Here is a 65,877-nt window from a genome sequence, read left to right as displayed (position 1 = left end):
ATTTATATTGAAAATAGACACACAATACATGAAAATATCACGTTATTTGTGATTATTGCCACATCTCTTGGTGCTACAAAATTGTTGGTTTAGGAAACTTACTCTGGATTATTTTTTTATTGAAAAATCACTAAAAAGTCCCAAACATTTTATATAAAATTAAGATACATTAGGGTAAATAGAATTTCTCATTTTCCTAAAATTATTTTAATTAATTTTCACAAGTTTATTTTGAAAAAATTATATAAATTTCAAATATTTAATCGAATCCTGGACAAATGCAACATAAAATTCAATATTTTAAAACTTTCTAACGATGAATTCTACCGATAATGTATTTGTGCTTGTAAATAAAATAAAATTATTCATTTTATCTTCAAATTTAACCCAAGTTTATGTTTTTTACAGGCGTGGCATATCAACTATCTAGAAATGAAAGTATACATGTATAAATGGCTCAAACTTTCTTTCTCTTTCTCGTGTTGAAAGCCATCCCATCAACATAATGTCTGTCTTATAAAAAAACCATATGTAGATTCATTTCCAAATTGGATGATAAATTGGGATAATTTTGTCAGTTTTATAAGTTATACAAAGTGTATTTCATTTTATACGTATCATGATGATGTCAGTAAATTTTTGTTCTGCCACTTTGATAAACCAGAAATTAGGGTTGAATTTGTGTTCATTAAATAGTTTTAATATAAAACAAGTTATTTTTTCCTTAGCATGAATGGCCTAATGTATAGCAGCAATAGTATTTGAGTAAGTAACTTAATAGCAGAAAACTGATTTCCGTTTACAAAATCAATTTTAACTTATTTGTGTGTTTTATTAAATTTTTGTGATGAATGTTCTGAAAAAATGAAAAGTTAAATTTAAACATAGATTTTCTTATTTTTTGTATTTTTCAGTTTTACTTTAACCTCAAAACATATAAAGTAGCTTTTTTTTGGCTTCTTGATATTTTTTGGTGACTTTTAGACACTTGGTAATGGTCTAGCATGTCACGTGTGCTAGTGGGTTTGGCACATAGCACAGTGGCAGTGGCACAACGACAACGGGGTGCACATAGCCACATCATTGGTGCAGCCTTAACTGTGACTGAAGTTGCTGCCGCAGCTGTGATAAAGAATAGGAGCCAGTACAGGTTTAAAGAAAACATAACCCCCTCCCCTTAGATAAATCCTCATAATCTATACAACTAATAATAGGAATTCATGTACCCTTCTGGACGTTGATTGGCTGACAAGAGAGTGAGACAGTTGAGTGAGATGAAACCAATTTGAGCGCACATTCACAAAGGGACAGACGCTGATATCGCATGAATGACTCTGCACAGAAGGGTTTTTTCTTCTAGAACTGAAAGAAATCGAAAAGAAATCAGAAGCACCGACTGGATGTGATCCGTTCATGGTGCCATAGCTCCTGGAGTTGAGCCAGAGGCAGCCTAGGAGCCCTTGCCTATAGGGGAGGAACGTCTTTGCCGCGTAGTGCCTCTCGTGCGCTGACTGCGACGAACTCCGCTGCTTCCCTACCGCATGCACCGGCTTCGACAAACCTCCCTTCTTCATGGACGATGTCTTTTCCTTCTCCTTCTCCTTCTGTAACTCCGACGGGGAGAGAGAATCCTTGAATCTCCTGAGGGAGAAACTCTTTTCCTTGGAAGGGAAGAATGCCAACTAATCTGTCGATTGTTATGGAATACACCGGAGGACAGCTCTTTGACAAGATTTGTAAAGCCAATGTTGAAATGTAATTTTTTGCTGTGAATCCGCAGTCAAGGTTCTTCTTCGAGCAGTTGATTTTAGTAATCAGCTACTGCCATTCCATGGTTATTGGAAATATGCTCCAAAGATCTGATGAGGGTCTTTTTTGAAAATTTAGCAAATCTGTCACAGAAATCTAAAACTAAAGCACACGCTACTAGAAGGGAGCGTGGCTCCCAGATTGAAGATCCACGATTTTGGATATCCCAAGGCTTGACGTCGTTGACTTTGAATATTTAGACTTTCAATCTTTTGTTGATTTTTCTCCTTGGAATTTAGTCTTCGGCATTCCATTCACAACCGAAGTCAACGGTCGGCATGCCTGCTTATATTGCTCCTGAGGTCTTATCTAAGAGAGAGTATGATGGGAAGGTATATTTATATTTTTCTGAATAAAATATAGAAAATGGGCGTAAAAAATAATAAATATTTTTTATATGCCCTTCTAGGCTCCTACTGTCTGAGTAATGAAATATTATATCTCTCTATATTATTTTGGATATTTCATTTTAAACATATATCTCTACTTCTAATAATATGAATTCATGTACCCTTCTAGACGCTGATTGCGCCCGCTACTGAGCGCAATCGTCGATACGAGCGAATTGCGTACAATCGATCGACATGATCAGCCAATGTGAGGACACTCCTTGTAGCTACCCACGATGTGGCAAACATTCGACCACATTCTCTCGGAGGCATGACTGCAACATGCACTTCATTCCAATCATAGTTGTGGCTATAAGAATGAAAACCTGGCTCTAGTCAGTGAAACCCAGTGTTCCAGTTATGTTGCAAGGATGGCGAGGTCGCGTTGCCGGCGTTTCCCAACCTGTCGACACTGCTTCTTGCTCTGTTAGAGGGGACGACGGAGGAGACGAAGCACTGTTGCAATTTTCTTTGAGCCTACAACTCAGCTTTCAGTTTCTCACCCAGGGGTGCAAATCTCAATCCTTCGCTTGCTGACAACCGTGTCGGTGTCTACACGTACCGCATCCAAGGCGGCGTCCATCATTGGATCTCAAATGCTTTGCTGCCCCCCGTTGGTCAAGCTCCTTGCTTTGCTCAAATCTACATGTACGACACAGACTACCAGATCGACCAACGAAGCTCAACCTTCCCCGATCTGCATCGCAACATCCTTGAAAAATCCATGACTCTCTGAGTGTGGCAATCCCTTTGTTCGCCAGTTTCAAGTGAACAACGAAGAAGTGCTTCACTTGCATCCACCCAAGAGTTTGAGCTTTGAGTCGGCAAGCCTTATGTCTGTGATCGTCGTTAAGATCAACTCACAGGCTCTGAAGTCGTTGTTCTTATGTTTGGAGACAGAAACGAAGGGGATGGAAGGCGAAACATTGTTCGACGGAAAGTATGATCGACGAAGGACCCACAATTCGTGAGTCAGCTCGACGGAAAGTATGATCCGCTCCACTTCATGCTGCTTTTTTCGTATGGCAGTCCCAAGTGGAGCCTGCAATTGAAGGAAAGAAGCAAGGTGACGATGAACCGGTTTTATGCCTACCACTTGATGGTTCAAGAGGCATCAAGAGTGCTTGATCTTTCTGGCTGGTTGTTTCAAGAATATGTTGCTGATGCTTACGCTAAGATTGAAGAATATCGCTTGCTATGAGTTCGTTACAACAAGGCGACGTTGTGTGCAAGCCTCTACCAAGGGTTGGTTGATCAAGTTGCCGTCAACGATGTTGCCGCACCCGCAGGAAGGATGATCATTCTCCCCCCTTTCTTCACCGGAGGCCCGCCTTACATACAAGGGTTGTACTAGGATGCCATGGCAATCATGCAAAAGATGGGAAAGCCAGACTTGTTCATCACGATGACTTGCAACCCGAACTGCCCCAAGATCAAGAAAGCTCTGCTACCTAGCCAAAAGGCTCAAGATCGATTTGACCTCTGTTGTTGCATTTTCCAGTTGAAACTGATGGAGCTCCTCGATTTGATCATCGACAAGGAAATATTCGGCAAAGTTAAAGGTCTTGTGTACGTCATCGAGTTTCAAAAGCGTGGTCTCCCGCATGCACACTTGCTCTGGATACTGGATGATCTGTACAAGCTGAAGACTCCTGAAGACATCGACAAGATTGTTTGTGTTGAGTTACCAGATCCCACCGACAAGGAGTTGTTTGATCGTGTGATGACACATATGATACATGGCCCTTGCAGTTCTGCAAACCTAAGATGCCCATGTATGAAGGATGTAAAGTGCTCTTAGAAATTTCCCAATGAATTCATCGGCTCAACCTAAGTCAACAACGATGGGTACCCTCTCTACCAGCGCCGCAATGATGGCGCGTCGTCTAGAAGGGTTTGCATCTCATCAACAAACGTTGGGTTGTTCCATACAACAAGTATTTGTGCAAGGTATTCAACCGACACATCAATGTGGAAATCTGCTCTTCTATCCAGTCAGTGAAGTACCTGTACAAGTATGTCTATAAGGACCGCAACCGCATTCAAGCCAGAGTAGCATCGAAGGATACTCCAAGTGACGGTGGTGTCAGTGATGCAGCTCAAGAGCCTTCATCATGCGATGAAGCCCAATAGTATCTTGATGCACGATATGTATCTGCATCAGAGGCTTTTTTGGCGAATCTGTTAATTCAACATGCAGAAGATGTATCCAAGTGTGTATGCCCTCCAAGTTAACAAGGAGAATATGCAATCCGTGGTGTATGCTCAAGACAAACCGGTTAGTGAGATCATGGACAGGTCGGCACACACAACCCTCACAGAGTGGATGTGGTAAAACAGTGAGCATCCAGAAGACGAAGTCGCCAAGCAGATGTTTTACTGTGACTTCTCGTCGTATTACATGTGTAACGATTCCACTCGCCGTTGGTCACGACGTCAGCGATTGCAGTGTATCAGAAGGGTGCACTTCGTGAGCCCTCGCGACACTATGCGATACTACCTCTGGTTGATGCTTCATCACGTTCCTGGTGCGACATGTTATGAAGATTTGTGCACCGTCGATGGTGTTGTCTATGACATGTATCAAAGAGCTGCTCAAGCATGTGGCCTACTCCAGTCCAACGAAGAGTTCGACAATGATCTCACGTTGGCGTGAGGTGTTGCTTCTTCCCGTCAAGTTCGTGAGCTCTTCACGATGATGCTACTCTATTGTGAGATCTCACAACCAGACGTGCTTCTCGAGAAGTACCTTGACGCCATGTCGGAGGACATCTGTTTTGTGAATGGTGCTTTGGAAGTGATTGAAGCGATCTGACAAGAAGTGTTGAGTGTGCTTGAGTCAATCCTCTACCACAACGAATCTTTGCTCGTAGTGTTCCCAGCGTTGCCCCAAGGCGTCAAACTCCCACAGACAGACACAGAATGGGGGCCAAGCCAAGGAAACGACATCCTGCCTGCAATCTTCACGGTGGAACGCCTGCAAGGCATGTTGAATGAAGAACAACGACAATTGTACGACGTAGTACTCTAAGCCATCGAATCGACAGAGCATGCTACATAGGACAAGGTCTTCTTTGTTGATGGGCATGGGGGCTTTAGGAAGACGTTTCTTGATGCAACTATTCTTGCGCATATCGAAGCCTCTCACTGCAATGCCATCTCGACCGCGACAAGTGGTATCACAGCGCTTCTTCTGGATAGAGGGCAAACATTGCACTCGACATTCAAGATTCTTATTCCCCTCACTTACATCTCAACGTGTGGAATCATACCTAACTCCAAGATCGGTTGTCAAATTCAGTCAGCAAGCATGATAATTATTGACAAAGCGCCAATGATTCACTCCCACGTGTACGAGACATTAGATCGATTGGTTCGAGATGTGATGAAGGGCATCGATGCAAGTTTTGAAATGGTTCCTTGTGGCAGCAAGGTCGTCATGATGGGAGACGACTTCAGACAAATGCTTCTAGTCATACCGAAAGGCTCACGCTATTGAAGGTTCATCCCTCAACCGAAGCGATGTATGGCGCCATTGCTCTGTTTTTTGCCTCTGAACCAACGTTTGTGTTTTGCCCGACCAACAAGCGTGGAGTGAGTTCTTACTTGCTGTTGGAGAAGGACGCGTTGGCCCTGACGTCGATCTTTCAGTAGAGATTCGGCGCATCTCCTCACTGTTGGAGCTGATTGCCCAGGTGTATGGCACCTTTGAAGATGGACAACTCAGTTGACAGCATAGATGATTTTGATGCCTCTGAATGATGATGTGGTCAAGGTCAACGACATGGTGCTTGATGTCTTCCCAGGTGAAGTGATGGAGTACTTCAGCTTCGACGCAATCCATCCTGGTGAAGTCGACAACAAATCCCTCTACCCAACCGAGTTCCCCAACAGAAATGATGATGATGCGACAATGCCACTCCACAACCTACAACTTAAGATCGGGTGCATCGTGATCCTTCTCCAAAACTTGAACACCATGCAAGGTCTATGCAACGAGACCAGGCTTCGAGTGGATTTGTTGCGACAATACTCCAAGCCACAATCGTCAGCCAAGGAGGTTTCTACGGCAAAGTCCATCTCCTACCATGGATCGTGCTATACCCGTCTCAATCGAGGCTTCCGTTTTGATTCAAGCGCTTCCAGTTTCCAGTTCAACTCGCCTTCGCCATGACGATTAAGAAGTCGCAAGGTCAGGCTCTCAACATGGTGGGGTTATATCTACTGAACCCGCTTTTTACTCACGGCCAACTCTACGTCGCTCTCTCAAGGACGCGGATCAGTTCGACAGGAATCGTGTTATGCGATGGCGGCGCGAACTGACCCACTGTGATTAACGTTGGTTACACAGAGGTTTTCTAGTAAGAGATGGCAGGTTGCCTCCGATGCATGTTACATGTTGCTTTTTTAACCCATAATACATGTTAACCTTTTCCGATAATCAACCCACTGCAATTCACCTTATATTGCAACTTCATCAAAAACTGGTTCGATTGAAAACCCCAAATGAGCATTGTGAGCGAGCCCCCCTAGTTATACAATAAAGGGAATGGATAAGGTGGCTATTAAATGTTGTGTTGGAAAGATGTCATCATTCCTGGTGTATATTCACAACCTCTGAGCTGAAATGCGTGGTTATAGAATATATTTGTCTTTAGATACAAGATAAACAATCTTTGTCTTGAATCTAAACTCAAAATCTCTTGTGGCTAATCTTATCCAGTAGGCGGATGACTACATGATTTCATGAAAACAACCTAATTTCACCGCAAACTTCATGAATCCTACAACAAAAGAAAATGTTGTATCCTATTGCTTTGTAATTTTTTCCATTAATCATGTTTGTGTTAAATACAAATTAAAATCACATTGTTGAGTTATTATAAATACTTTATTTCTTTGTATTCTTCTTGAGGTATAATTTTCCCCATGTGATCTATATCTTTAAATCAGTATGCAAGGAAAATATAGAGTTTACAAGCTAAACGCCTAAGTCCAAAAATCAAAGAGCTAAGAAACTTCAAATTATGACATAACAGGATGAAAGTACATCAGTTGAAACCCCTGTCATTTTGAACTTTCATAAATACCATTTTGCAATTCATGTGTTGTCTATTTTTATTTGCACCAAAATGATTATATGTGTGTGTTATCAAGCTAAAAATAACAAATACATACGAATAATTATATTCTATTTTATGGATTTTGGGTATTATTATGGATTTTCATGACATCGTACTCATAAAGGAATTATTTTTTTAGTTGAGATATATTTTTTATCATGTTCTAACATTAAATTCAAAGATATATTATTTTTTAAGTTATATTTAGTCATAATATTTTTTATGAATTAATCATATATTTTAAATTATTCAATTCATTTGATGACTGTTTCAAAATTTCAAAAGTTTCACGCCACACTGGCAATATGGAGAGAGAAAATTGGAAGAGAGAGAAATTGATCTATTTCAAAATGAGCAAACTTGAAATCATGAAATCTGACGATCCAGAATGATTTTTGTGCAGAAATTTAAATTGTATCTTTGTCTCTTCGTCTGCATTCCATCCATACATTTTGATCTAGAAATAGAACACTCACCGCATGTAGAAATCATCCTGAACTTTTTCCTACTCTATTAGGCCTAGTGAAAGAAAGTGGCTTCAAGATCTATCTAGTTCTCTCGGTGTTCTTTCTAATTGAAGTTACTGATCAAAAAAATAATTGGAGAGACTCTTCAGTTGTCACAAATCACCTTGACCATGCCAGAGTATAAGGATAGACATTTAGTATTCTTGGGCTTACTTCATATTCTTCTTCTCAACATCATCCATCCATTCACATACATCCATCCACTTCCATCCATTCACATCCACACACACAATCCATCCATTTACACATTCACACCCATAAGTCCTAATTATATATGTTAATTATCCCATACAGATCCACCATCATTGTTCCTCTGATCTCTCTACATTTCTTATTTTATGAAATATATCTTCTCTCCCCTAATACCATCTTAAAATGAATTTAATCCTTAATATATTTATTATCTGGATATCTAATTTTGGATACAGCCCTTCATCATCACTAACTAGATAAACTCAACTAGCAACAACAAATTATTACCCTAAATTTAAGTTCATGTTGCAGGAATGCTGGTGTGAATCACGATGTGTGATATGAGGTCAAATTCATTGAGTTGGGGATGATGTGAAAGAATCCGCTTTCCATGTAAACCACATCATATACCTTTTTCACTAAAATGCCCTTATCCTTAGTCTCCAAGTTATCCACATCAAAAACCATGGATTGACGTTGAAATGTGACACGTATAGGGATATAAACACATGAATATAATTAAATTTGGCCCCGCTTATATTTAATGATATATACATGTTCTTCATATGAGCGAACATAAATCTTCAATAAGTTGATCTAGTTAATTAGACATTGAAAATTTTTAGTATGAATATTTGTTGTCAAAAATTTGCATATAAATTAGATAAATAGTTTAAAACAGATGATAAAATTTTGAGACAGGGAATTTACTATATTCTAAACATCTAAAAACCTGATATCAATAATGTAGAAATCATTGCCCTCATAATTAATTCTATGATGTTAGTGCATATACATGTTTTTTGAAGCTCTAAATGTATGGCATCTTAATTTAAAACACTGCAAAACACTCAATTAAAAATAGAAATGTTAAACTGAATCTTAAACATTTATCAAAAATAAAAAATATTAATTTAAATAAACATTACTTAATAAAATTATCATTGAATATTATCATACCCACATGGACATGTACATGGACATGTATATGGACATACTTCTGTGATGTTAGTGCATGTACATGTTTTGTGAAGCACTAAATGTATGGTATCGTAATTTCAAACACTGCAAAACACTCATTTAAAAATAGAAATGTTAAACTGAATCTTAAACATTTATCAAATATAAAAATATTATTTAAATTAATTGAAGTAAAAATTATTTAATAAATTTCTAATTGAATATTATCATACCTACATGGACATGAACTTGTAAATTTCACAGTTGAAATTAAATATAGTCCAAAATGTTTTATAAATATTGTAAAGATTATAAATAATTCCGATAGTTTAATGTTAGAACTCTTCATTTTGGTCCATTTTGTATATGACACTCACCAAAATCTATTATCACCAGTATTCTATTTGATCACTTTATTTCTTACATTTTTTCTTTTCACGTTTCTGATGGAAATTTATGTGGATTTCAAGTTACATCCCATATCTCATTTAATTTTCATCAATATAATATATTCCTTAAATATACATATGAATTCTATGAATACAAATAAGACTAGGTGAATTATAATGTATCAAAATATATAGATCATCAGTGTTTAACATGTACTATCTAGCCTCACTCATATGATGAGTATGGTCGCTCCCGTAGCCATTAGTGTGGGGACACTAAGGATAGATTGTGGGTGTTCTTTAGTGGAAAGAGTTCATTGAATTGATTCGTATGAATCCCTGAATGGTATTATATTGAACTGTCAATCAGGTCAATTCACGTCATGGTTGTGTAAGTAGTCCTTAGACATGCGGCACCAAAGACGTTTTGTGGACGTACTGTTGTTCTTTGACTATGGCCAATTAGTCTCTATTCGTGGGATTCTAAATATTCTTAGTTCGGGTACATCAAGAAGTTCACGAAGACGATTGAATGGTCAAGAATGGATCATCCACTCTCAGTATAAGAGATGAGTGCTCAAGGAAGATGATGTGATGAAGTTCTTGGCCAATATAGTGAAATATCAGGGAAGAGTTCTCCGATGATTTCCAAATGCATCAGTACTAACTTGGATGACCGATTAGGTTAGACAATTGACCGTACCCTAAGTCGTCCAAGGAGCGCCAAGTGGATGAGGGACTATATATACACAGTAACCGATGACGAACAGGTTCAGTGAAGTGAATCGATACATACTCTTTTGTATCTTCTAGAACACAAGGTGTAGCTTAGCACCCCACGTGTTGGAGACTCGACCTATCGATTGGGTTAAATCAATCAGACATTAATTAATCTATATGATGATATAGTTAATTAATTTGGAAGGACAATAAAGGTTATTGGGCCATTGGAGTCGTTAACTAGACTGATACATGGGCTAGAGGGTCACACGCAAATGATATTTTGGATGTCGGAATATATACTTAAGTTTTGGGGGTTTTTATGAAAAATACCCACTTAGTATAAATAGTGGACGGCCATGAATGAATTCTCCCAGGCTAGAATTATTCAGGGGCCTTCCCCTTCTTCTCCCTTCTCCCCACAACCCCTCTCCATTCCCGATGTGTTCGGGACGATGTAACGACAACGACGGAGAAAGAATAGGGCTCATCAACGAGAAGGAGGAGATTTGACGTGCCGAGGATCGCGTGGATATGTCTAGAGGCTGCAAACTTGAGCAGCTCGACTCGTCTCACTTGTGGACCCAAGAAATCACGGATGCAATGCGTGCCGAGGTACTTTGTTTAATAAATTTTAATGATGTCATTTTGATTTGGTTCAAGGCTTCCGATACGGAATGTTTTGTTTTGTTCATCCATATCAAGGCCTCTAGAACCCAACATCTTCTTCTATGAAACCTATTTCTTCAAAACTTTAACCGCACTTGATAATTGACGCAAAAAAGAAAACATAGATCTGACTATTTGAAATTCATCAAGCATGTCCTCTCCCACGTCCAACCCTCCCCCTTCGTATAGAGAGGGAGTGGCAGTTGTGGGTCGCCCAATTGGGCCCCCTTTTTAATGGGAAAGCCTATTGGGCTTCCCCTTAAAAAGGGAAGAAGAAGCCCAACATGAGTTTCTTCCCCCTAAAGATGGCAACTAATCATAACTAAAATAAAAACACACGCAGGAGGCTGGTACTCACGCAGGAGGGGCCTACTGACTATCCAAAGACGACAAAAAAGAAAAATTACATAAAGACACATGACACGAAGCGAGACGATGATGTAGCTTTTCAAACCTGATAGTGGAAGCGTGGGTTCTTCACGTCAGCTCAGACCATGAGGTGGCTAGTGGCAAATCGAGGCTTGATCAACTGGATGGTCCTCCATCAGAAATATAATTTAGAGAGAGTATTTAAATAGAGAAAATTCACATGGAGAGGATTTAGAGAGAGAGAGATAGTAAGCCATAGTATTTAGAGAGAGAGAGATGTTTAGAGATAGGATTTAGAGAGAGAGAGAGTATTAGAGAGTGAGGATATCGAGAGAGAGTGTGTGAGAGAGGATTTAGACAGATAGAGAGTGAGAGAGAGGATTTAGAGAGATAGAATGTGAGAGAGGAATTAGAGAGATAGCGAGTGAGAGAGAGAGGATTTAGTGATGGGGGACCATCTTGAGGACATCAATATGGGACGAGTTCAACCGCACCGAGCAGCTCGAGCTGATGTTCAAGATTCCAGCTTCAAGTATCTGGTCTAGCTCTTATCCATAAGTGTCGCATATTATTCTGTATTTTGATTTCCTTGAACAATCGGACTAGGCCATTATGTTTTGGGGCTCGTCCGTTAATTTTCTTTCTTGCATCTTTGTAATGCACGTCAAGGGGAATATAGTCTAGCGACGGTTTCTCCCCTCGTTGTCGGTCACTTGGGCATCCTCCCTCTCTATATAAAGGGAAGGCATGTCGAGGGAAAGAGAGGATGTCATTTTGAAAATTGAAAAGTTTCTTCTTTCCTAGAGTATCGTTCTTTAGAGAGAGTAGTGCAATTTTAGATCTAAAACGGGTTGAGATCGTGGATCCCTTGTTGCTCGCGTCCATCTTCCCACGTCTAGATCAATTTGTGGAACGAACCACCGTCAACGACAACCCTCTTCCGTATCAGTTTTTGCATTCTCCAAGAAGTAAGTTCTTGAAGGGTTGCTGACCAAGAACCTATTCTTGGATCGCCAGCACTGTTGCTGCCACCGATAACACCGCCGTTCGCCACTATAACCGCCTCCGCCGATGTTGACGCTGTGTTGTTGCCACCGCCACCACCGCCATTGGTGATGCCATCGCCACCGCCACCATCTCCCTCGCCCCACGCCAAGCGTCATTGCGCCCGCGCTCCCACCTCTCCGCCACTCGCCCCAGCCCTATGCACTCAATACCGTGCACCCTACGCCGCGCTCTCCGCGCCGCGCGCAGCGCTCCCCACGCTGCGCACCCCGATGCCGCTCAACCCAATGTCGTGTGCCCCCGGCCGCACACCCCAGCGCCTCATGTCCCGCGCCGCGTAGCGCTGTGCGCTCAGCGCCGTACGCCCCCTGCAGTGCAGCTGCGATGTTCTTCCCAGCCCCACGCGCCTTGCGCTGCACCCCTTCGCACCATACACACTCTCGCGCTCCCCACACCGTCTTCTGTGCTGCTACCTTTCCAATGCTGTGCATAATTCGGTGTCGTAGCAATCGTCATCAACCCCATTGCCGACATGCCACTACGGAAAATTGATAGTCGCCCTCGCTTATGCCAGTTACTACTCGTTTCCCCTTTATCACTCAGTATTATTACCTGTTGTAGTGCCATCATTCCCTATTTGTTCCTCTGCCATGTCAATATACCTACGCGTAGGTTAGCCACCTTGTCCAGTGTTAAGATATTCTTGCAGTAGAAGACTAATCACGTGATAACTGGAGTCGTGGACGCCTTTGAGCTAACGAGCTCCTTGCCTCTTAGGTATCTAGTCAGTTTAACGGGTCATTGAGAGTCTGGTCGTGACACTCTTCATCTTGGAACATTATGGATCTTTCTCCTGATCTATCCGTTGCCTTATTTCTCCGTCAAAGAGTTATTTTCACTTGCATTCATTTCATTTTGGAGTATTTGGTTCAATTCCTCGTGTTGTAATACGTGACGTCGATCCCGTCCCCTACGTATTACATCATTTAGAGATATATAGAGGGAGAGAGGATTTAGAGAGACAGAGAGTGTGTGAGAGAGAGATGATTTAGAGAGATAGAGAATGAGAGAGAGGATTTAGAGAGATAGGGAGCGTGAGAGAGAGATGATTTAGAGAGATAGAGAATCAGAGAGAGGATTTAGAGAGATAAAGAGTGAGAGAGAGATGATTTAGAGAGAGTGTGTGTGAGAGAGAGGATTTATAGAGATAGAGAATAAGAGAGAGGATTTAGAGAGATAGGGAGTGAGAGAGACAATTTAGAGAGATAGAGAGTGAGAGAGAGGGAGGATTTAGAGTAGGGATCGGGGATTCGGACAGATCGTTTGAATGTTCGATCGAATCGGGCATTTGAACGAACAAATCCGAACACCGATCTGTCCACTTTAGATCCGATCCGAACATGATCTGCGCGTCTGTTCGGATCGGATTGTTCGAACAAGATGGCTGTTCGGATCGAATGTTCGAATAGGATCCGATTCGAACACGTTGTTCGAATCAGATCGAATCGAATGTTCGAATCCGGCGGTGCCAGCGCTGGCCAATGGCCGCCCAGCGCTTGCCAGCGACCACCAGCGTCGGCCAGTGGGGCCTAGTAGCCGGCCAGCGACTGCCAACGCAGGCCAGCGGCCACCAGCTCTGGCCAGCGGCCCCCAGCCCTGGCCGGCGAACGCCAGCGACTGCCAGCGGCGACCGGCTAATGACCCTAGCGGGGCCAGGGGCCGGCAGCGGCGGCCAGCAGACGCCAGCGACCGCTAGCGTTCGCCAGAGAGAAAGCCGCTGGCGGTCGCCGACGCCGCTGGCCATTTGTTCAAAATTGTTGAACAAATGGCAATCGAACACGAACGAACCAAATTGTTCGTATGAAACTTTTGATCGAACAGGAACAAAGGGTATGCTCGATCGAAAGTTTCGAACGGATTGTTCGAATTGGCATCTGTTCGTTCGAATCTGTTGATCAAGATTCTAACGATCTGATCCAATCCGATCCCCGATGCATACTTTAGGCAGGATGGAGAGTGAGAGAGAGAGGATTTAGAGAGATAAAGAGTGAGAGAGAGCAATGATTTAGAGAGGATGGAGAGTGTGAGAGAGAGGATTTAGAGAGGATGGAGCAAGTGAGAGAGAGGATTTAGGGAGATAGAGAGATAGATAGAGATGTTTTAGAGAGATAGAGAGTGAGAGAGAGAGGATTTAGAGAGATGGATAGTGCGAGAGAAGATTTAGAGAGATACAGAGTGTGAGAGAGGATTTAGAGAGATACAGAGTGAGAGAGAGGATTTAGAGAGATAGAGAGTGAAAGAGAGGGAGGTTTTAGAGATGATGGAGAGTGAGAGAGAGAGAGAGGATTTAGAGAGGATAGAGAGTAGGGTTCACCCAACCGATATCCGTCCGTCATCCGGTATCGGACAACCGATATCCGATATCCGGGAAAAAATGGGACGGTGTCGGATATCGGTTGATATCTGTCTAGAAGGGGTTAGATGGATATCAGTATCGGATTCGGGGTGAGGACGAGGCGGATACCGGATATCGGATTTTCCGATATCCGGATGTCGGAGACGGATACCGGATGCCGGATATCGGTTTTCGATATCCGGATATAAGAACCGGTATCAACTGATAAAAATAAACTTTATTTCACATACTACCTCCTAGTTTTAAACGCATTGTATAGTTTTTTATTTATGATCAATGCCCATTAATATATAGTGTGCAATTTTTTTTTCTTCCATATGGGTTAACAAGATTCGAAGTTAATGTAAACTCTGAATCCCGTTATCCCACATGGGAGATATTAGAAAATTTTCTGTGTATAAATTAAATGAGGCCGTTATATTATTTAATATTAAAATAATATTTATATCTATTATCGCTGCATTTAAAGAGTGTTATATATATAAATTAATTTATTAAATAATGAGTACGCCATCCAATATATAGAGACAAACATTTCTATTTCCTTCCATATGGGATAAAGAGATTCCGAGTTTAACACAAAACCCGAACCCTATATCCGATATGGAAGAAATTAAAAACCTGAGACTGTATATAACAAATGAGATGAATGACCAAATAGAAAGCTTTCTTAGTACATACGTGTCCACATCATCTCTGCGAAATGCTTGATAAGTTATAAATATAATTATTTTTATTGTAATTCGATGCGGATATCGGTTTGCGGTATCCGCATCCGACATCCGATACCCGCATCTATCCCCTTGAGACGGAGACGGATGCTGGATCGGGACGGATATCGGTATCGGATATTGACACTGTAGCCGCCGATATCCAATACCGATATCCGGATATCGAAAAAACCACATACCGGAAATTGCCTTCCGGTATCTGGTACAGCATCCGTCCCCGGCATCCGGTACCCGTATCGGGACGGGCAAACACTAATAGAGAGTGAGAGAGAGAGAGAGAGGGAGGATTTAGAGAGGATAGAGAGTGAGAGAGAGGGAGGATTTAGAGAGAGAGGATTGTGAGAGAGAGAAAGAGAGTGGATTTATTTTTGAAGTCAGTAGCGGTTACGCCGCCAATTATGGCGGCGCTCCTCGTTTAGGGATGCTGACCCTACAAAGGCACGTGTCTTCTTTTCGCCACATCATCTCGCGTGGATTGCGCCGACAGACCATCTCTCTCTCCTCTCATACGTCTACGTCTTCATCTCCCAGGCGTCGTAGTAAATTCACGGACGGAGAAACGTACCTTTCATCAAGATATTTTCTTTTGAAAATCATCGATGAGTCCAAAACCATGAATTTTTTGGAAGTAATCGTCTTGCGCTGTGTTAATATTTTAAATCAGGATATCGGGTGGATTAAAGATATTAAATTTGTTGAAGATTGAGATGGCCCGTCAGGCCAGAGGTGAAAAGCTGCCATCTTTCCAAATTTAAAGCCTCGGCGATGAATCCAAAGACGATGAATTTTATGCAAGAATCTTCCTCCGGGTACCAAATATTTTAAATCAGGATATCGGGTCGGATGAAAGATATAAAAAATTGTGAAAGATTGAGATAACCCATCATGCCAGAGATGTAAAGCTTCCGTCTTTCAGAATTGAAAGCCTTGTCGATGATTTCAAAAATAACGAATTACACGGAAGAATCGTTTTCCGGGTATCAAAATATCGTAAATCTGGATACCGGGTCAGGTTAAAGATACAAAACTTGTTAAAGATTGAGATAACCCGTCACGCCAGAGATGTAAAGCTGCCGTCTTTCAGAAATGAAAACCTTGTCGACGATTTCAAAGACAACGAATTTCACGGAAGAATCGTTTTCTGGGTATCAAAATATCGCAAATCTGGATATCGGGTCAGATTAAAGATACGAAAATTGTTAAAAATTGAGATGTAAAGCTGCCATCTTTTCCAAAATTGCTAGTCTTGTCGTCCGTTACAAGGGACAGCTTACGCGCTAGGGGAAGAGGGCTTACGCTATAAAACCCTTCCTTCCGCCGCTAACTCTCTTCCCCCAATCCCCAGTAGCCTTCTTCGCCGATCTTCGCAAGTCTCGTCTCCGGGGGCAGACGAAGACGAAGAAAAATTATCTCAGGTACTTCTCTTTTGTTTCTTACGGCTTCGGAGGTTCTTCTTCGGGCGTTTCCTTCAGGCAAGGGGAGAAGATTCTAGGAGGAAAAATGAAGTATGTGCTGGTTACTGGGGGAGTGGTCAGCGGGCTCGGCAAAGGAGTGACCGCGAGTAGCATAGGAGTCCTGTTGAAGGCTTGTGGCCTCCGCGTTACTTCCATCAAAATCGGTCTGTAATTGCTTCTACTCTTGTATTTTTTCTCTGTTTTTGAGGGTTTTTAGTTTGGAATACGGACGGAGTTACTCGTATGGAATGGTGTTTGGTGGAGTAATTAGTTCGTACTCTTTGTAGATCCGTACTTGAATACTGATGCGGGAACCATGTCTCCTTTTGAGCATGGAGAAGTGTTTGTGCTGGACGACGGTGGAGAGGTAGCTTCCCTTTGATTTTTGACGTTTATCTTTATCTTCATCATTAATGTTATGATATTTGTTGTTTGATTGCTGACACTTCTTTAATGGGATGGTAGTTTTTTTAGATGTCGATTCCTTTCGTGTGACGTGCTTTCTGATTGAAGGTGGACTTGGATCTTGGAAACTACGAGAGATTCCTACAGATTAAGCTTACTCGTGATAACAATATAACCACCGGAAAGATTTACCAGGTACCTGATTAAAATTTTCTGTAATTTTGATCTTACAACTTTCAGCAATCTATTTACCTATCTATCTGTCTTTTCATTTTTCTCTTCTCTCATTTATTTACATATCACTCCATATCTGTGTCTATGTTTCTATCTACCTATTTATTCATTCAGAAATCTTGTTATCTATTCATCTATCCATTTTTTTTTCTCTCGATCTATCTATATTTCTTTCTCTCAATCTACATATCTCTCTATCTGTCTACCTATCTGTCTATCTATCTATCTATCTCTGACAGTCTAGCTATTCGTCTGCTTAAATGTCTATCTATCTTTTTGTTAATCTATTTATCTATCTTTCGATCTATGCGTTTGTCTGTCTATCTTATTATGTATTTATCTGTCTCTCTTTCTGCCTATCTTTCTATCCGCCCGTCCATCTATCTTTCTGCCAGTCAGTTAGTCTTTCAATATATCTATCTTTCCATCTATTTACTCTTGATGTCCGTGGTCTGATTTCTTTCGAATTGCAGTCGGTCATTGACAAGGAGAGGAGAGGGGACTATCTGGGGAAAACAGTTCAGGTTGGTCTGTTACTGATGATTGAATTCCAAATTTAGGTATATTGGACCTATTTTTTATTATCTTATTTTCACTATATTCAACAGGTTGTTCCTCATATAACCGATGCAATTCAACAATGGATTGAACGGGTTGCCAAGGTTCCGGTAGATGGAAAAGAGGGTCCGGCCGATGTCTGCGTCATTGAACTCGGTGGAACAATTGGTATTCATCGGCTTTAACACACGTTTATGACAAGTTTTACTCTCATTCTTGTGACTTAACTGAACGCAAATTTTTTTTTTCTGATTTCAGGTGATATAGAATCTATGCCATTCATCGAAGCTTTGGGCCAGTTCTCCTACAGCGTAGGTAATACTGCACGGCAAAATTTTTATTTATGAAAAAGAATTTTCTTTCGCCCATTAAACTCTTATTCTGTCTGACAAGCAGGTCCTGGCAACTTCTGCTTGGTCCACGTCAGCCTTGTTCCTGTTTTAAATGTCGTTGGTGAGCAGGTGGGCATGATGGTTGAAGTTCTTATATATATTTTAAATGAGTTTTAAACAGGGTTTACGGTTGAAGTTGATCCTTACATTAATCTCATTTCAGAAAACGAAGCCCACTCAGCATAGTGTTCGAGGGCTGAGAGGTTTGGGCTTGACGCCAAATATACTTGCTTGCCGCAGTGTTAAGGTTCTCTTTTAGAATTTTTAAATTTTTTCTGCACAAATATTTCTGGCCGGTGCCCCTGACGTTTTTGTGCAATGACTAATTAGGCGCTGGATGACCATGTCAAGGTTAAGCTGTCCCAGTTTTGCCATGTTCCGGTATGCGGAGATGATTTAATTTTGTTTTTTCCCTCTAGTGAAATTTAAGTTTGTTTATTTATTATTTTAATTGCAGGTGGGAAATATCGTTACGCTCTACGATGTCTCCAACATCTGGCGCATACCTCTGCTGCTAAGGGTATTCATCAAGCATTCTGTTCTAAAACTCAAAGTTCCCTATTAATCCTTAATCTTATTTGCTTCATAATGTTTAGGGTCAAAACGCTCATACGGCTATTCTTAAAGAACTGGATCTTCTCAAGTCAGTCTTTATTCGTATATTCATTTCTTCCCTACATCATCAGAAATCACTTCCTAAAATACTTTAAATCATATTTTATTTCGTTCCCAACTTGCAGTGTTGCAAAGGAGCCTGCGCTTCAGGAATGGATGTCCAGAGCTGACCTCTGCGACAACCTTCATGAGACTGTGAGCCAATGCTTCGCAACTTATTTACATTTTCTAGCCTACCTCGTGTTTGCTAATCCTAATAGTTATTGTGTTCCAGGTCAGAATTGCCATGGTTGGAAAATATACAGGCCTTTCAGATTCATACCTATCTGTTCTGAAGGTGAATTCCATCCTAGATTCGAACGATTTGGGCAGAAAGATAATCTCTTTTTTAGTCATCTTTTGTAAATTTTCTTCACAAATAAAATTCCAATCTTTATCAGGCACTGCTTCATGCTTCTGTGGCATGCCATCGCAAGCTGGTCGTCGAATGGGTTCCCGCCACCGATCTTGAAGTTGCTACAGCCAAAGAGGTATTCCTTTTTGTTGAAGAAGATAGAACTTTGTTACTTAGAAAAAGAAGGGATACATGCCCATATATAGAGCTCAGAGAGAGAGTATTGGAGATTTATAAATGTGGGATTAAGAGAGGGAACCCTTAGTGGGCTAAGGTCTAGTGGACCTAATAGGCCACACCACCTATTTCCCAACACTCCCCCGCAAGCTGGAGCGTGGATGCTCGTCATCCATGCCCAGATTGTGATAGAGTAGTAGGCGGTGTAGAGCGTGGAGCAGGATGGCCGGAAAGATGGCGCAGGACGGCTAGAGGCTGAAGACGGTTGAAAAAGAGAAGATGGCTGAGACGGTGGAGGCGCCAGGATGCAGCCGAAGGCGGCGGAGGCGGCCGAAGGCAGCGGAGGGCAGAGGAGGGAGCCCGAGAGTAACCGAGGCAGCTGAGGCGACCTGAGGTGACCGACACGGCCGTAGGCGCCGGAGCTGGCCAAAGGCGGCGGAGGGCGGTGGAGGGAGCCCAAGGGCGACCAAGGCAGCCGAGGCAACCAGAGGCAACCGAGGCAGCTGAGGCAACTGAGGCATCCGGTGAAAAACCGAGGCGACGAGGCTGCCGGAGGCTGCCGAGGCAGTCGGTTGTGGCCGGAGGTGACCAAGACAACCGAGACATCCCGTGGAAACCGAGGTGACGAGGCCGCCAGAGGCTGCCGAGGCAGCCGAGGCAGTTGGTGGTGGCTAGAGGTGACCGAGACAGCCGTAGGCGCCGGAGCTGGCCGAAGGCGGCGGAGGGCGGTGGATGGAGCCCGAGGAAAAACCGAGGCAGCTGAGGCAACCTGAGGCATCCAGTGGAAACCAAGGCGACGAGGCTGCCGGAGGCTGCCGAGGCAGCCGAGGCAGTCGGTTGTGGCCGGAGGTGACCGAGACAACCGAGACATCTGGTGGAAACCGAGGTGTCGGGGCCGCCGGAGTCTGCCGAGGCAGCCGAGGCAGTTAGTGGTGGCCGGAGGTGACCGAGGTAGTGCTGAGGATGGCCAACGAGGGCCGTCCAAGCTAGGGCGGCAGAAGACGGCCGGTGACGGCCGGAGAAGGCCCGACGGCTGGAGAAGAGCCGAAGGCTGGAGAAGGCCCAACGGCCGGAGACGGCCGGAAAGGTCAGAGACGGTCAGAGACCGCCGGAGAAGATCGACTAGCTGAAAGAGTACATAGATAGCGACGGAGGCTGGCCAGAGGATGCCAAGAAGAGGGACAAGGACCGCGAGGAGAAGGAGGACGCCGAGAACGAGGACGAAGAGAAGGTAGAAGGGACGGATGAGGACGTGAAGGCAAACCCCGATGAGGAAGAGAGTATCGAGACTAAGGTGGAGAGGAGATGTGGCAACAAGGGGAAGGAGGAGTTTTAACCTGGGAGCGCCGTGGGCTAGAGGTCGCCCGAGGGATGCAGATTGCACGCAGGAGATAGCCGGAGAAGATTCGCGGAAGGCCGCCGGAAGTTGCCAAGGGCGACGGAGGCCGTCAAGGGCAGTGGAGGCGGAGGTTCCAGTGGAGGCGGAAAGGACCTGCCAGATGTCGCCAAGGGCGGCGGAGGCGGAGGCTCTGTCGGCGGAGGAAAGGGCCTCTCGCGCAGCGGCATTCCAGGAGACGAAGTCTCTTTCGAGCATTTCCTTGAACAGGTTCTGGGCGTGGGGGCTGTCCAGGAGACGAAGGCCCTTTAGGGCATTTCGTCGAACAGGTTCTGGGCGCTGTGATCCAGAAGAGAAAGTCCCTCTCGGCGGAGAGGTGTGGAGGCGACAGTCGTCGTCGGATGGTGCGGCCAGCAAGGGCGGCCGGCATGGCAGATGGTGTGGCTGCCAGGGCGGCTGGCACGAGCGGTCAGCAGGGCGGCCCGCAGGATGGACGGCTGGAGGGCCGTTGGAGGGCTGGAGGGCCGCCGGAAGTCGGCTGGACGGGCGGCGGGCAGCAGGAGGACTGCTGGACGGCCGGAGGGTATCCAGAGGGCTGCTGGAGGATGAGATGCAGATGACCAGCGATGGGCGGAGATGGCTGATATGGGCAGAGATGGACTGCGATGGACGGAGAAGATAGGCAATGCGCGGAGATGACCGACGAGTCGGCGACGGGTGGAGATGGTCAGATGCCCGGAGATGGCCGGATGGAGATGATGGTAGGCGGAAGAACTTGAGATCACCGGAGAAGGAGATATCGCCGGAGGGATCGCCGGGGAAGATATAGGGATGCCGAACTGCGCAGGAGATCGCCAAAGATGTGCAAGGATGACGGCGTGCAGGAGATCGCAGTTAGGAGAGAGATCGTCGTTTGGAGAGAGATCGCCGGTTGGAGAGAGATCGTCGCCAGGGTGCAGGGCGGAGGTTGGAGAAATTGCCGGAGAGAGAAAATGCTGACGAGATACAGGAGATGGCGGCGGTTGAAGAGGTCGCCGGAGATGCAGGGCGGCAGAGGGGAAAACCTCCGCCGCCCTGGACGTCGATGCGGAAGAGGAGCCCTAGGTCATCGACCTAGGCTCTGATACCATGTTGAAGAAGATAGAACTTTGTTACTTAGAAAAAGAAGGGATACATGCCCATATATAGAGCTCAGAGAGAGAGTATTGGAGATTTATAAATGTGGGATTAAGAGAGGGAACCCTTAGTGGGCTAAGGTCTAGTGGACCTAATAGGCCACACCACCTATTTCCCAACACTTTTATCTCACTTGTATTTGCCGAAATCGTCAGTGTCTCTAGTAATTGTCCCTTTGTTAACCTTGACTATATGATGAGAGACACTGACGAAAACATCACTGTCACTCTAGTAGCAGACAATAACAATGATGGGTGTTGGGCCACAATGATGATTTCTGTGCGTGATGATGGCTAACTCTTTTTATCTTGATCTGCAGTCTCCCAGCGCCTACGAATCTGCATGGAGTTTGCTCAAGGTGAGATCTTTCCTCTGTTGAAAATGGCGATCTTTTCTTTACAATTTGTTAGTTGAGTGTATTTAAACGAATGGGTTTGTTTATATTTGACCAGGGCGCCGATGGAATCTTGGTGCCCGGTGGATTTGGGGATCGGGGAGTTCAGGGGAAGATCCTGGCTGCAAAATACGCTCGAGAGAACAAACTTCCCTTTCTGGGTATTTGCTTGGGAATGCAAATTGCTGTCGTTGAATATGCTCGGTCCATTCTTAAGCTGGAGGACGCGAACAGTACCGAGTTCGACCCGGACACGAAAAATCCCTGTGTTGTGTTCATGCCGGAGGTATAATAAATCTTCTCTTGTTCTAATGGGTTTTCTGGGCTGGCCAAGATACTCATTTTCTCTCTGAAAATTGGAAAAAAAAACAGGGTTCTAAAACCCACATGGGCGGTACAATGAGGCTTGGATCCAGACGAACGCTTTTCAAGGATTTGAACTGCAAAACTGCAAAACTGTGAGTATAATTTCATTAGCAATCCCTCTGCAATATTATATTCTGTCTTTGGATTTCACTATCGTTCAATACATAACTTATGATATGGCTACTTTTAGGTATGGGAATGTGAGATACATTGATGAGCGCCATCGGCACAGATATGAGGTATGTGTCTCGTCTGATTTCTTAAATTGAAATGAACTTGGTCGATAGATTTATCTGACTTTTTCATCATTGGAATTATCTATCTGTTGAATACCCACCCACGAATCTCGCTGTTGAATGGCTTTGTACCACCTTCTTTGCCTCAGGTTAACCCCGACATGGTCTCAAAACTTGAAGCTGCCGGCATGCAATTCGTGGGCAGAGATGAAACAGGCCAACGGATGGAGGCAACTATCTCTAACTTTCTCTCTCCAAATATCTCTAACTCTCAAAACATCCTTGTTTGTGTGAACATCTATCTTAAAGACCATTTCTGACTCTCAAATCATTTCTCTCTTTTAACATCTCTCTCTCCAACTAGATCTCTGATTCTTTTAATATCTCTCTCACTCTCTAAACATCTTTTTTTTTTTAATATCTCTGGGTCTCTTTCTTTAAAACTCTCTCTAAACATCCCTGTCTCATACAGGTAATCGAGCTGCCCAATCATCCCTACTTCATTGGGGTGCAGTTCCACCCAGAATTCAAGTCCTGGCCCGGAAAGCCGTCTGCGCCCTTCCTAGGTATGCACAAACAGCTCACCTCAACATGTATTAGTCTGATGTCTCCTGAAGAAATGCACATTTTTGGGAAAATGATTTAAGTTATGTCAGCTAAGTAGAATTTGTTTATCTTGTCTCATTTGATTAGGGGTTATTTTTCTCAGGGTTGATAGCTGCATCTTGCGGGTACCTGGGGAAGATGCTTCAAGATCCTGACCCAGCCTACTTAAACGGCACTCGGGTTTTCGGTAATGGTGCGGCACCCATGAGCAAGGTCAATGGCGTCTACTCCAATGGCAACAGCAATGGCAATGGTGTGCACCACCCTTGATCCATCCAATATTTTCAAATTTTGGTAGTCAATCTGTACATGGATGGCAAGAACAGCACCAATCTGTGGTGACCCGAGGTTGCAAGAAATTAGGTTTTTTCTTGTTCTTTCCTTACCCTTTTTGGGCAGTCAATCAAGACTGCTTGATAGGCTCCAGAACCCAGTTTCTGTGATCCGTCCCGGTTGACTCTAACTTGGCTATGCGAAGAACCTGGTTGTGGAAGTTGAACAGGGTCCTCCTGTGCCCAATGCTCACATAGGTGATCCCTGCATCCTCTATCAACCTGTACAGATGTGCCTGAGATAAGGAAGAAGATGCAGAAGGTCATTGACTTTGACTTTGACATTGACTTGTACTAATTGGGTGAGATAAGATAGGGGGTGACCTCATTGGGCTCATCAAGGGCGCTTGTGGACTCGTCGAGAAGAACTAGGCTGGGCTCAGCAAGGAGGAGGCGGGCGAAGGCCAGGCGCTGCTGCTCACCTAGGGAGAGGACGCTGGCCCAATCGTAGGTGCTGTCCAGGCCCTTGAACCGCGACACAATGTCGCCGAGCCGGACATCAGCCAGTACCCGTAACAGATCCTCATCCGACGGTTTACTCCCTCGTCGGTCTCGCAGGTTCTCCATCTTCAACGAGGATGGCAAAATATCTTCACACAAAAGGGTAAAGTAAAATTAGCTTGGGAGTTCTTATGATTGCAACTGAGATTAAAGCAATCTAGTGAATTCTTATACTGCACAAAATTGTGAAATGAATAGCATTTTTACTCTTTTGGCCTGTGCATATTTAGCTTAGGAGTTCTTAAGGTTGATAAGATATAATTGAATTAATGAATACTTTGAATTAAGATGCGGGTTCGTACAGGAGGATCTTCAATAGAATAGGAAGTTGGGTTGGTAAGTCTCATCATCACCATCATCATCCATTATGGGATGTGACGTATGACAATGACAATTACAATTCATCACCAAAAGATGGATGACTATGGCAAGGAAATCGAATACAATGACATTAACCATTTATCATCAATTGATGCATGACAATGATGTTGACGATGAGAATCCGTCATTGTCATCTTACAGTTATTGTGAATGCCAAACCTTGAAGGAAAAGGGTTACCTGAAGAGGAAGACGAGCTCGGTGGGTCTGATGGCAAGTCATCGGTCCATGTAGGGTAGAGAAGCTGGTCACGGAGCGTGCCCAGGACCATGTAGGGTCTCTGGGGGAGGAAGAACACACCCTCAGCTCGTTTATATCTGAGAATTCGGGCAACCTCACTTGAAGGCTGCCCGTTGACTCTGGAGAAAAACGTTATGCCACCGCTCCCTGACCGCCAGAGCCCAGCCAGGGCCCTTAAAAGAGATGTCTTGCCGCTGCCACTCGGTCCCATCACCTTTTTACGCACACACACACAACCAGCAGCAGCAGCAGTGAGAAATTGTAGGGTGAATGAATTTCTATGATTTGTTGTTTATTTTACCAGAAGATGGTCTCTGTCTTTGATCTCCAGGTTCAGATCTGATATGAGAGTGCGCCCAGTCCGGGGTGTTTGCAGCATCAAATCTTTGATTTCCAATAATTTCCTAGGAGTGCTGTTTGATTGATCGAGGGATGGATCATCGATGCTCCTCATTTGGAAATCGAGTTCGGAGCCATTCTCAGAGCCCAGAACATCTGATGAATCTTTCCCCTCCAGAACATCATCAAATTCACCTGTGGAGTCATGAATACAGTATATCTTTCATTCGATAGGAAGGTGATAGAAACCCTCGTTTAAGTTTCCGTTAAGACAGAAAGACAAAATGATCTCAAACTCCCCAACTCAACAACTTCTTGAACGCCCACATTAAGGAATGCTATACGTATCTAAAGGAAACATCATTTTCAGACAAATCCTAATAGAATCTAGGCAAATCAAAGAAGAACGTTTCAAACTTTTTTTTAGAGAATAGTCAATTATTCAAGATGGGATCTGAGCAAGATATGATGATAAATCCTAATATGCCCTCCAGGATGTAATAGTTAGATCCTACTTTGCACGCTTTTTCAAGCGTGCAAGTATAAGGGAGGTCTCATACCTAGTCGATCGATGATAGCTGAGAAGGCACTGATGGCTTGAAACTGATAAACGATGAGAGATACATCGTTAAGTATATGGTTGAAGGCAGAGACGGACTGGTTGATGACCCCAAATTCTATTTTCCCCGAGAAATACATTGGAGCGACGACAGCCACTGGCAAAACTTGAATCAAATATCGATAGCCACTTGTGAAGAAGTCCAGGTTCCGAGAAGAGATCAGCAGTTTCTGCGAGTTAAATCAATTGTCCCTCAAAATAAGGTATTGAAGATCTTATTTTTGACAAACATATATGATAAAGGTACCAGGAAACGCAAATGTTAGAAAATCGAGATAGTAATAGAGGAAAAACATTCCGGGTGAAGTAAAACGTAAAGTTTTCCATTAATCGTATCATTATTTCTCAACTTTGAATGACTAAAGCGGAACATTTTTCTACAAACAATAATAGCCAATGATTTTATATAAAGTAAAGCTTCAATATCACATTGTGACGAATCATATGTGATATACTAAATATGTTCGTATTGTGAATCGCGACTGGACTTGGAAGATACAACTGTACGAAAAGAATCAAAAGAAATAAAGGAATAAACAGTACGCACGCTTAAATTCTCGAAGGCCCTTGAAAAACGGCGCAGCAGAAGTTGCAACTCATTTTCTTCGCCACCGTAAAAGGCGATAGATTCTGAATTTTCTCTAATGCGTGCTAGCCCATAGCGAAAATCTGCTTCTTTCTTCTCTTGCATGAAATTTAGGCTGACAAGGTTCTACATGGAAAAAGAAAAAAAATAAATTTTCTTGTCAAGTGGGCCAAATGATGAAATATTAAGATGAAAATGTTCATAGATGACGAAGGAATTACCTTTCCGAGGTAGATGCTGATTCCTGTGCCTCCAATTGAGTACACAAGAAGAACAATAAACAAAGGAGGATAAATGCCGTAAAGTATGTTACTGAATGAAATCAGGTCCACCGTTGCGTTGAAGAAAATCAACGAAAACCCTAGGGCAGTAGAAGTGAAGGAACTAAGATCATCAACGATTCTCTGGTCTGGGTTATCGATTATTGATTGGGACTGAATCTTGTAGAAAGTTTGGTTCTGAAAATAGCGTTTCATGTAGTAGCTAGTCATCCAAGATCTCCAACGTAATGAAAGAGTGTCCTTAAAATAATCCCTCAAGACAAACACCTAGAACGTTGAAAAAGAATGAGAACAGTCACATCACCGCACCTCAAAGAAAGATTAGGAATAAATATTCATGGGTTATACAAGGAAAACAAAGTTATGATACGTGTTTTTAGAAATGATCTAGTCTAATTAGTCATATAACGATCGGATGATTGTGAAAACTATTCATAATCAAGACTACGGCTGTAGGTCAAACAAAGAAGCCATAAAAATGCATCATCAATAAATTAATAATATATTCATTGTAATGTATTGCGCCATAAACGAGTCCTTTACTATACAACTCAAAAAGGATCACTAAAATCGATGTGGTTTACCCAATGAATCACTTATCCGCCGAATGATAGCAGATGGGTCCTTAAGCCCGCTCACTTTCATGTTAATATGTGGTATTACATTGCGATTATGGCCTTAAATGAGTTCAACCAGGAATACAGATGAACCGTCTAATGATTAAAAAAAGATAAAAAAAATATCCAAAAAGAAAAGGGAAAAAGAATCTCATCATAGATCTAGGTTATCCAGTAAAAAACCCAAAAAGAAACCAGCCCATCTCGTAAAGATATGGAGCTTAATTTAAAATAAACCGCAAACTAATCCAAGGAAGAAATATTACGATTACTCGATCTGTAGCCTTTAATGAGTTCACGTAGCTACCTGATGGTGCATTTAACGATCGTTAAAAAATCGGTAGAAGATATCCAGAAAGAATAGGTAAAAATTAACCTTATTGATCTAAGACCAAGAAATAAAATTTAAACAATTTTAGTCAGGAAGAAAACCGATCGGGCCATCCATTAAAACAAATCGCAGAGCAACCCAAGAAGCAAAGCGTGCAGCTTTCAGAGTGATACCTAAAGGAATGCAGCAATATGCTCACCGGAATTCCACCAGCAAAAGCCCCGAGATAATAGAGAAGCTGCTTAGTGAATTGTGCCTGGTCCTTGTCTTACTCCAGTCGCCAACAGAAAACAGAACAAGAAATGAGAAAAAATAAATAAGATTCAAAGCTGAATCCAGCATCAACCTTAGGAGTACTCACTCGCAAGCGCATTGTAGAAATCCCGTCCAAGAAAATTAAACCCAACACTGATTCCCGTGGTGGCTAAAGTAAGGGCGAAAACAGCCGCGAGTCTCAGCCGAGCTTCGTTCTTATCTTCCGAAGACCAGTACGGCGCAGCCACCTCCCAAAATCTCCTGAACAAAGTACCAATTTCCGGGGTTTCCCTAGCTTCTTCTTGCTGATCCAGTAACAACAAAAACCCACTTACTGAATCAAATTAAAACAGGCCTTCCCTTAATAATTACCGAGCAAATCAAGAATCTAGCAGCGTCTAACCTTATCTTTCTCTTCACCGCCGAATTCCGGCGATACCGAAGCTCTGGGGCTGCGAAAAACTGAGGATTTCCGCCGAAATCGCAACATCGGGCGGAGCGGAGGCGGATACAGAGCCCGACGAGAATCGAAAGACGATGAATGCCCAAAAAAAAAAAGGACAGCAGAGGCTCTATCGTGACGATGAGATGCGAGAGCGTAGAGAGATGAATGATTGAGGGCGGACATCTCGATCTGGCTTCGTCTTCCCTCGTCCTGTCATCAATCAGCCTTCGGTCGCCATGGCCGCAGCTCTGCCAAGTCTCGCCTTACCCTGTCTTAACTGCCTTAGCCAGTCCTAGAGACGTTGGGTCGCTTGATTTTTAAAATATTTTTAAATAATTTTCAATTCTTCTATTAAATCGTTTAATAAATCGTTTTTTATTATTAATTTTAAAGGAAAGTCAAGATAAATTAAATGCGTTCCAGTAAAAATTGTAGCTTGTTAAGACTTTATATGAGAGCCCCAGTATGATGACGTGAGGGTGGATGAGTGATGCACCTGAGTAAGTGATATTTTTTCTAATATAGATTGGCTGCATTTTTTTGTTTTCAAGTCATTTTTTTCAGTTTGTTTACGATTTCCAGCGAATGTATTTAAGATTTAGGATACATAATCATGTTTTTTTATTTAGACAGCCATTAAATAGATGGAGCTCATCTCTTTGGGACATGTACATTCACTGTTGAAATTATTTTGTAATTAATTTATCACTATTTGTGAAATTTGTGGCTCATTATGTGGTGAATCTTTTTAAATGTGTTTATCAATCATTGACGTAAAGTATTTTCTTTGATATTATAGTTTTTTTGTATTTTCTGTTTATATTAATGGGATAATACTATTTATATGCTCTAACATTACTTTGCGAATCATAGATTATGATGCTTTTTTAAGGTGCATACTTTTTTAAAGAAAGAAAACATCAGATGGTGCAACTAATTTGATACTGTATGGTCACACTAAAATCAATCTTATAAATACTTATCTAATGATGGACTAAACTTTTAATTGAAGAAATGAGATGATGGTGATATGAAAGAAAGTACACAGTTGAAAGCATGAGTGAAATTTCAAGAAACATATCAGTATGGTCAATAAATGTTTTATAGAGTGGTCCCCCATTTTGGAACAAGGGAATTAGATCAGAGAGAATGGGTGGCACCGACGAGTGGAGAAATAACTGCCATCATGACATTTTTCATGATGATTATTTGAAAATAATGTTTATCTTTCCCATGGAAAGATAATAGAATAGTGTAAAATTTTATTTTAAAAATTAAGCCTAAAAAAATTACATACATCCTTAGGATATCCTTCTAGTTTAGCTAATATAATAATAGACCTATGCTTACCTTATAATCAGCGAGGCTTTCTCTAGTGAGTCCCATTAATGATTTAGAGAAGCTCCCTAATTTTCCTTGTTGGTATTTTGGTTATCACGTACTTTATATATTAGGTTAGTGTTGTGATTGTTGGGTTCTTTCTATGAGCGAAATAATGGAATTAAATAAGCCTACATACTAAAAATATATTAAATGACATTTGTGATTTCTTCGATCCCGGAGCGAGACGAGTGGAGCTGCTCAAGTGTGCAGCCTCTAGATGTATCCACGCGGTCCTCGGCGCGTCGGATCGCCTCCTTCTCGTTGACGAGCCCCGTTCTTTCTCCGTTGGCGTCGTTACGTCGTCCCGATCACATTAGGGATGGAGAGGGGATGTGGGGAGAGTAGAGAAGAAGGGGAAAGGCCCCTGAACAATTCTGGCCTGGGTGAATTTTGTTCAGGGCCTTTCCCTATTTATACTAAGTGGGTATTTTTCATAAAAACCCCCAAAACTTAAGTATATCTTCCAACGTCCAAAAGACCATTTGCGTGTGACCCTCTAGGCCCATGTATCAGTCTAGTTAATGACTCCAATGGCCCAATAACCTTTATTGGCCTTCCAACTTAATTAACTACATCATCATATAGATTAATTAACGTCGGATCGATTTAACCCAATCGATAGGTCGAGACTCCGACACGTGGGGTGCCAAGCAACACCTCGTGTCCTAGAAGATACAAAGGAGTGTGTATCGACTCACTCATGGAACCTGTTCATCATCGGTTACCGTGTATGTATAATCCCTCATCCACTTGACGCTCCTTGGACGACTTAGGGTATGGTCAACTGTCAAACCCTAATCGGTCATCCGAGTTAGTACTGATGCATTCGAAAATCATCGGAGAACTCTTCTCCAATATTTCACTGCCTTGGCCAAGGACTTCATCGCATCATCTTCCTTGAGCTGCCACCTCTTATACCGAGGGTGGACAATCCCATCTTGACCACTCAATCGCCTTCGTGTACTTCTTGATGCACCCGAACTAAGACTGTTTAGAATCCCATGATTAGAGACTCATTAGCCATGGCCAAAGTACAACCGTCCGTCCACAAGACATCTTTGGTGTCTCAGGTCTAAGGACCACTTACACAACCGTGACGTGAATCAACCTGATTGACAGTTCGGTATAATATCATTTAGGGATTCTAACGGATTAATTTAGCGAACTCTTTCCACTAAAGAGCATCCACTATCTATCATTAATGTCTCCAAACTGATGGCTACGCGAGCGGCCATACTCATCGTATGAGTGAGGCTAGATGGTGCTATTCTATCCGGATACTTCGATGTCCTTCTCGCGTATCCTTCGAATAGGAATGTTTAGAACACATGCTTAAATACTAGTGATCTCCTATTACGATCTCATCATGATTCACTAAGTACGATCATGTATTCATGGACTTCATTATAAGCATCACACGTGCACTATAATGAATGTGTTATAGTAATGAACATGGAAAAAGGACGTGAAATGTGTGATTGGCTTGCCGGCCACATATATTTCCATCACGTAGTGGGCATGTTTTGGATTCCCCATGATTTGAAGGCCTTGTAGATACGTTGTGAGCATCATGTCATGATGATAACGCCAAATTAGATCAATAACATAGTGCTTTTATACTTATTTTTTTACCACATATTTTTAAATTTTCACTATAATTATTCACCATTTAACTATAAAATGAGAATTTTATGATTTATTTTCTTAAGCTCTATTTTTATATATTTTACTGATTTTGAGACAAACCCCAATAGACTCTTTAGAGTCAAGTGGATTGCTCATATCTTCTTGGAGTTTTATTTGATAAACATAACTTAGGTAAATACAATGGTGAATTTGAGATGCAAATGGGAGGGAAGTACAAAATCTAATCCATCTAATACATAATAAGGGAGGCCCGATACAGAAGAAGCCCATTCTAGAAGCTCATTCAAACCCCTTTAAAGACCGCATAAACATGTAAGAATTGTGGAACTAACCCACAATTTGAACTTTATAGGTTGATTTTCAAATCTGAGAGGGAGGGCACATGGGTACATGCTATAAAGCAAGAAATCCTAGCCCTCCAATCCCTTGGAATTAAATCCAATGCCTTGGAGAGTAAGGGGACTTCTATTTATTCTCTTCTCCCCTCTCTTTGTACATCATCTTTGATTTCTGCTCCCAACTTGTTGTTAAAGGCCTAGTGCGTCAGATTTATTTGATCCATTCTTTTTATACAATGGTGTGGGAGAGAGAGTTCAAGGGTGATCAATATTCTTGGAGAAAATGCACCATTTGGCCCTTGGGGGAAGTGACAACAAGGTCCGTGTGATCTCCTTAATGTTTGATTGGAATTTATCACCATTATTTCTAGGTAGATATTCCATAGGATAGCCTATACTTAAAGATTTCCAACACATCAAACATTAGTAAAAAATTCCTCATGTAGCAAAAGTTGCATCGTTTTTAGTTTACTACCCGCCTAACGGAGCCGTCGCCCACAAATTGGGGTTGAAGTTTTGTTCAATGTTAAAACTTATTTATTGCCCTAAAAATTCTCAAAAATCACATTTTATTATTGTAACTTATCGAGAACAAAATAAATATGTATTTTGTTTCTTTAAAATAGTTTGGACTAGTTTTCATTTATTTGATTGATTTTCCTATTTAGAAAATACTTTAAAATTCATAAAAATATAAATTACCTAAATAATTATTTTAAAATATATTTGAAATAAAATTTACTATCTCATTACCTGATCCTCGTGGATTCGACCCTAACCTTATTCTAAGAAAGAAAAATTTTATAAATATTGTTGCATAAATCAAAGCCTTGAAATGACTTATTTAACCTAAATTCTGGTCTACATGTTGACTTCAAGAGCCTGACAAGTGCTAGTAGCACAAACAAGTCAAACGGTGTTCATGGTCTGGGCATGTTTGTGGTTCCCTACGACTGGAATGCCTTGTAAATACGTTATGAGCATCATGCCATGGGAAGAAACATACGACGGGTTCAAATTTTACGATATCTACCTCTTTACATAACTTTGGCCACTTGCATGTAGTGCAAAACAGTTCACGAGGAATCTCCCCCCGTCTATATCTCCCATACCAAGTAAGAGATAGAAATACATAGGTAAGGATAGATAGAGATAAGGATGGGCATAAAGATAGAGATAGATGTAGAGTTTGAGTTAGATAAAGATATAGAAATAGATGGAATTTGAGATTGTGAGAGTGATAGAGATATGGATAGATATAAGTAAGAATAGAGATATATAGAAACAGAGCTAAAGACATTGGTAAAAATAGATTTAGCAATGGAGATAGCGATTGAGATTGTGATAGAGATCGTGATAGAGACATGTGTAGGTAGGGATGCATATAAGTAGAGAATGATATGGATAGAGATAGAGATATATTTTAAAATGGATATATAGATAGGTCGATATTTAGATAGGGAGAGAAGTAGATATATCTCAATGGATATATAGATAATTAGGCATAGAAATATTGGTAGATATAGATTAGAGATAAATATATATATGGATTGATAAATTTATAGATCTTTCTCAATCTAGTCCATAGACTTGCAAGAAGAACTTAAGTGATGGCATCGAGGTAGTGGGTCAGATGGTAGACAACAATTGGAGAAGAATCAGAATCAGAATCAGAATGACACAGTACTATCACTATGGTTTCCATAAAATCATACATCAGACAGGTTAAATCATGACATATCTTGGTGCGTGGTATTTGGTATGAAGTAAGAATGATACTTTATTGAAGAGTGTACAGTAAAAATAATAATGGGAGAATGTTCTCCTCCAAGGACAGGCTAATGTTTCTGCTTGCAGTTGGGTAACCATTAGATGCTAATGATAGGGTGTAGAAGAGACAATGCTACATAATGGCTTATCCGCTACCCAAATGTCATCGCACACATTGATAGTGCCTTGTACAACTTACCAATGGATAATCATGAACATGTTGCGATTGAGTCTCTACCAGGTGTGTTCTCTCTTGAGTCCTTTGAAATCATCCATATAGAGAGTCCATTTGACAAATTCGGATGCCACCAAGGATTTTAGGAGTGAGTTTAAAGTCCACATATGCCATATGAGTTTCTTTTGAAGCATGTATTATAAGTCATTATATGCCTACTGCCTAGGGTGCTCTCATCCATGGTTGAACATGCTTTGGTCCAATAACCATATGTTGGAACTGAGGACAGTCGAGTTGGCCAGTCCATATTAAGACACTTGATGCCATTTATTGTTTGGGTTAAATCATTATGGAATTAATAGAAATCTATTTCAGATATCGATTGGGTTTAGTAAATAACTATTAGACTTGTGAAGTCATTAACTAGGCTAGTAAATGGGACTAGAGGGTCACCCACATAAAATTTACTGGATACAAGAGAGTACTAAGTTATAGGGTTTTTATGAAAAAATACATTAAGTATGAAGGAAGCCCCGAATGAAATATGTCAATGCCAGTTTTTTCTTTGACTTTGATGATTATGGATATCTACTAAGATCAAGTCCTAAGCAATAAGACCTAATTTTAACATCCGACACGATAATAATGAGAATGACTTCTTAGGTGCCCCTCCTTTTCTTTTTCTCCTTGGGTGCCCTCTCTCTCTCTCATTAAAATCGTAACAACAAGACGACCACCCCAGAGTAACGGTAGCATTGATTGAATTGAAGAAGAGGATGTTTGACTTGCCAATAATCACACGGATATATCTAACGATGGAAACATTTGTCTGATGATCACTCACTAAGGGAACGAAAAGGATAGCAGTTTTGATTAGGCAAGAAGATTCGGCGTCATGTTTTTAGTTAGTTAAAAGTTTCTTAGAATTTCATTAGCTTTCGGTAAGGAATACTCTTCAGATCATTGATCACTGCAACAAAATCCAAATATTTTTCATGAATCATAATAAAATGATATCTTTAAAACTAAAAAAATACTTTATGATTGAATTAGCTTAAATGGAATCAAATATTCTCTAGTTTGAGTTCCTTGAACAAATATAGAGTGACACAAATTTCTAGTTTCTAAACATATTCAAGCGGTCCTCGACACATCCAATCTCTTTGACACGTTCGATCTACTCGACACATTTGATAAGTGCCAACATAGATCTCAAATGTGCTCATCATTTCGGTGCACTAGCGGGGGAGAGCGCCAACAGAGAGGGGAAGAAGGAGAACAAAAAGTGAAAATTTTCAAGGATGTTTTTTGGACTTTATACTTAATAGGAGCTTCATAAAAAAACTCTGACACTTTCAAGTATATCCTCTTATGTCCAATAAACCTTACGGGTCTTACCCTCTAGGCCTGCGTACCAGGCTAGTTAACAACTCCACAAGTTAATAACTCTTCACTATCTGAACAAATTAATTCACTACATTTGATATATAGGTAAATTAATCATGGATTTATTTAACATGGTCGGTAGGTTGTTGTTGCCAACACATGAGATGCCAAGCTACATTGCATGTTATAGTAGCTTAAAGAGGTTTGTCAACCCTTTCATGGGACCTTTTGCCATCAATTTATACAATGTATAATCCCCCATCTACATGACACTCCTAGAATGACGGGGTGGGGTTAATAGACTAATAGTCAAGTACTACACGAGTTTTGGACCTAAATCTCAAACCCAACCCTCTAGGGCTTGACACTAGCTCATTTTGAAACAAAATCATCTACACCTACACAATTTAGAGCATAGAAAACCATAAACATCATGAGTGTTACAATATGATACCAAAAATAATATTGCATTACTGTGTAACACAGTTGAGGTTATTTGGAAAGGAGAACCAAACATGCGAACAATCGGATGGCACTATTCCAATGAAATTTTTTGCCCTCGTATATATCTAGATAAATGGTTAAACACAGAAGTTCCTCATTTTATAATCCCCTTGCTTTGGAACATGGGAACACAAAGTGGGCGAACAAAAAAAGTATCAAAAGGTTAACTGACAAGAAACCTGCATCACCCCCCATTAATCCAAAGTCGAAGATGATGATGTTGATCCTTACGATGATGGTAATGATTCAGAGGATGATAATGGTTGTAAAAGGGGAGATAGACATGGTAATGTGATGGTGGCTCTCATATAGGGATCTGGCACACGTCATCCGTCCCGTCACCCATCACCGTGACAGAAACATGATGGATGACGTGACGGTGATAGTGATGGTTTTAGGCGTCTATGACGGTGGCAGTGACGGATGACAAAGTGGTCATGACGGGGACAGGGTGCCCCGGACGCATGACGTGACGCAACGGCCATCACTGATGATGGCGGTGACGGAATTTTTGAAAAGTTAAAACAGACATATTTTTAAGCTTACGACGGCTGAGATTTTGCCATTTAGATTTCCCGGAATTTTGCACAGAAGTTCCTGTTTTTTTGGGAACGCAAACCGATGCGACCAATAAATAATTGGAGATATGCCCCTCCGATTCTCTGTCCTCCAATTTGGGTTTTATTCAAGTCACAGGTGACGGGGACGTGACGGATGCCTTATGGAGGGATGCGGAAACATGAAGGTTTTTTTTTGCATTTGCTAGGACGCGTGATGGGACGGTGATTTGACGAAAGTGTTATTACGTTTCGTCATCCGTTCCGTCACGTCCAAGGCGTCACGTCCCGGATGTACCGTTCCCTACTCTCATAATCCGCAATTAAGTAATTAGGCATGGTCCATTTACTGTGGAGTCGTTTCGGCAACAAAAGCGATTTCTTTCTTCCTCCATGCCCGAAGAGCGGTCTGTGTTCTAGGGTTCTTGCTCAGAGGAGAAACTGCCATGGCGAAGCAGCTCTTCGGCTATGGCTCGAGCTATGGCACGAGCTACGGCGGGCCGGGGCTGTCTTCTACATTTTCCGCTCGTGCAGGAGATGGCGACCAGTATTACTCCGAGGCTTCTCTTCTCGGTCCTTCCAGGTAACTTGCAATTCCTTTTCGATATTGGATTGAGGGCATTGTACCTTGGGGAGGTGCGATGGGACGCGTGCTAACTCGAGCGAGGGTTTTCAAAAATATTTTTCAGCCAAGTTTCTGGAATGGAGAGCTACACGATGGGGAAATACGCTGGCGGCTATGGCGGGGCTTCAGTGCCCTCGTACAACTCACAACTCGGGTTTATGGATTCTTCTCTATTGCCCGGATTGAAGCGTCCCCCTGAAGGTTTGGAATTGTATATTTATGTATTTGTTTGCTTTGTCTGGCTTACGCTGCAACTCCATTGGCTTGTAGTTTCTTGCTTTTTTTGGGTTCCTTACGTTTGTCGAGGATAATTAAAAAAAACTGAATCTTCTTGCGGAAGTCATCCAAGAAATTGACTGTTACTACCTCTATTTTACCTCTATTTTTCAATTCATGATAGTTGTTATGGCTAAATGTGCATTGGAGCAGTATATTTGTCGAGGCAAGTGATTGATTTTTTACTATTTCTTTGGTACACGATTCTTAATTTGTCTATTTTGCCCACTTAGTTTCTTTTCGTTATACTTGTTGGTAGGCAATCCTTCAGCGCCACTTTATCATAAAATGTTTCAAAAAAAATCATAAAATGTTTTACGATCATAGGCATTATGGGTCAGCGATCTAACCTGACCGGATGCTATTGAATCTGATCTAAAGATTCAATTGCTCCGATGGCCCTGATCACGATCGTATCAGAAGACTGAGTCGAGACCAATGACCAGCTGCTGTACCACCGCCACGGCCACTGTGATTCTGTGTTAGCCGCTGTTAATTATAACCGCTTCACTGCCGCCTTAGCGGCTGCTCCACCCTGGCTGTAGTTGACTTTGCAGGGAATTCTACAAGTTTAATGTGCACTGGATTTGTATTTTAGTACCTTCGGCAATCCCCATCATCCTGTTTGATCTATCAGGCAGCCTCGATCGCCCATTGATCAGCTGTATCAATTTGTCAATTGGGTTCGATCTAGATTAGACAATTAGTCCTTGGGCCCTAATCTCTTGACGGGCCTAATCCACGTTGGGTCTCTCAATGTACGATTTTGCTTGAGCAAAAAACCAATCTGATCGATTTTCGATGGCTGGTTTTATCCGTCCCTTCCTTCAAAGGATTTTTACAAGTACTTTAACGCTCGTGATCTGAGAGTCTCTCATACGTCAATGACGATAGGGATGTCAACTTATTAGTAGTTTTTAAAGAACACGATTATCTCATACCCTTCATCTTAATTTTATTTTGCTGAGCGTGGAAAATGCGAAAGAATTATATCCAAAGTGGACAAATTCCTAAGAGAAAGTTTTAAGAAGCTTTTATTGCTCCCTCATTTCTCCATCTCTGCATCTTCTTGTATGCGTGGTCATTCTGTCGTCCTCTTTTTTGGTCTTTCGTTTCCATTGTTTTTTCAATGAATTTTTGTAGAGCTCATTCGCTTTTATGTCCTCTTTTGGGTTCCTTCTTGAGTAGTAGATTAAGAGATTTTCATTATCTAGCCTAGCTGCGTTCAACCTTGAGATGTGAAAGCTTAGAGGTTTTCCCATAATGCCTATCATGCTTCCTTATTTATTTCCTTAATCGTGTTATTCTAACCCTTACTTTTATTTATCTTTTATAAATTAGTTCACATCATATGGTTCTATTAAGCGTATTCTTATGATATTTTTGGATTATCTATATATAGCTTTGTACCATCAGAGTCTCCTCGGAAATCATAACAGTATCGGCCAAAACGAAGGATTACTTTCTACAAATCCTTTGCTTAAGCGCCCTAGATATGATATTGGAAGTCATCTGCCTATATATCCTCAGCGACCTGGAGAGAAGGATTGTGCACACTATATGTTGACAAGAACGTGTAAGTTTGGAGATAATTGCAAGTTTGATCATCCACTTTGGGTTCCAGAGGGGGGAATCCCAGATTGGAAAGAGGTGAATATCTATAATTAGTTTTATAGTAAATGGATATTATTAACCTTTTATTATGATATCTACGTATCTGTTTGGCCATTTTACCCATCAATTATTTCGTTTCAGCCATTTTAGTATTTACTAAAAAAGTTAAAGCACTTATGGTGCGCTTATTTGAATGAAGTTAATAACCTGGATGTTTCCGTCTAAAATATTTTGTACATATTTTCTCTCGGTCTTTTAGGTTGCTGTGTAGTTATTCCCATCCTATATATTTATTTTCAGAGTTATTCGTTTTAATTACATTTAAATTAAAAACAACTGTTAGTGAAAGCGTTTTTCGACTGCTCAGTGTTATTGGGGCGCGTCCCTGTTCCTGAGGGAAGGGAAACAGTTTTAGGCTCTTTAAAAGGCCACACTTCTTAATTTCACTTGCTTAAATTTTTCTGTCAAGTCTTATCTGAAACGCTGTTTCCTTAATTCTTCGGCTAAATTAAATACCGTAGATAAGTTTGAACTTTTCGCTCGTCAATACTTGTGTTCAAATGTGCGCAATAACAAGTTTCGAACCCTGTATCCCTCACTGGAATATTCTGGGACAGTTTTTATTACACATTCTTGGAATCAGCCTGGAGGCTCACATTCTCTGTCTTCTTCGTTCTATCTGTCGGTTCATGAAATCACAAATTTAAGCTGCCTTTTGGCAGTTCATCTGTTGAGCTGTAGAACTTTTCTTCTGTTCATTTTGTTCTACAATTAAAGCGCATCTTTAAAATCTCTCGGTGCTTCCTGGATCTTTGGATAATCTAAGAACGATAATCTATCTAATCATGCATTGCTTCCTTCGTCGATTTTGGGCCAGGTCGATTTGTCGGGGGTTTTTTATAAGAAAATGGTGATGATGAGGAGCTGTTTACGGGGATGAAGAAAGCAGGAAGGGAGAAGATGATGAGGAGGAGCCGAATCTTTTCTGGGGTTGCATGGTAGAAGCGAGGTAAATGGATTACAATATTTTACCTCACTTCTGGACCAAGGTGCAGTTGGAAGCCTCGTGGTCTTGGATAAAGGCAGAAGTTATTCAGTGGATTAATTTTTCCGGTGGATGATGAGGTGAATGGAGAAGGAAGAAATGATTCAGTTTAGTTGAAGTGTTGTATGGGAACCCACTAATGTGGAGATGTAGTAGTAGTTGGATTTGTCAGATTTTTTGTGGATAGGATGTTTGGGGAGAGGGCATTTCTAGTCAACTTCATCGCCAAGAATATGTCCGTAGTTTCGTCTTGGCATTGCTTTTCTTCTTGTTGGACCTTAGAGATACATATCTGTAGGAGAGCAGGGCTTGCAGATAACTCTTATTTTCTTCGAAGTTGAAAAAACTCAACTATATCTCTCAAAAATCTGAGGAAACAAAGTGATCAGGGTTGAATTGAATGTTTTCGCCATGGATGCCGCATCAATTTCATAAAGAGTGTTTGTCTTCGTTATTAATTCAACCTTTTTTTTACTGGGTTCTTATTTCAACCGGTCGTGTAAGCTATCTCATTATTGTGCTGATATTCAAACCGACCTTTAAATCCAATGATGCAGTAAATGACGGCACATTATTGCATTTCTTGCTTATAGTAGAGCTTGTAGCTGATATAACATAATTAGTGTCCAAATTTAACTGATATTAATCCATCGAAGGAGTCATGTGTAAATCATCTTCCGCTCTTATCTTCGAACATCGTCGTTAACTCTTTAGATCTTACGTCAAATTTCCAGCGTCTTGTTTGTCAATGGTGGAGCAATCGATTATTTTTGATAATCTTATTTATTTTCAAAATAAGCATCTAATATATTTATATCTCCTTTAATATCTAATATATTTATATCTCCTAGAGCTTTTTTGATTGATGTGTCATCGTCCCTGGGGAGAGTTAATTTCACCCATCTCATGATTAATGCGGCGCCCGTTAAAATATGAGTTATTTATATATTAGTTTGGGCTCAGTGAAATTTATTTTTCTCTTAGTCCAGGCTCGCAGATGTACGTAGTGAATGCGTATGCATGTTTTTCCCGTTAATTACCTGTTTTTATACAATCTGTTCTATGACTTTTCCATCATTCTAATGAGATATGACTCGATTTGCAGGTTCCAGTCGTTAATGATTCTGAATCTCTTCCAGAGCGACCGGGTCAGTCAGATTGTCCGGTACGTTTAATAAATATTCTTTCCCTGCAAACAAATGTTGATCGTGAAAGGTTCCTTCTCATTTTTCTCATACTGTTTTTTTTATTCTTTTCTTTCAGTACTTTCTGAAAACTCAGAAATGCAAGTTTGGTTCTCGGTGCAAGTTCAACCATCCCAAGGACAAAGTAATATGATGACCCTTGTTCTTATTTTATTAAATATTTATTTTCTTATATTTCCGACATAACCGCAGGTTTCTGAGATGCCTGATGCTTCTGTCTTACCCGAAAGACCATCTGAACCCATTTGTTCGGTAAGGCATCGTTTTGACGTTTTTTCCCTTCCCTTTCCGTTATTTCTTATTATTAATCATCTTCTTAATCGGTTACAGTTCTATGCTAAAACTGGAAAATGCAAGTTTGGTGTCAACTGTATTTTCCATCATCCGAAGGATCTCCAATTATCATCGAATGGGCAAGATCCTGCCAACGAACCGCCAGAAAGCGGGCCGAATGGAGCGATTAGTGCACGGCCCGATTTGAAGGCTGTCAATCCAGCTTCGTTTGCACCTGCGCTATTTCATAATTCTAAAGGACTGCCCATACGCCCGGTTTGATTTCTCACCCTTAATTAAATCAACTCTACGCGTTATTACACAGAAGAGAAACATTCATTAGTGGGTTTCTTCTGCAGGGCGAACAGGATTGCCCCTTCTACGTCAAGACTGGGAGGTGGGCATATACATAAACATTGATGAAAATTCCTCTAAATTTGGCCATGCACTTACGCTTTATAATAATTTCTTGACAGTTGCAAGTATGGAACTGGGTGCAGATTCAATCACCCGGACAGACACGGTATAAAGTTTTCCTCGCAGATCAAAGTAAAAAAGACATTCATATTATTGGCCGATGATCTATTTCTGTGTTGCAGCGTTCAATCCTATAACTGCACCTTCATATCTCCAGTCTCCTAACCCCAACCTGTCTGCTGGCGTCCTAAGCCCCCCGGTTTCACTTCTTCCCAGCCTCGATACTCGTTTTTCTCAAACCACTGTAAGTACTACTCACAAGCCTCCTCTAATTATCGCCTCTGCTAATGTCTGACTCCTTATAATGAAACAGATTGGTGTAGCTCCAACTCTGTACCCACAGCGACCGGGCCAGATGGAATGTGATGTACGTGCCAAATTCCTCATCATCATTCTAGAAAATGACCACAAAATTCAATCCTAAAACACGGCGGTAATTAAATAAAGACTTACCCTTGGTGGTTGCAGTTTTACATGAAGACGGGCCAGTGCAAGTTTTGGGAGAGGTGCAAGTTTCACCACCCGGTCGATCGGTCAGCCCCGTCGTCCACAACACTGAAGCATTCTACGCCGCAATCCATTAAGCTCACCCTCGCGGGGCTACCCAGAAGAGAAGTGAGACTCGAACATCTTCAAATCTTTCAAATTCTAGTGTTTTCCATGATTGTATAATGTGATGACTTTGCAGGGAGCGATCATTTGCCCGTATTATCTGAAAACGGGCACCTGCAAGTTCGGCCCGACCTGCAAGTTCGACCACCCAACTCCGGCGGAAGCCATAGCCATGGCCGCCGCCAAGGAAACCCCCGCCGCCGCCGAGACGGAGAAAGACCCAGCAGAGAAGGACCTGACCCAGCCACTGTAGGCACGCCTCTCTACCTCCCATCCACCAAGACTGAGTTTTTTCTTCGAACCATTTGGAGTACCGAGAAAGGGAAGCAAGAAAACGAGTAAAAACTAACCCTTCAAACGTAGAGATCCGATTCGGGGCCGTTCTTCCTAGCGACGAGCTTGCCGTTCTCTTTGCGGACGACGGATCCGGGCAGCAGCTGTAGGAGAGATTCAAGCGAGGATGACGAGCTCCCGTCATCCGGCCAGGTCAAGAAGAGAGTTCCTTTGAGCCCCCTCATCTGGCACTCGGCGAGCAGCGCGGCGGCGACGCCGTCAACCACGCTCCCCGTCGGGTAATACGGAGAGTGGCGAAGAGCGGGGAGCGAGCCGGCCGCCCTCCTCGCGGAGGTCTCCAGCTTGAACTCCAAGAAATCGCAGTCGCCGGATAGCCGCCCGCGGTAAGCCCCGCTGCGGACGGCGTCCAAGACGATAACCTCCTCGGGAGAGACGCCCTCGATCAGCGCCTTGGCCGCTTGCCTCGCGGTGTCCGGCCTCGCCGGGTACTGGAAAGCGGCGAGGAGCGCGTTCTCGCCGGCGGCGAAGATTCGGCAGCCGCTGTCGTGAGGCGAGTGGTCGAGGCGGTTGCCGGCGATCGAGAGATCGGGCAGGAAGAGCGATCCGGCCAGTTGCTTGGGGGAGATGCGGTGTAGAAGCTGGCGCGAGGCCGCGGAGATGGCGACGACGAGGAGGCGATCGCCGGAGTTAGGGTTTCTTCCGCCGGAGAAGAGGAGGAACGGCAGTGGAGCTGGCGGCGATCGGGCGGCGAAGTTGTCAAGATCCTCCGGGAAGAACCGCGATGGCGGAGGAATTTCTGTGATCGCGTCCTCCATCCCCTTCCTCGATCGTGAAATCTTCCTCCGCTCGAAGAACTTCTTTCTTTTCTTCCTCCCCACGCAAGTCCTCGGTTTATATAGAGGCGCTCTAATGCGCTTTTCTCCCCCTCTTTTTCTTTTATTTTTGCTTTATCATTTCTTCGTAATTTCAAATCTGTAACAGAAAGGAGAGAGAAAACCGAGATATATTTTTCCGCCATGGAAGGAGGTGGGGTTAAGAGAGGAGCAGCTCGACGCCGAAGCTGACGAGAAAACCGAGAATTGCTCCGGCGATGACTTGAACTTCCGTGTGGCCGACGGATTCTTCCAGCCGGTTGAATCCGATCTCGTCGATGGTGAGTTGCTCTTGATCTGCCCCGTCCACCGATTCGAGAGACGGTGAAGCGCTTCTGGCGTAATTGCCGACCAGGTTGGTTTTTTCCTGGAAAACTCTCGATCTTTCCCGTTTCAGCATCGCCATCTTGTTCAGATTCTTGGCGTGCCGACCTACTTCTCGCCTAACCCCCTGCCAATTCAAGGTTTTTGCGGATTAATTCTGATGAGCGTAGAAGTTACCTGCGATTGCTCCAAAAAAATTGGCGAAAAACTCGCTAGAGTATGAGGAATCAGACGCCTTGTACAATTCTAATGTTGAAGAATCCTATTATTTTGTTAAGGACCTATTCTTTGAAGAGGTGAGAATAATCAAAACAATCCTTCTTTGAATTATTCGGCTTCTGATGATATGGAGGAACCCTCTTTGGCAGTGGGAATTATTCTTTTGAACATTAGAGGGGAATCCTGACTAAATTTGTGGAGGATAAGTTCGTCTATTTCGTTTCAATATCTCAATGAATAATATCATCATCATCTCTCAATTTTATCATCGTCATCATCACAAATAACCATGAAATGACAAAATATCCATCATCACTCTTGTATGGTTTGATGATTAAACACACCATCCATTCATCTTCTTCACTGTCATCAATGGAGCAAGGAAAAGTTGGCATAACATTAAGTCATTTTCACTAATCCATAGAAATAGATCAATTAATAAAGAGTATACCTGGGCATCATACATGACAAACAGAGCGAAAATGGCCGAGACACCAAATATAGGGTCCGAGAATCCCCTGACATAAGAGATTATTTAATGAGTTGAAAGCTTTATCTAGCAGCATTTCAGAATTTTTCCAAGCATCTTACAAAATAAATCTATCACTAATTATTTGGGAGAACTAAGGAATGCCTCTCAGGTAAATAAAAAAAAATGCACCATTATTTCATAACCTCTTTTCAAGTTTGGGGACTAAAAAAATTCTTTAACAAGTCCCTGATTAAATAAATCACTCTTAGGCTCGCAAAGTTCAAATTTGTCTTGGCTCCAACTAATTTTAATCAAATTTGGTATATTAGAACTAATAATGGCACTGAATACTCATTTGAATGGACAAAATCGAAAGATCATCAAACTTCCTACCTTTCCAGACCGAGGCAGGTCGTGGCAGCCATTACACCCTGCAAGATCAATCGTAGAAGGTAAGAATTATCAGTCAGAGGGTGATTAGGGATAATCAAACTAATTACTCCATCAGCAGTTTACAAGATCTGGGTACTTGTGATTAAGTTATAATTAACCCATTTGGTGAAAAAAAATGGATCAGACAAGGAAGAAAGAACTCACGGCTGAATGTGTGGAAGGCATTCCTCCAGAACGTATTACTGCGCCAAGATCAAGGCCATTACCACTCAAAGCAGAGGTGAAAGGCTTGGATAGTTGGCCAATAGAGCAAGCCAGAGCGGCCGATATCAACACCTAAACCCAAGCTCTAATTTAAGCTATGATTAAACACCATCTTTCTAATCAGAGAGGCAGAAGACACCCCCACCTTGTTCTCAAAGACTTGAGCAACGTCATCAACGCTAATATTGACAGAAGCGACGGTGATTGAGCGTCGCCGAGAGCTTATCCTGCGGGATGAACCGTGCACAAGTCTTGAAGATCTCCTCACGCAGAAATCTTCCGATTGAGAGGCGATTCTGGCGAGTGATGGAGAGGGGGAAGCAGAGAATAACATGTTATTCCCGTCCTTCCTCTTCTCGCCGTTGTCTTCTGCCGACCCTCCTGGGGAAGGACCAACTGCAAACCATTAGACTTAGCCCCCACCTTCTATTTGTCGATTTTTTTTTTTTTTTCTGAAATTCTTGTGGCTCCTTTGGCCTCCACTCATCCGTAGTTAGTCTCCTGGGGAAGTATAGTGCAGAGATGCGGACGGGACGGTTTTTTGTCCCAAAATCGTCCAGTCCGGAGGTCTCGGACGAAAAAACCGTCCCGTCTGCGTCCCTGCTCTGATTCTGGACGATGGACGCGACGATCTTCGTCCCGTCCCGTCCATCGTTCATGTCCCGGATGATCCGGAACTAGAGAGTGCAGGGACGCGGACGGAATGGTTTTTTCGTTCCAGGACGAAAAAATCGTCTCGTCCGCGAGGTTGGACAGAAATAGGGACGAAAATTCGCCTTGAAACCTCCAGACGAGACGGATTTCGTTCACTTGGACGAAACAACCGTCCCGTTTGTGTCCCTGCACTGATTCCGGACGTTGGAGATGACGATCTTTGTCCCATCCCGACCATCGTCCACGTCCGGGACGATCCGGAACTATATGTGGAAGTGAGTGTGGTGATGCCCATTTTCCATTAAGAATTATATTTTTTGGGTGATGGTAATTGATGAATCAAATAGTAGGTGCTAAATGACATGCTTGAGTGAACTGTTTAATGACTATAAATATTTAAATTTATCATTTAAACATCATTTAGCACTTAATTCATGAAGTTGGCCTAAATTAGTAATTGAGTATTTATAAGTATTCGTTTAGACTAGCTCCACTTGACTCTATGAGTCAAGTGGAATGAATCTCACTTCTCTCAAGAATTTTTGACATTTTCAGGTTTAGGTCTCATTTGAGGGTGTTATTGGGCTAAGGAAAGGAGGTTCAAGAAGGCCCAACCACGTTCAGAGCTCTAGGAGTGGCCCAGAGCTACAACTTGCATGACTTTAATGAGCCTTTAAGCTCATTAAGGCCCAATCTTCAAAAAAAGGCAAGCCAAGTGAGCGACCATAATGAGGAGCAATCAAAGGACTCAAACCTGATTGGAGGACACCTCTTCACCAAGATTGAGGCTGCAGAAAATATCTGGACCATTCAAGGCCTCGAGAGATCCAAGGGTCATCATTTCTCTCTCTTCCCTATATAAACCCCTCACAATCTAATGTAATACTCACTCTTGTTTCAATCTAAATCCAAGATTTAGTGGTCTGTGTGCAATTGTTCTTGAGTCCTCTTACGTTTAGTGAGAGTTGGGAAGAGCAGGGGCGTTCTAGAGCAAGAGCTGTTGGAGAAGTGGAAGAGTCTTTGATCACTTTGGGCATTGGCGGGTGTGACAAAGAGGTTCGACCACTATTTCTTTTCCTCATCCCTATCTGTTCACCTTTGTCTGCAGGTTAGTCTTGGAGCAGCTAGCCAACATTCAGCCGGCTACAACGCCTCCAACATCTAGACGGTTAAATTTATTATATTTATTTTTATTTCATATTAAATTTAAAATAATTTCCAAAAATATTTTAAAATGGCCAAAAATCATATTTTGTCTAATATTTCCTTCTGGCATTAATTTTCATAAGGACAAAATTTTCTTAATTATAATTCTAGTAAATCTAGTTACTTTGCTTCATAGATGATAAATTATAAGTATGAAACGTACTTATAAAAATCTACCAAAAAATATTTTAAACTGAAAATTCACTAACTATTACTTTGCTCCCTGCAGATCGACCCTTACTCTCCCTAGGCTAGTAAGGTTTATAAAATTATTGTTTTAATTCAGATTACCTAAATGACTATAATTAGTGATTACTTTATCACTAATACACCCCAAAAATGACTATAATTAGTGATTTCTTTATCACTAATACACCCCAAAATCTGAGTTATCAGTAATTCCTTTATGTAGATTAACAGAGGCCTTTATGCTGCTAGGGTTCGGCACATCCCAGACGGGATGGATAGGATGATGATCATTGTGTCCATCATTCTAATCAAGGTGTATAGTTAATCTATTGAGCCTATCAAGTTCTTCTGTGTATACCTGAACAAGATTACGGACCATGTGTCCTCATCCAATGAGGCAGTGATGGCTACAAATCTATAAATTCTTCAAGGACTACTTTTTCTCCCACTATCTTCCAAGAAGGTTGTCCTTGTCTCAACAAACATCTTTTGTTCCTAAGGGTGACATAAATAGTGTCCAGAACTTTTCTTTTGGATATCCATAATCTCCATGCCTCATAGTCCCCACACTTAAACATATTTAAAGTTAGGTTTTCTTTCTTTTCCCATAACACTAATGAATATTTGATTGGAGGTAGTTAAATAGGTAGGCAGTTACAGTGAACGCGGATATCCAAATCAACACAAGAAAACTTACATATCTCATCTTATGGATTACTATGTCTAACAAGGTGCAATCCTGCCTCTTTTATGAGCCATTCATTAGAGGGGTATGTGGAGAGGTCAGCTGAATTAGGACAACATTTATCCTTCATGAAGTATATGAATTATGCACTCAAGTATTTCTCATCGATCTGATCAGAACTTATAATAGTCTTTCATGGATGTGGCCACATAGATCAACATTATCTGCCTCAATATTTCGTGGAGACATTCTCAATTTCCAAACTTGGAGATGTGGATATTGTACTCATAAGACATGATTAGCAAGTTTCATATTATTCAAAGTCAAATGCACTAAGTATGCATCCTTTGACATTTGTTCACAAGTGTATAAATATGAGCCTTCTTGACATAGTTCTTGATCTTCTTAAGTTCAACATAAACTTGGAGATAGTATGAAACACCCAACAGATCTTTCTTTTGACTGCTGATGCTGAAGCAATCAATTGATTTCTCAAATAAATGGAACAACTTTTATTTGCACTAAGGGAGTGTTAAAGTGGTTTCAAATGGAAATGATTTTCTTCATCTTGTTCTGAACTTAATAGTCTTCCAAATATTACATTTCTCTGAAGATATGCTTGAGATTCACTTTTCAAACAGTGGTTAGTGTAAACATTGTGATATTTCCAATCCTGAGTTCGTCCTGTCTCTTCTCAGATTTTATCCACTGGTCAGAAATTAAAAGTTCCACTTGCTTGAACTTTTTTCAAGATAACGACATGAGGTACTTGAACCTAGAATATGAATCGCGAAATGGTATCATACCTAGATTTAAACTAAGTCAATTGATGTCACCATTGTGCAAGCGGACCTTATTTATCAGATACCAGACACATCTTGGTGATGGACAATTTTATTCGGACTATAAACTCCAAACCCCTAATCATGGGATTCTAAATGGTAAGTCAGATGCATCAAAAAATCCATGAAGATGATTAATTAGTGAAGAAGGGATAGTCTACCCTTCTTATGAGGGGAAATGAACTTCGAAAAGACATACAATGAAATCACGAGAAAACATAGTAAAAACATCATAAAAATTCTAATGATTTTAGATGTATTAGTTCTAACTTCGATGACATAAAGTCGATAGTTGATCATGCCTGAAGTTATTCTAGGAGTGGCATGTGGATGTGAGACTATATGTGCACAGTACATGATGTCTTTTATATTTTCCATTGGAGAGTTACTAAAGTTCTTTGTACTGTGTGGGAAAAGCGGTGTAGCTTGGCACTTCACTTGTTGGATAATAGACTGATGATCTGGGTCAAAACAATCCATAATTGATCCACTGAGTTAACCAATAAATATTTATTAGGGTTATGGAGTCATTTACTAGACTGGTGCTTGGACCTAAATGTCACAAGCATAAAGCTCACCAAAATTTGTATGATATACCTAAAATGTAATGGTTTATATAAAACATTGTAAGTGAGAAACACCCATGCAAGTTTCTCCTCAGGATCTCCCTTTTTTATCTATTCCTCTCGAGTGCTCTTGATTATGTAAAATAACATACTAATTATTAAAGTAACATGACAGATTTTACATGTTCATTTGAAGGGATTCGAGGCATGAATTAGGAATTATGCATGTTATTTTGATATTTTGGTATTATATGTTCATAAAAATTTTGATATTTTTATCAAAATATTGAAGACATTAATTTTCTAAGTTAGAATATACTTTGATATATTTATTTAAATATTTTATGGGTTTTAATGCTCTATATTGTGATTTATCATGCTCCTCCATCTGTCACAATCTTTTTCATTTAGATCGAGACCTTAAATCTTTCTCCATTTGGTCTAGCTAGCCATTGGAGTAGCCAATGACTGGCTACACCAATCATTTTGAAAAGGTGCCATAATGGTGTTGTGATTCAGGATGCCATAATGCACTAATCATTAGTAGGGTTCGGCAAGCGTCATCCGTCATGTCACACGTCCCCATGACGGAAATGTGACGAATGACGTGACATCGATGGTGATGGTTTTAGGGGTACATGACGCTGATGGATGACGAAAGGGGCGAGATGGGGACGTGACGGTGATGGGTTGCCCTGGATGCGTGACGTGACGGAATGGCCGTCACAGATGACGGCCATGCCATTATTTCTAGATACATTTAAAAATCATTATTTTAAAACATTTCAATTTTCTGTCATTTTTCACAGAAGGTCATTTTTTTTTGTGTTGCAAACCGACACCGTCTATAAATAATTGGAGATATATCCCTCAAATTTTCTGTCCTTTATATTTTCCATAGCAAAAACCATAGGAAATTTAAACAATTATACCAGTGACTGTAGATATAAACGTAATATCCAATTTTCTTGATAAGTTGATCTATTTTCCACTAAAAAAATATTTTCTTCAATGAAAATTTTCCAAAAAATTAATTTCAGACAAATGATGAAAAATTCAGGGACCCATCGTGACATTGATTAACATTAACATAATTTTGAAACTTGGGTGTACATAAAGCAAAGGATTGGGACATGTATTACTATGAGTTTAAATTTGATTTTTACCTGGTTATTTCAAAAAAATTGTGTAAATTATACATTTAAAATTATGATGTAGTAGGTTCGCATCAAAATATATACCGGATTGGTAGATATTTTTCAAAGAATTTTACTAAAACATATGCCGAAATGCAGCACACCATATAATTTAAATTTCACCAATTTTTGTAATTGTTTTCAGTAGTTTTGGGCATCTTTTCAAAGACTTTCCTCAACGAACTTCAGCCCAGAGCAGGAGTATTTTTCAAAACTGCTTCAAATGCTACGTTCACTCATCAAGAAATGTACCGGGAGAAAAGTTGCAAAAATGAAAATTGAAAAGAAGTAAGTTACTGATTGGGTTACTGGTAAGTAATTTGAACCATAAAAAATGACAAAAATAGTAGCAGTAATGACCATAAAAAAACTTACACGAGTTATACATTCCTGAGGAAAAATATAAATGATTGCAGCTCCTCAGTTCCTGCAAAAAATAAATATAAAAATAAAACTATCAATCAGTAATCTTAAATAATATTATTATTGGGCGACATGTGCTACAATGACTGGTGCAAAGCATTGTCAAACCAAAAAACCCAACAAGTATTATCAATCCATAAAAATAATCAACAAGAAATCTCTTGTTCTATCTTTCATTTTTTCTTCTATAAACCAGGTCACAAGAAAATTAAATAAAAATTAATAAATATATAGAAGAAGAATAAAAACAGCATTATATTTCAGAATAACTATGAAGTTGAAAACACTATCTTGTCTATTTCTCAATTTCATTTTTTGAGAAAACCGGTTCATTTGCACAGTTGATCAGGATGAGTGCCTTTCAACTTACTATATATTCTAGCATGACTGAACTGCAAATGCCTCCAGAATATGTTTGTTGACCCGTCTTGTTGCTGCTTCAACCTATTCCACAGTGGGTGAACTTTTTGGACGCGGCATAATAGGCACGCCCATATGCCTGTCCCAACCTCTTTGAAATATCTCAATATTTCTGCCTTCCCTTTGCGTTTGGTACATGAAGTCTCAACAAACAATAGAGGGGTTTCTCGAACATCTTCTGTCAATGAGTCTACTGCCAAGCCAACGCACACGTCGCCACTTGGAGTTTCCATCAACGACTGGTTCATAGAGAAGATATAAAACTCTGCTCTGCTCATTGCAAATTTAATAAAAGTGCATTGAGCGTCATTCTAAAAATGCTCATTTAGTTAAATTCAAAAATTAAATCATTTACCTACATTCAAACGTTCCTACAACACATATCATAAAGTAACAATAAGATAAACCTTGGCACCTTTTCATGGATATTGAACACATTACCTTTTGAAAAAATAATAAACTTTTTCCAGGAAAGCTTAAGTCAAGGTGAATGATTTACAAATTCTGCACATGATATCACCTACTGTGGATATCACCTTCTCTCTTCTCCACTTGGTGGCACTACTCAATTTCATCATTTCTACTATGTTGAGACTATCACGAAGATTCAAGCCAATCATTTTTCTTCTCGAGCATGATGAATATTAAAAGGTAAGAAATATAAATTTTCTTAGAAAATAAAAACAATGAGGATACAAGACAATCAATCATTCACTATAATTGAATAAGGAAATACTAACCGAAACTACCCGATTGATACTACGTCACCAATGACGATGACAATCAGTACGAATACATGGGCTATACTCGACTCCAAACGTCCAACTAAAGGGAGCCCTCAATAATCGAAAGGTGAGCTTAGAACCTTTTACCCTGCACGATGATATGCAAAACTCCTACAAAGTGTCATCATGCCACATAAAGTTGATGGATGACCACAGAATAAGAAAAATAAACAACCAACCACCTACAAAAATTCATTCAATGAAGAACCCAGAAATTATATCCCGCATGAGGATACACAAAACACCTAGAAGGAGTCATCCCTATTCAAACCATGCAGTAATGTAGCTAACACATTAAATATCCCGCTGGGAGGTTCATTTGCAAGAAAAGAACTCTAATGATGGGGCTTTGTGCAATATTAAATAGATCTAGATTGTCATGAGTCCTGAGGTAAGAACACTGTAGTAATGATGTGCGAAAGCCTTGATGATTCCAGTAATCATATTCTCTGTTGCAGTTGATACGAGCACATTGTCTTCTTCCGTTTTTAATGATAATGCACTGACTATCCTTTAGATGAATGAAAACAAGAAATTATGAATTGAATGTAATGTAATCTGCAGTGAATTATGAAGATCGGTGCCAGACGCTTGACTTCATTGGAATATAAACATCTGAAGAAAATAATAGGCTCTAACCACGAGTGGTCTTATGATATTCAAGTAGTTGATGGATGTATGTAGATGAGGATGACACTTATGTCGTTAATCAATTAATATTATGCACTAAAAATGCCATAATGGGATAACATCTATAAGGAGAGATGTCTAATCAAATGAAGTATTACAATACTTAGTCGAGTATATCACAAAATAATGAGATTCAGCGCCTGAGATACTTAGTCGAGTATATAATACTTAGTCGAGTACATCTAGGGACATCAAATAGGGCCTGAGATACAATTGACACTATATGATAATGATTTCAAATAATACACCTATCGTTGAGGATACAATTGAGATTTGGACGGTCACACAAACCGACCTGGTTCACGGCTGAATATGCAGAGAAGAAGTCGATGTACTTGTTCCCCTCTGGGTCCCAAACAGAGCACCCCGCAGATCGAGAAAACACCATTGGAATTGGATGATAACTGCAAGAAGATGATTCAAATAGATATTTCACAATACTAATTATTATTCCCAAAAAATTATTCACTTTGCAAAAAAGTCGCTCATTCATGGCAATATAAGAGGAGCCATTGAGAAACTATTGAACATTATATGGATAAGAGTAGAAATTCATCAAACTGACTAGAGAAATTGTGAGCACTGTGCTCGTGAACCAATCTCATCAGCTCCTCCAAGGAAGAGGAGAAGGATCTGGAGGAACTCCGTAGCCTCCTCAGGATTACAATACATATAGAGATTCAAATTTAGATTTTCTAGACTACAAATTATTCCACAAAACACTATGAATTATGCAAAAAAACCACTCATTCTGGAAAATGCAACGAGAATGCGTTCATAAACCAGAAACAAAAGTAGAAGAGGGCGTTGACCAGGAGGAGTGTGCCATCATTGGCGTCTTTGAGTTTGGCGGCTTCGAGTCTGAGCGCCTTCACCATTGTGTCCTACGAAGAGGTAAGCGGAGGGAGCTCAGTCAATGAGTCGATAAGGGTTTCATTCACATCAGCGGTGACGGTGATGCCGTCACGGTGAGGTGGACGTGATGGGACAAACTATGGCGGGACAGTGACAGGAGCGTGATGATTTTTTGGACTATGATGGGACACGTGATGGGATGGTGACGTGACAAAACTTCCATCATGTCACCATCCGTCATGATCCGTCATCTGTTCCATCACGTTTGAAGTGTCACGCCCCGGACGTGCCGTTCCCTAATCATTAGCAGTTTTTTATCTCATTTCTACCCAGGGACATGTGAAGAAAATGATGAAAATTGAGGCAATCAGATGCATTCTAAATGAGGCCAAAAGATAAAAATTCAATAATTTAAAATGCATATATTTCAATCAGATGCATTGGACACAATTTTTAACCACAATAAAGGAAATCCTATGCATATGAATGATGCATATTCCAAATTAATCTCCATCAAATATTCTATGAAAACAAAAAACTCATGCATTAAATATTCAGCATATTCATGTATAAGTCCGACACTAACACAATGGCAATCCTTGTCATGGATAAAGGGAAAACAGAAAAATAATCATAAGGCGAAGAATTTTCCAACTTCATCGCACAATATTTGATGATCCAGACAGACTTTGGGATAGAACATTTGAGGGCAACTCATTCTATTTCTCTATTTATAACCCAGATTTATACATACACCCCCACATCAATGTAAAAATTAATCCTTGAATTCTCAACTATTTTTCAATATTTTTTTGGCAATTTGATGTCGGACGTCATCGGTGGTGTCGTCCGGCGGGTAAATTCACTACGAGAAATGTCCTGGGTGACGTGTACGTGCAGGGCCCACAAATGGAGATTCACCGAGCTCCGAGCTTCGGGGGGGGGGGGGGCGATCGATGAAGATGAAGGTGACCTTCTAACCCTTGTCGGAGCGACGACGACGACTACGGCGCCGAACGGAATAATTCTGCAGGGACTCGCATGGAACGGGCAAGCTCGGCCCATACCTAAGAAGACGCTCAAATTGCAGTTTTGTGATAATTTTCTCTCACCTAATCTAACACGAGCACGGGGGAGTGAAGTCGAAAATATACTGAAAGACGTAATATAACTTGACGAGCAAGGGGAACGACGTACCTTGTCGATGTCAGAATCGTCGTCGATGTCTTTGTCACTGCACGGACCATTGCGGGCGGGGTGGTGGAGAGTTACAGGGAGAGGCAGCTCAACAACAGACAACGGATCAATGCTGGAGGAAGATAGAAGAGTGGGGGGCCAAGCAGCAGATATGAGTGATGAGGAGGTACACGGGTGCAAGCACGGTCACAAAGAGCATGTGGACGTGGCACGATCAGCAGCGTGGCGACGCAGAGCGCAGCAGCGACAACACATGCTCAAGAAGCGACAGTACGTATGGAGGCACCAACTTGCAGGGATGCCTCTGGGCAATGCTGGCGACGGTTCGGGCACCCTTCAACTGCGTGGTGCAAGGCCCGTGATGACGTAATGCTAACAAGAGTTCTTCTTGGCGCCAATGCCTTGGAAGTGTAGCAAGGACCAAGTTGTTGACGCTGGCTATGGGGTCGTTGTCAAACGCGACGGCGGGTGCTGCGCTTCAAAGACTAGACGGGTCTTCCGATCGCAGTTCACAAGTGGCAGGTCACACGTCACGGATCACCACCGGGAAATTTTCCAAGTTACTCTGGGATTGCACGAGGTTGAAGTATGAGGCATATGTGATGCAGAAGTGCCCGCGATCGACGATCAATCATTGGTCGACACTTTCCTGATGAGTCATCCAGTTCGCACGCAGCGTGAGGTGATCGTTCGATTGGGAATCAATGATACTCTTCCATTCTTATGTGGTGAAGGAAGATGCAGGTAGCAAAAAATCCATGACATTTGACACCATAGGCAGAAATGCCAGGACATACAGCAACGCGGTACGATGTTGTGGGGTTGCGGCAACCCTACATGCGGTCAGCATTACAAAAATGCGATCGTCGGTTTGCAATGACCGGCGACTCAAGCATGTGTAGGCGGAATGCCTTAAGAACCCGAGGACGATCAGCTTGGTGTGGTTTGTCTACACGACAGCGAGTTGGAAGCACAAGACTCGTCTGCTTCTGGCGGCGGATTTGGTTGGGGTGTCTTGTAGCATTGACTGACGTGGCTTCTGTAGGCAGGGCTGAAGCTGGTGGGAAGGAATGAGAAGTTGAGAATCCCTCGGGCCCCTCTCCTACCACTCCCACTAGTTGTTGACCCCCTTTCTCCCCTCCTACTTCTCCCTCTCCTCTGCCTCTTCTTCTTCCTTCTTATTTTCTATCACGGTGAGATCTGAAAAACATGGTAATTGCAACACTTCAAAATCCAGATCTAGTTTGAATGTGGAGCTCATCATGGCCTTATACAGGACCATGATGGGCCCCTTACAGGGAGTCCAACAAAGGGGCCCAATAAGAGACCCCATTTTACAACATAAATTAAGAAACTAGGAGATTAAAACGATACAAAATTAAAATGATACGGACGCGCCACGATGAGTAGGAGCACTCGTCGTGATGAACACAAAACAGAAACTATGTTTTGATCTAATAAAAAATTCAGAATAGATAACAGAAATAGATAACGGAAAATACGAAGATACGAACGCGGACGTGCTCTACCCGGGGCATTTAAACCTGGGCGTCTTCATGGATGCTTTGGCGTGCTGGTCAGGCTGGACACGAACCGTTGATCAAGATTGGATGCTTTGGTGTGCTGGTCACAATTGATCAAGATTTCTAAATAAAAGCCCATTGAGCATGTGACAATTATGTAATACGATATCTCCTCTCTTTCATCCTTATTTTCTTACCTTTTTTCTACATTATCTTTTCTGTTGGGTATGCTAGAATGTAAACTTTTGAGACATAACAACATAGTTTAAAAAATCTATCCCTAGATGGATCAAGATCATTCCATGGTCATTTTTGTTTATAACCTCCACCTACAACCTTTTTTGACTGCATAATCCGTAATAACCCACGGACTTCACTACCAGTCACATTACTTGCATTCGATTATTGGGGATGGGGTTGAATTGGCTTGACCTGGTATCAAATTGGTCTAATCAAGCAGTGCCCACCATTTCTCAAAATGACCAACTGGGTACTTCAGTCTTGGGCTACCTGAAATTTGCCTGCCTTCATCTCCAAACATACATGCATGCTCACCACTATCCTCCACCACCATCCGCCGCTCGACACTATCAAAGTGCTGATGAAGGTAGAGTTGATTAATTTTAGTTCATTTGTTTCTCTATAAAATTCCTAAAATTTTCAAAATTCATATTTATTATTTAAAAATATAATCAATTTTCCCCTTTTTTAACTATACAAAGTTATATTAATTTTATTATATTTTATTTGTAATATTGAGACTGATTATTTAGAAATAAGTTTAGAAACCAAAATTTTAGTGGAAAAAATCTAATTTAAAATAATTTATAAAATATTTAAACCCTAATTTATTGTATAACTGAAAATTTTATTTTGATACTGGTTCCTTGTGCATTCGGCCCTTACTTTGAAAGAAAACTATTAATTTTTTTTTTCATAAATTGGAGGCTTAACTTTTTCTTTCACCAAATTTCTTGTTTATTGCGTCTCCCCTCTTGGTATAATCAGAATGGTTAGAATATTGTTGTAGACGTCTAGTGGTATTTCTTGAGAAGAAAACAATGAGATTTAATTGAAGGACTGCATGGTAGAGTCTAGAGGCTGGGTGATGTCCATTTTAGATTAAAAATGTACTATTTTTATTCAAACTTCTCTTATTAGAAAGGGACGAAACTACAAGTAGTAAGATGGACCAGTAAAGGAGTAGTAGTTTAGGCATGAGTATAAAACAAAATAGGTGAGAGGTATTGAATGAAGGTAGTGAGATGATCACGAAGATCCTGATCTTCTTTCAGAAGTACCATTTTTTGGAATTGAATTTATCTCTATGACATTTAGCTTTCTTTATTTGCATATTTAATTTTGAAATTCTTTCCAAACTTACAACCTAAAAGTCCGATAAAAGACCGACATATATAAGGGTGAATTTTGCAATTGATTTCTTTCTCAGAATTTTGTAAGGTTTTCTCTCCAATACCACTACCATTGTTTGGATGGTATTCTCTGCAATGCCCTTGATGTTGATTCTCCCTAAATTTTTTCTCTTTAGTATTTATTTAGAGATATAAAACCCATGCCACACAGGTATGAGAAATCTCTTGGAGTTCTTTATGCTAAAACATTTGATGATGGTTTATATGTACATGAATTATCAAAACCCTGCCAACATCCTTGATGTATTTATATTGGTTTGTTCTTCCACATCTTTCTTCTATAATATCTTTGAAGGATACATATTAATGTAATACACCATTGTTAAATCATTACAGATGAGTTGAATGTTTATTTAAAGGATTATGACAGTGATCACACGCCCATCAGTATTTTTGTACTGGCATGGCTCATCTTGATGTTCAATGAAGTCAATAAATTCAAAGTCATATTAAAATCTTAATTCCAACTTTGTGAAGCTTGATTCATTTCATAAATGGATCTTGAAAAATTTCACAACTTATCTGGATGTTCTTTTGATTTATAACATTTAGGTTTTTCATTTACACACCTCTTCCTATAATCATATTGGGCATGTATGGCAAAGAGAACATTTATATACTATATCATAGAAAAAGCAAGAAATTTTCCTCTCAACTCTTTGTTGGTTATTTCCCCAAACATTTCCTTTAAAATCTCAATTTATACATGAACATTAATCCCTATTAAAGAGCCATGCAAAGCACGCGGTTATTATTTCCTCATGAGAGACCAAAAAATTAAAAAAATCTGTTGATGTACATAGATTAAAATTTGGACTGCATAGATTCTTTTGAGTCTCAAACTCAGTTGTCCTACAGCTGTGCATACCTTAGAGGATTACCATCCATGAAGTTGAGTGTCTTGGTGTTACAAGAATAAATGTATCTAGCATATTTTTCTGGTTTTATATTTACTCTTCGATACTGATAACACACATTTTCATAGGTTAATTTGACAATATTGTTAAATATTCTTTGAATTCCCCTTTGATCTCCTAAGGATGCTGATAACACCCTAATTTCTGTCTTTATTTCATGTTATTAGCAAAATTTTATGCATTTAAAGAGCTTAAAATGGGGTTGTTATCATATATTTACATGAAAATAGTGTTTTCAAGTGATTTCTGATTTTTCCCTAATTTTCTGTTAATTCTATGAATTTTAAAGGATTTATTGAAGCTCGGAATAATTATTTTTGAATGAAAATGGCATATTTAATATTTTATTTCAACATTTATCAGCATGGGAATGAATCAGTGAATTTTCTAGAATTTTTTCCAAATTTTTAGGATTTTTCTGAGATTTATTTGAAGAGGAAATGTATTTATTCTAAGGAAAAAAGGTATATTTATAATAAAAAAAGTATTTTTATCATTTTTGAATTTTCAAGGGCCTTTTTGCAAAGTTTCGTTGCAAAAAGACCCTGAAAACAGCTCTCAGTCGCCAATGCAGGCGTAAAGATATATTTTAAAATCTTCTAGGGTTTTATTGCAAATCATCTATTAATTGTTTTAATGTTTTAGGAAAAAGTGGAGGAGAGAGAATGCGCAAAAGGATACATTTATAAATATTTTCGGGCGGCGTCGGATGGCAAGAGTTTATTTTGTAAAGGACTTACATGTAAATTTCAGGGCGACTTCTGGGAGCCACGACGTGGCCTCATCACGACCGCCGGATGAAAATCTGACGCCGGTCAGTGATAGAGGCCCGTTGTGGTAAGTTTACCGCCCGTGGGAGGCATACGAAGTGCTCGCACGGGCGGTGACGTGGCACACTCTCAGTGGGACCGTTTAAGTTCAGATGCACGCAAATGTGCGTAGCAAGATGTACGCAATTTCCGACTTTTGATATTTTTTTGGTTTTTCTTTTTTTCGCCAGGGGTACGTGGCGCGACAGGAGCGCACCCACCGAGAGAATTTGAAACGTCATCGCCAATGAGGCGGCGACACCTCAGCGCGCGGAGACAAAAAAAATAAATTAAATAATAAATGAATAAATCCAATGGTTAACATTGGTTTAACTTCATTATTAATAACTTTTGATCCAAAAGTCCGATTGAGATGATTTTTTATGGATTTGTTCTTCTTGACCCCCTCTTTCAATCTGTACGGTTCGATCATTAGGGGTAAAATGGTAATTTATTATATTTTACCTAGGTATAAAAGCCGAATTTCAAGAGGAGGGGGTCATTCTTGATAGTTCTCTATCACAGCTGCAAGACAGAGAGGAGCCCCAGCCTGGATCAACCCTTTTGGTACTTTTTTCCCTTCATTGTATTTGAACTTTGATGCATTTTGAATGAAATTGGTTAAGTTGTTTGTTTCTTCTTCTCGATTCTAATCTGAACTTCTAAATCGCTTGGCTTGAGCGGCATGTACAAGCCCTGATTAGGATTGAGAGGAGAAATTGAGGGATTTACCCAGGCATTCAGTTGCATTACCAAAAAAAACTCTTAAAAAATTTAGTTTGAATTCTTAGGAGATTGAATTACCCATTTCAGTTCTGAATTACCAAAGTTGCAAAAACAAACCAAACTCAATTTAAAAATTCCCTTTTAACCTCTCTAATTGACCTCTTGGATCCTTTCATTAGGATCAAAGAAGCCAATTTAGAGTCCATAATTCTTCTACTCATCTCACCTCTTCTACCCAACTTTCTAAATTCTCATCTAATTAGGGTGACTTGATCCTCATTGAAGATTAAATTCACTCTAATTAGGATTAAAACACCAAAAAGATCATCAAATTGAATTTATTACTCGCTTCCCTTGGACGACACTCATACTTATCACTATACATATTAAGTAGAGTTTTTATAAATTTTATTGTTTAAGCCAAAATTCACAACGACAAGGGCTAAAAATTCATAATTTTTACCCCTATTTTTGGCTTATCAGATGCTCCTCGCACTGGTCCTCTACTGGAAGAGTTGGTGGTTAGGGTTTAACATGACCAACATTTTCATTCACTGGACTGGTTAAATATCAGCCAATAAAAACAATGAGTGGGCCCCACACACTCATGTGACTTATTATGAGAATAAGTCACGTGATACACTTAAGTGTGGGCCTCTTAAAGTCTGGCCTACACACAACAATTAAAATCTAATAAAATAAAAAAAGGAATATAGGCTACTTATAATATGTGGCCCTTTTACAGAAAATAGATTGAAACTAAAATACAAATTCATATGTTTGTTTATATTAAAGCGATTAAATGTGTTTTATCAAGCCTAAAAAATGATTAAATCTATTTTTTACAAGGATGTTTTGAATTTTATGAATTTTAAGTATTTTTTGAGATTTGTCTGGCATAATATTCTGAAAGAAAATAATTTTTTTGAGTCAAATGCAATTTTCCTATATTTTTTTACATCATATCACAAAGATATGAATTTTATATGCATTTATTAAGGTATTTTTGGGTTAAGCTTCTATCACACCATGTGGCATGAGCTGAAAAATTGATGAGCAATCAATCAGGGATTTCTGTAATGATTAATTCACTAGTCATTGTAAAAAGTGCAAAATAGCATCACAAATCTCGATGCTATAACAGCCAATGATGTCTTATTGTTTGATATTTTTCTTATTACTTGTGGTGATATGACCCAATATGAAAGATGATATTTTTTGCAATAAATTTGAATAGAAGAATGATAAAAAAGGGGATTTAATATTATCTCCTTTTGACATTTTTTACTGTCAGGAACTATAATACAGACACACGATGACACATAAGCGAAGCCACATATTGATGTGAAACGACGACGGCCGGGATCGATCGGCGCGTTTCACGTCACAGGGTTATGATGCGAATGTATGGGATGTAAGCCGAATGATGAGAAAATACGAATGAGCAGATAAGGACTTGACGGATAACGACGTCGGCCGTACCGATCAATGAGAGACGAGTGATCCTAAGATCAAACTCCCAATGACCCGCTGGACCTACTAGACGTCTACTAAGTGAGGGGCATCTAACAGCCCTAGAGCGTTCGGCGTCCAAGTCGGATGACAGTCCGTCTACCACAAGAATCCCTATGCTCGACAAGGTGGCTAGTCCTATCCGATGATGTTCGAGAATATCACGGTAGCGGACGCGATAGGGGAAGACGAGACTGTCGAAGATAATAATACTGGAGTTTATAGAGGGGAGACTGACCTTTGTATCGCTTAGTCCAAGGCGCCCAAGTCGCCGAGCGGATGCTTAGTGTCGGGTCGTGCGGACGAGTGTCGTGACGAGGACAAAACCGGTGCGACGGTGCGGTCGTAACTACCAGCAGAGAGCTGAGTCCACGGGTGGCGTGCAACAAAAGTCGGAGCAGAGGGCGCACAAGGCGCGCGCTGGCTGGCGACGGCGTAGTCATGTGGGCGGGCAAGACAGCGAACCAAGTATCGTGGGAATAGTCGTGGGGTGGGGCAGAAAACCAAGTAATCGGTTATGGCGTAGAGGTGGGAATCAAGAAATCAAGAAAGATGAGGCGAAGGAGAAATAAGGGGAATCAAGGAGATATGGTGAGATCAAGAAATCAAGAAATCATGAAATCAAGAATTCAAGAAATCAAGAAATCAAGAAATCAAGGGGAAAGAAAGTGGGCGATCAAGAAAGACAAGAGGATGCGGTTGGGAATCAAGAAACGATGGGGAAAGGAGGGTGGGCGATCAAGAAAGGCAAGACGAGGCGGTTGGGAATCAAGAAACGATGGGGGAAAGGGGGGGGGGGGGTCAAGAAAGGCAAGAGGGGGGGGGTGGGAATCAAGAAACGGGGGGGAAAGGGGGGGGGGCGATCAAGAAAGGCAAGAGGAGGCGGTTGGGAATCAAGAAACGATGGGGAAAGGAGGGTGGGCGATCAAGAAAGGCAAGACGAGGCGGTTGGGAATCAAGAAACGATGGGGAAAGGAGGGTGGGCGATCAAGAAAGGCAAGACGAGGCGGTTGGGAATCAAGAAACGATGGGGAAAGGAGGAAAGAGGGGAAATTCAAGAAATGTGGGAGGGTGTTCAAGAACGGTGGTGGGGTGGATCAAGAACGAAGAGAAGGGGGGGTATGGATCAGGAATGGTGGAAGGGTGGAAAAAAGGTACCAAGAAATGGCTTTCTTGAACTGTAACAACCAAGAACCCTCCAAGAAAGAGGAGTTCTTGATGGATCTGGGGTGTGCTCCCTCGGCGGAGCAGATTTCCCAGGTTGATGACGTGTCGGCGACGCTTCTTGAATCTCCCAAGACCCCCGGAGTAATCTCGACGAAGGCCTCTTTCGATTCTTGATGGCGGCGACTTCTTGAAACTCTTTCCTCGCACCGGAGTGATCTCGACGGCGCGCTTTAACACGTCTCCCTCGGAGTGATCTCGACGGGAGAGACGTGGGCTCTACCCACGGAGTGATCTCGACGTGGGGTGGGGCTAGCCAAACCCCCTACACTACTCTCTACGATAGGGGGGGAGACGAATTGTGAATAAACTTTTCAACAATGACTCCAAGGTGTTCCTTGGGCATGCCATCCCCTTATATAGTGAGGATGGGTGCCAAGTGAACGTGGGAGAGGACGAACCGTCGCGAGACGTGGTTCGGCCTCCCTTACAAATTCAAAATACAAACATAAAAGTTAAAAATGACGATGACGGGGCCCAACAACATTGGCCCAGTCCACGAATCCAAAAATACAAACACACATGAAAATGAGCATAAGTAAAAAGATAAAAGTTCTTACGCGGTACTTAAACCCGGTGGCGAAAGCGTCGCGCGAGCTGCTCGGCGTGGCTGACGACATCCCGTCGCGTCATCCTCGAGATGGTTCTTCGTCATCGTGGCGTCGTCCTCGAGATGGTCCTCCATCACATATTCACATGGCTTTGATGTGTATACGTGGCATCTATGTGGCAGACTTTCAATGGAAAAATGCAGACATGGGACACACTGATAGGACCCATGTTACACAGTTTATTTTTTTTATTATTATATATTTATTCTTGCCTTTTTGTCTTTTTCCTACAGGGACATGTGATGCAACATGAGCCGTTGATAGAGGATGACACGGTAGCATCTGTGCCAAGGGTTTCATTCAATATTACCTACAGAAAAAGCCCTAAAATCAACGTGGTGGGGCTGAGAAGGATAGCTATATATTTAGGTTAAATCAGTATGTAAGAATCATCCAACTTCAGTGCTTGATATCTGACAAACTAGAAGGCCGATCAAGCTGAAATTTAAGGGTATCTTCATCTTTCCATCCTCCAGCCAGCTATGTATTTGATGTATAAATTGAGCCCCAGATCTTTTTAAAAAAATATTTGAACTCACTGCCTCCTAGAGAGGCAGACTGAAAGAGAGTGGGGTTTTTGAATGTCCATCAGGGTTTATTTGGTGTTGAGTGCTAGTAGAAGAGGAGAGACTAATCTACATCAGGAAATTACCTTGATCCTGGCAGAACATAGGGATCTAAGGTTTGTCTCGTGCCTTACATTGTCGTTCTCCATCACATTTACTAGTTAGATCAATATCACCTTCCTCATTACCTCCATTCCAATCCATCAGAATCACCATCACACATCCTTTATATCCTCATGTCATGCCCACTGCCCTATTGTCCATTTAAATCCTAAACCCTAAATCACTACTCTGATCTCACTCCCTTCCTAATCATTTACTACATCCACCATCTTTCCCTTACGTATTTGACAATCTTACTCTCATGTCATCTAATTTACCTTTCCTCGTATTAATCATCATATTCTCATTAAACAATCAGTACCACCCCTCTCATCTCACCATCTTAATCACATCACAACCTTATACCCTCCACGTATTCCTTCCCATCCTACTCGAATCACTATCTAGAGATAGTTAAGTCCCTAATATATATTCAATGTGGAGACGACCCGTACTCATTCCACTAGCTAGAATTATAGCATGAGTATTGGTTTATAAAATTCATTGATTAAACTCAAATTGACAACGACATGTTTAGGGACTGATTCTTCATATAATACGGTTGTGCTGGTACTCATATCTGAATTGTTCCAATACCACTTTATTCCGACTATATTCATATAGAAGATACATGCCTTCAAAGAATACAACCCTTTTTTAATACATGTAGTAGACAGATGCAATTAACCTTTTTTTAATGATCATGGTGATATAATTAGTATCCGAATATTTCAATTGGATATCTGAAACCCTAAAATTCTCAAACCTAGGCTCTAGCACATGTTGGTCACACCTGTTTACTCTTTCCAGGCATCCTCATGTTTTAAGTCATATAATATATAAGTAACAAGATATGTATATACATATTTATGCATCTATATTAAGTGGATATCCCCAAAGGAATCCTAGATAACTTGATAACCTCATCATTGGTATCGAGATGCCTATCAAGGTGTGATTTTTCTCTCTGATAAAATTTCATTTAATTATTTGTCAAACGATGAACTGAATTTGGATATCATTCTTATTCGTAAATATTATTAAATCTATACTCAATTTGTCTTCTAGGAGGCATGAACAAATAGATTTTATAGTCTTAAGATTTTTAATTTAATAATTACACATCAAATTTAGAGAAATCGTCATTGAAAGTAAGGAAGTATGAATAACCACCTTTTACTTGGGTGGACTTAGCACATACACAAAATGCATCAGACGTAATCTGTCCTTGACACATTTTCCATTTCCAAAAATATAAACTTAAGTAATTTAAATAAAGAAACATTCATACATTGCATATGAGTTAAAACTTAAATTCACCCAAGTATCAGGATTATGAACACAATCGAAAAAATCATGTGATTATTGCTTAATGCATCAGCAGTAAATGGGTTGACCAATTAGGATTTCACTATTTACCATACCCTAAGTCATTCATAGAGTATCACATAGAG

General features: G+C 41.0%; 6 protein-coding genes across 6 annotated transcripts; 3 read left to right on the top strand and 3 right to left on the bottom strand.

Annotated features, from left to right (window-relative positions):
* Positions 1–5,937: 5,937 nt before the first annotated feature.
* Positions 5,938–6,521, top strand: LOC144703403 (uncharacterized). Its single transcript, XM_078575587.1, has 2 exons — positions 5,938–6,258; positions 6,345–6,521. Exons 1-2 carry the CDS (start codon positions 5,938–5,940, stop codon positions 6,519–6,521), a joined length of 498 nt encoding a protein of 165 aa, XP_078431713.1.
* Positions 6,522–16,517: 9,996 nt separating this feature from the next.
* Positions 16,518–24,019, top strand: EMB2742 (CTP synthase family protein). Its single transcript, XM_078575457.1, has 21 exons — positions 16,518–16,917; positions 17,041–17,120; positions 17,267–17,353; positions 17,866–17,916; positions 18,001–18,118; positions 18,209–18,265; positions 18,347–18,411; positions 18,506–18,589; positions 18,673–18,723; positions 18,800–18,862; positions 18,939–18,985; positions 19,083–19,152; positions 19,232–19,294; positions 19,398–19,487; positions 22,360–22,398; positions 22,493–22,720; positions 22,807–22,892; positions 22,991–23,039; positions 23,186–23,266; positions 23,509–23,602; positions 23,746–24,019. The coding sequence occupies exons 1-21, from the start codon at positions 16,800–16,802 to the stop codon at positions 23,910–23,912; spliced, it is 1,788 nt and encodes a 595-aa protein (XP_078431583.1). The 5' UTR covers positions 16,518–16,799; the 3' UTR covers positions 23,913–24,019.
* ABCD2 (ABC transporter family protein) lies at positions 23,888–28,856 on the bottom strand. The gene is made up of 10 exons (XM_078575456.1): positions 28,526–28,856; positions 28,229–28,427; positions 28,067–28,134; positions 26,860–27,186; positions 26,600–26,764; positions 25,994–26,222; positions 25,396–25,628; positions 25,035–25,308; positions 24,299–24,564; positions 23,888–24,210 (listed from the first exon to the last, which is right to left on the bottom strand). The coding sequence occupies exons 1-10, from the start codon at positions 28,748–28,750 to the stop codon at positions 24,046–24,048; spliced, it is 2,151 nt and encodes a 716-aa protein (XP_078431582.1). The 5' UTR covers positions 28,751–28,856; the 3' UTR covers positions 23,888–24,045.
* Positions 28,857–36,682: 7,826 nt separating this feature from the next.
* HUA1 (floral homeotic protein (HUA1)) lies at positions 36,683–42,816 on the top strand. The gene is made up of 13 exons (XM_078575452.1): positions 36,683–36,910; positions 37,017–37,153; positions 38,631–38,878; positions 40,993–41,052; positions 41,151–41,216; positions 41,285–41,344; positions 41,423–41,641; positions 41,725–41,762; positions 41,842–41,888; positions 41,965–42,086; positions 42,156–42,209; positions 42,311–42,457; positions 42,531–42,816. Exons 1-13 carry the CDS (start codon positions 36,774–36,776, stop codon positions 42,705–42,707), a joined length of 1,512 nt encoding a protein of 503 aa, XP_078431578.1. The 5' UTR covers positions 36,683–36,773; the 3' UTR covers positions 42,708–42,816.
* On the bottom strand, positions 42,256–43,688 carry LOC144703308 (trigger factor). Its single transcript, XM_078575453.1, has 2 exons — positions 42,805–43,688; positions 42,256–42,717 (listed from the first exon to the last, which is right to left on the bottom strand). Exon 1 carries the CDS (start codon positions 43,561–43,563, stop codon positions 42,808–42,810), a length of 756 nt encoding a protein of 251 aa, XP_078431579.1. The 5' UTR covers positions 43,564–43,688; the 3' UTR covers positions 42,256–42,717; positions 42,805–42,807.
* Positions 43,689–43,735: 47 nt separating this feature from the next.
* LOC144703309 (Acid phosphatase/vanadium-dependent haloperoxidase-related protein) lies at positions 43,736–45,708 on the bottom strand. The gene is made up of 5 exons (XM_078575454.1): positions 45,438–45,708; positions 45,233–45,364; positions 45,029–45,066; positions 44,615–44,681; positions 43,736–44,071 (listed from the first exon to the last, which is right to left on the bottom strand). The coding sequence occupies exons 1-5, from the start codon at positions 45,624–45,626 to the stop codon at positions 43,781–43,783; spliced, it is 717 nt and encodes a 238-aa protein (XP_078431580.1). The 5' UTR covers positions 45,627–45,708; the 3' UTR covers positions 43,736–43,780.
* Positions 45,709–65,877: the final 20,169 nt, after the last annotated feature.

The sequence above is a fragment of the Wolffia australiana genome, chromosome 5, assembly GCF_029677425.1.
Source record: "Wolffia australiana isolate 7733 chromosome 5, ASM2967742v1".
Lineage (NCBI taxonomy): Eukaryota > Viridiplantae > Streptophyta > Magnoliopsida > Alismatales > Araceae > Wolffia > Wolffia australiana.
The sequence above is the reverse complement of the archived record's forward strand: the minus strand, read 5'-3'. Positions and strand labels throughout refer to the sequence as shown.

Bases quoted from the DNA above. Each gene is read 5' to 3' on its own strand.
- LOC144703308 (XM_078575453.1), bottom strand. From the start codon at position 43,563: ATGGAGGACGCGATCACAGAAATTCCTCCGCCATCGCGGTTCTTCCCG.
- ABCD2 (XM_078575456.1), bottom strand. From the start codon at position 28,750: ATGTCCGCCCTCAATCATTCATCTCTCTACGCTCTCGCATCTCATCGT. The intron at 27,187-28,066 runs GTGAGCATATTG...TCAACGTTCTAG, and splicing joins CTTTTGCTGGTGGAATTCCG to GTGTTTGTCTTGAGGGATTA. The intron at 25,629-25,993 runs GTATGAGACCTC...ATGACTCCACAG, and splicing joins AGCTATCATCGATCGACTAG to GTGAATTTGATGATGTTCTG.
- LOC144703309 (XM_078575454.1), bottom strand. From the start codon at position 45,626: ATGTTATTCTCTGCTTCCCCCTCTCCATCACTCGCCAGAATCGCCTCT. The intron at 45,365-45,437 runs GTGGGGGTGTCT...GCTTGGGTTTAG, and splicing joins CTCAAGTCTTTGAGAACAAG to GTGTTGATATCGGCCGCTCT. The intron at 44,682-45,028 runs GTAGGAAGTTTG...CTCTTATGTCAG, and splicing joins ACCTGCCTCGGTCTGGAAAG to GGGATTCTCGGACCCTATAT.
- LOC144703403 (XM_078575587.1), top strand. From the start codon at position 5,938: ATGATTTTGATGCCTCTGAATGATGATGTGGTCAAGGTCAACGACATG. The intron at 6,259-6,344 runs GTTTCTACGGCA...AAGCGCTTCCAG, and splicing joins CACAATCGTCAGCCAAGGAG to TTTCCAGTTCAACTCGCCTT.
- HUA1 (XM_078575452.1), top strand. From the start codon at position 36,774: ATGGCGAAGCAGCTCTTCGGCTATGGCTCGAGCTATGGCACGAGCTAC. The intron at 41,053-41,150 runs GTACGTTTAATA...CTTTTCTTTCAG, and splicing joins CGGGTCAGTCAGATTGTCCG to TACTTTCTGAAAACTCAGAA. The intron at 42,458-42,530 runs GTGAGACTCGAA...ATGACTTTGCAG, and splicing joins CGGGGCTACCCAGAAGAGAA to GGAGCGATCATTTGCCCGTA.
- EMB2742 (XM_078575457.1), top strand. From the start codon at position 16,800: ATGAAGTATGTGCTGGTTACTGGGGGAGTGGTCAGCGGGCTCGGCAAA. The intron at 17,121-17,266 runs GTAGCTTCCCTT...TTCTGATTGAAG, and splicing joins TGCTGGACGACGGTGGAGAG to GTGGACTTGGATCTTGGAAA. The intron at 23,267-23,508 runs GCAACTATCTCT...TGTCTCATACAG, and splicing joins AAACAGGCCAACGGATGGAG to GTAATCGAGCTGCCCAATCA.